Below are 72,089 nucleotides of genomic sequence, written 5' to 3'. Positions count from 1 at the left end.
CCTGGCCCACAGATCTCTTACAGCAGGGGCAGCAAGGCTCAAACAGAACTTGTCCCATGCAGCTTACTCACGGGACCCGCGGTATATTCAGTCTCATAGTGGCCGATTCCGTGCCACATCCCTCTGGTCCAGCCAGGCCACCGCCGCCGCCGGATCCTCAAAAAAATGGGCGCGATCCTCTCCTGCAACGCGGAGTCTAGCCGGGAACAGCATTGCATACTTTATGTGATGTGCTCTGAGGCGCCTCTTGATGAGCGCTGCTTCTGGACCTTTGCAGAAAAGTCCGGAAAAACCGGTACGTGGCCATTCTGGAAGGGGATATTCCCTCTTTCCCGGGTGAGGCGCAGGACAGGTAATTTAAAATCTTGGCAATAAATGTACGCGGCGGTGCTCCTTCAGGCGGTGGGCGTGCTGGCATCCTGTGGGCCCGTTCCACTACGAATGAGGCAGAGAAGGCCTCCCTGCCGTACGATTTAATCAGGAGATTTTCCAAAAATGTAGCCAGGTCTGCGCCTGCTGAGCCCTCTGGGAGGCCAATAAGCCGCAGGTTGGACCTTCGGGCTCTATTTTCCAAGTCGTCCTGCTTTTGGGCCAGCTGTTGCAGCCTCCTCTGTATATCCTCTTGAGCGTGCTGCATCAGAAATAGGACATCTTCGGCCTGGCCGATCCTGGTCTCCGTCTCCTTCACCCTGTCCCTTAACTTGGACAGGTCCTGGCGGATCAGGGAGGTGTCTACCTTGACCTCTTCGATCTTGCAAGTAAAGGTGGATTGAAAAGAAGAGATCGCCTCAAGAACTTTCGCTGTGTCCGGTGCAGCAGGTTCCGCTTGTGTAGAGGCCGGGCCGCCATGTTGGTCCTCGTGGTCCCGCTCCTGCCTCCGGTATTTATCGAGCGCTGCAGCAGCTGTGGTGCTTATTTTGGTGGAGACATATCCACAAGCACTTCGGGCACCCGCTAGTGTGGTAGTATACGGTGTATTGGCCGTTAGGCACTCAGGATAGATGCGGAGGATAAGGGCAGGAACGGAGCTCAGCTCACATGCGTCTCACTCCATTGCCGGCCAGGCCACGCCCCATAAATCTACTAATATATTTAACACTCCCCCCCCACCAGTCTGATAATGCTGCTGTCTACTGTGCCTCATGTGCTGTGGTGTCTCACTAATACATGAGGTATGTTACTGGCCAGATCACCACCAGGTGAAAACAGAGGGGAAAAAATCTTTAAAAAAAATAAAACTGATGCAGCCACCACATCTAATAATTAGTAAGCTGCAATATAATACAGTTTTGGTTTTGTGCTTAGTACTGTCTTAACTGCAGGGCTCAAGTCCTGTGGGAACGCATGGAAACGAAGTTCCTGTACTTTTTCCACAACAGGAACTCAGTTCCCGTTTATTAGCATCGTCCTGCAAGATTTTGAAGTAGGCGAGCTGTGTGGCAGGTGCTACGACAGAAACACCTGCCGACACAGCTCGCAATAGTAAGTGCCGCACACCAGGGGTGGACTGACCATTCAGGCATTGCCAGTAGGGGGCCCCATGACAGCTTCCTCTTTGATCTACCTGTCAATCACAGCTAGCTGACGGGTAGATCAGGTCCCTGCTGCTAAGAGATTGTATTTAGTCAGACCTCTCGTGATGCGCTCCTCCCCACCAACCCCTCCTGATTTTCTGTCTCTTCACCCCCCCCCCCCAGTCTCCTGCATACTTGTTGTGTGTCCCACTCAGGGCAGGACTTAGGGTGGTGGGGGCCCCTGGGATTGAGTCACTTTCGGGCCCTACCTTCTATACAATACCGTATTTATCGGCGTATAACACGCATCCCAAGTTTAGGAGGGAAGTTTAAGGAAAAAAACTTACATTTAAATGCCCATCAATGCAGCCTTATCAGTGTCCATCTAGAGCCTTGCCCCAGTGTCATTTGAAGCCTTGTTATTGCAGTCTTGAAGTTTAAAAATGGCGCCGCCAAGATACAGAGTCCTGTGTATCTTGGCGGCTCTCGGGTCCTCTCGGCGGTGTAACGACATATTCGGCAACCCATGGCAGTTTGCTACGGAAGTGACATTTTGTCGCCGCCCGCTTGCTACACCCCACACTCGTCCACAGTAAGGATACACTAAGAAGGGGAAAAGCGAACATCTTGTTACACCCACCGGAGTTTTGCATTTTCACGTATTTATAACAATAAAGTCAGTTTATATAGTGAATAGGGATGAGCTTCATGTTCGAGTCGAACATACGTTCGACTCGAACATCGGCTGTTCGCCCGTTCGCCGAATTCCGAACGTTATGGGCCGTTCGCACCAAATTCGTGTGGAGCTCATGGCCCACAATGCACTGCGATGGCGCAGTGCATTGCTGGCTCATGATTGGCCAAGCATGCACTGTGACCCCACATGCTTGGCCAATCACATCGCCAGCAGCGAGGAGAGCCATGATTGGCCACAGGCAGGATGCCTGTGGCCAATCATAGCTCAGGCTGTGTAGTACACGCCCCACACTATATAAGGCCGCCAGCTCGGCGGCCTTGTGTAGTGTGTTGGCATCTGTAGCAGTTAGTGGGTGTTCTGTGTACCTTCAACACAGTATACACTGATTGTTATCAGCCAATTTATCGTTCTTGCTCTTCTGTAGTGGCTGTTGTCTGCGTGCCCTGACCGCAGTATACACCGCTATATCCACCTATATAGCTAAATATCTTGCTCCTTTTAAATAGAGCTTTCAGTCAGTGTTAGGAGATTGTGCATGCTGTCTGCATGCTCTGAACGCAGTATACACCGCTATATCCACCTATATAGCTAAATATCTTGCTCGTTTTAAATAGAGCTTTCAAACAGTGTTAGGAGTATGTGCGTGCTGTCTGCGTGCTCTGAATGCAGTATACACCGCTATATCCACCTATATAGCTAAATATCTTGCTCCTTTTAAATAGAGCTTTCAGTCAGTGTTAGGAGATTGTGCATGCTGTCTGCGTGCTCTGAACGCAGTATACACCGCTATATCCACCTATATAGCTAACTATCTTGCTTGTTTTAAATAGAGCTTGCAGTCAGCGGTAGGAGATTGTGCGTGCTGTCTGCATGCTCTGAAAAAGACGGACGGCAAAACAAATTATACAGGGGTGATAACCCTTCCCTATGTTTTCCAAAAAGCTTAAAAATAGTTTTTTTGACTGGAGCTACACTTTAAAAATGTACCAGTTGAAAATTACAAACAGATTCAACTTAACACAACAAACCTACACAGTCCCTGTCTTGTTTGCACCGCCTGTATACTGCTGTTCTGAGTATATAGGGCCTGGGAGTATTTCCTTTTTTTAATATGGGTACGGGGTTCCCCTTAATATGCGTACAAGACCCAAAGGGGCTGGTAATGGGCAGGGAGGGCTACCCATGCCATTTTTCTCAATGATTTGCAACCATATTGCAGGAACCAGATATAACATTAAAACCGCAAGCAGCTTTAAATGACGTTATTTCCGTTAAATGTAATTTTGTGCAGGGACTGTTCTAAACACGGGAAACACGTGGCACTTCATAGGCATACTACAGACACCCCCCAGGCACGATATTTAAAGGAATATTTCACTTTTTTTTTCACTTTAATCGTCATTAAAATCGGTGCTTCCGCCAAAACGGCCGTTTTTAAAAGTTTTTTTTTGCATTGACTCATGTCCCCTGGGGCAGGAGCCAGGTCCCCAAACCCTTTTTAGGACAGTATCTTGCATATTAGCCGTTAAAATTAACACTTTTCATTTCGAACGTTAGAGTCCCATAGACTTCAATGGGGTTCTAACGTTCGTACGAATTTGGGGTCCGTTCGAAAGTTCTGGTGCGAACCGAACCGGGGGAAGTTCGGCTCATCCCTAATAGTGAAATACAGGACTTACAACTCTGTCTGACTACTTAGATCTTGAATTTTAAAAGCAGCGGCAACCCTGCTCATCTCACAGGTTTTCTAATCTGACAGAAGATCGCTGCTTTTAAAATTCAACATCTTCAAGTAGTCATACGGAGTTGTAAGTAGTGTATTTCACTATATAAACTGACTTTACTGTTATAAATACGTGTACAATGCAAAACTCCGGTGGGTGTAACAATATGTCCGCTTTACCCCTTCTTAGTGTATCCTACTGTGTATGATGTAGCAAGATGGCTGCTACGGAATGTCACTTCCATAGCAAACTGCGATGGGTCGCCGAATATGTCCTTACAGCAGCTCTCGGGTCCTCTCGCAGTCCCGAGCGGAGCCAAGAGTAGCCGAGTGTACTTGGCTCGGCTCACAGTCACACCCAGTCCCTTTTTATATTCATCTTAGGGCGGGACTGGGCGTGACTGTGAGTGGAGCCGAGCCGAGTACATTCGGCTATGTATCTTGGTGGGGCCCATGGGCTTGAGCCCAGTCAAGCCCAATGGTAAGTTCTGCCCTGGTCCCGCTGAATCCCCCCTCCTCTATCTTCAGTGCTATTTGATGAGAGAATCCAGAGGAGGAGCACAGCTATTCTGCTCACAGGACATGCAGGGAGAGAAGAGAGCTGTGGGAGGAACATCAGTTTGGGGTTGTAAGCTGAGCACAATACCTGGCAAAGTTTAATGTCAGGAGGGAAGGTTATGTGGAAATATGTGAAGGGTTGGAATAGCAGCGAGTGTGTGTTGGAGCCCTGCAGAGTTTGCAGCCCCCCAAGCTAACATACATCTCCTAAGCAGGAACACATCACTATCTCCCCAAGCATTCTGTCCAGATATTGTGCAGTTAATTTATGGCCTTTTCATTTAACCCTGTGTTATCCAAACTCTGTAAACTCTGTAAACTCACCACATAAATACTCTATATACAAAATAACATCCCCAATAAAGATCAGAACACGATGTTCACATTTGCATGGAAGCACAATTGAATGAATGCTGATTATTCAGAGAATTACCATATTTATGTTTATTGAGGATTGATTTTTTTAATGTACTAACAGTTAAGCTTCATACACACAATAAGAAAATTGGACGAAAAATACCACTTTTGAAGTGTTCATGCATATGAGCGTATCTTTTTTTTTTTTTTTGGTGGGGAAGTGGATCTTGGGTGGGAGTTCCCACACTTTTTTCCCCAGGACTTGACCCCTGCTTAACTGTGCTATGCATTAACACTCTGTGCCACCTATGGCAGCTTTATTTTAACTAATTGTTATTTTCTCAGCATATGCCAGATTAAGCTGTTGAGAAAGACATATTAATGTACCATAAGCAGTAACCAATTAGCAGGCTAGATGTCTGCACAGTAAATACCATATTCATTTGCCTGTAAGATAAAGGGGCTGATTTACTAAACTGGAGAGTGCAAAATCTGGTGCAGCTCTGCATCGAAACCAGTCAGCTTCCAGGTTCTTTTTTTTAAGCTTAATTGAACTGATTGAAGCTGATTGGCTACCATGCACAGCTGCACCTGATTTTGCGCTCTCAAGTTTTAGTAAATCAACACCAAAGTCTCCATGGTTGCTATACATAATGGCATATTGCTCTTTGCCTTATAATCATACCCATTATTTGAGCCCTTTTCTTTTACTATTAACTACTTGCCAACCGTCCGATAGCCGAATGACGGCTACAGGGCGGTTAGATATCTCTGGGATGGTGTACAGTGACGTTTTCCAGAATCCCGCTCTTGCACGCCTCCTGGGGCACACATCCGAGAACATCCCCGACCGCTGGGTTCAGAGGACGCAGCAGCACTGTGTGCGGAATCTGTAGTGCCCATAGCTCTGATCTGTGACAATTGCAGTTACAGCCATCCATCCATGCTCAGCCATCCCTCCATGCTCAGCAATACCCTGCAATACTCTGCAATACTATGCCATACCCTGCAATACCCTGCAATACTCTGCCATACCCTGCCATACTTTGCAATACTCCGCCATACCCTGCAATACTGTGCAATACCCTGCCATACCTTGCAATACTCTGCAATGCCCTGCCATACCCTGCCATACTCTGCCATACCCTGCCATACCCTGCCATACCCTGCCATACGCTGCAATACCCTGCCATACCCTGCAATACCCAGCCATACTCTGCCATACCCAGTCATACTCGGCCATACTTGGCCATACTCAGCCATGCTCAGCCATACTTGGCCATGCTCAGCCATGCTCGGCCACGCTCGGCTGTACTCGGCCTCTGTATGTGGCCAGGGTGTGGAAGTCTCACACATGTGGTATCGCTGTACTCAGGAGGAGTAGGAGAATCTATTTAAGGGTGTTACGGTACATGCCATTTGTTATAAATATTGTATAAATGGACAACTTTGTGTTAAAAAAAAAATGCGTTTTAACCACTTCCCGCCTGCCGGCTGTCATATGACATCCTTGACTTGGTGTGGAGATATCTGAATGATGCCTACAGCTACAGGCATCATTCAGAAATCAGCCGGCGATTCCCTACACCATAAGAATGATCATAGCAGCTGTTCCGCTGCTTGATAGTTCTTACGGGAGGTGAGAGGGGAACCCAAGATCATTTTTTTATTTATTTATTTCAGGCTTCCCAGCTCAGAGGTGAGATGTGGGGTCTTATTGGCCCCATATCTCACTGTAAAGAGGACCTGTCATGCCATATTCCTATTACAAGGGATGTTTACATTCCTTGTCATAGGAATAAAAGTAATCAAAAAATTTATTTTGGGGAAAAAAGTGTCAAACTAAAATAAATAAAGTAAAATCAACAATAAAAATGTTTTTGTTTAAAGCGCCCTTGCCCCCGTGTGTTCGCATGCAGAAGCGAACGCATAAGTAAGTACCGCCCACATATGAAAACGGTGTTCAAACCACACATGTAAGGTATCGCTGCGAACGTTAGAGCGAGAGCAATAATTTTGGTCTTAGACCTCCTCTGGATCTCAAAACATGTAAACGGTGAAAAAAAAATCAGTCGTCATCTATGGGGATTTTTAAGTAGCAATGTTTGGTGCCATTCCACGACTTTACTGTTTTGTTTTTTCTAAAGCACAAAACAGTTGTTTTTTTGCAAAAAAAACACATTCGAAAAACTTCTGCACAAATACCGTGCGAGATAAAAAGTTGCAACACCCGCCATTGTATTCTCTAAAGCAGGGATCTGCAATTAGCAGACCTCCAGCTGTTGCAAAACTACAAGTCCCATCATGCCGCTGCCTCTGGGTGTCATGCTTGTGGCTGTCAGAGTCTTGCTATGCCTCATGGTACTTGTAGTTCTGCAACAGCTGGAGGTCCGCTAATTGCATATCCCTGCTCTAGGGTCTTTGCTAAAATAAAATATATAATGTTTTGGGGTTCTATGTAATTTTGTATCAAATAAATGATGATTTTTACATGTAGGAGAGAAATGTCAGAATTGGCCTGGGTGCTCCAGAACGCCTGAAGGTGCTCCCTGCATGTTGGGCCTCTGTATGTGGCCACGCTGTGTTAAAGTCACATATATGTGGTACCACCATACTCGGGAGTAATAGCAGAATGTGTTTTGGGGTGTAATTTGTGGTAGGCATATACTGTGTGTGAGAAATAACCTGCTAATATGACAATTTTGTTAAAAATTTTGTTAAAAAAAAAAAAAAGAAAAAAAAAATCTTGATATTGCAAAGAATTGTGAAAAGTTCAAAAAACTCACCATGCATCTTTCTAAACACCTATGAATGTCTACTTTCCAAAACGGGCTCATTTGGGGGGTACTTTTCTGGCATGTTAGGGTCTCAAGAAATTAGATAGGCCATCAGTACTTTAGGTGTGATCAATTTTCAGATTGTGGACTCTATAACTTTCACAAAGACCAAATAAAATACACCAGATATGTAGCAGTATACATTTTGGCCAAAATTTATGAAGAAAAATCACTCATTTGCTAAATTTCAAAACAGAAATGAAGAAAAATGCTTTTTACAGAATTTCCAGTCTTTTTTCTTTTATAGCGCAAAAAAAAAAAAAAACAGCGGTGATTAAATACCACCAAAAGAAAGCTCTATTTGTGTGAAAAAAGGACAAAAATTTCATATGGGTACAGTGTTGTACCACTGAGTAATTGTCATTCAAAATGTGAGAGCACTGAAAGCTGAAAATTGGTCTGGTTAGGAAGGGGGTTTAAGTGGCCAGTGGTCAAGTGGTAAACATAACAGTCGTGAAACCTCTACATCACAGGCTGTTCTTTTATATGCTTTTGCATCTCTCCTGATCAACTCTTCTTTGCATGCCCTTCCCACAGTGTTACATTGCCAGATCATTTTTGCCCTCCCTCTTCGCTATTTGCTTTTAGGGTTTTGATAAAAATCTTTTGTGAGACCTATCCAATGCCGCTTCCATTTTTTAATCATTTATGACTGTTGCAGTTAATTCCCATAGTCCTGGATTGGAGATCTCTTTTGGTGACCTAATGCCAATCATTAACCAATCTCTTCCAAATCAAGTCCCTAGAGTGTGAGTGAGTTTATTAATGTAAATAATTTCTGGGAGAATCATACTGGGAACTTTTTCAAATATATAATAATGTAGGTGCCCAGTAGGGATGAGCTTTCTGTTCGAGTCGAACATGACTTCGACTTGAAAATTGGCTGTGCACCCGTTCTTTGAAAACCGAACATTATGGGGCGTTCTTGCCAAATTCGAGCAGTGCGTAACGGCCCATAATGCACTGCGGGAGAGCAGTGAATTGCTGTATGATGATTGGCCAGAGCATGCACCATTACCTGCATGCTTTGGCCAATCACAGTGCCCTCAGCTAAGAGAGCCATAATTGGCCAAAGGCAGGGTGCCTTTCACCAATCATGGCTCAGAGGGACTAAGTCCATGCCCCACACTATATAAGGCCGCCTGCATGTCGGCCTTGTGTAGTGTGTTGTTGGCATGTAGTGATGGACGAACTTCTGACGGGACGTTTTGCAAATACAAACTGCGAACGCGGCCAAAAGTTCACGAACCGCAAAGTTTGCGGCAGACCCCATTGACTTTAATGGCAGGCGAACCTTAAAAACCTTCAGGTCATATTTTCAGCCACAAGATACTTACTAGCTGTGCACACATAGTCCCAAAACATGGACACTAACATAACAAAAGTATTAAGTGAATCTGGGATCGACAACAACAAGCATTCTTTTTTTATCTGTGAAATTTTGACAACTCAGGAGCACGTGAAGGCCATGGAGGAGAGGCAAGGTCAGGGCAGGCTATGAAGGGGGTGCAGGAGATGATCAGTGCCACAGTCAGGGCAGCACAGTCCTGTGTCAGTGTCCCAGTGTGCCAACCTGTGCTTGAGCCCCTCCCTCTGCCTGACCCTTACCCCCACTTATGCAGGGCTCCACTGTGGTGGTCGGGAGGTGCCAGTCCAGTGCTGATCCTCAGCCATGGTGCTGGCACTGCCTGCTGATTGGCTTCTCCGCTGCTATCTCCCTCACTGACACCAGCACTGAGATAGAACACTGACACCAGCACCGCGATAGAGACTGAGCAATGACACCAGCACCGTGATAGAGAGCACTGACACCAGTACCGAGATAGAGAGCACTGACACCACACCAGCACCGTGATAGAGAGTACTGACACCAGCACCGTGATAGAGAGCACTGACACCAGCACCAAGATAGAGAGCACTGACATCAGCACCAAGATAGAGAGCACTGACACCTCACCAGCACCATGATAGAGAGCACTGACACCACACCAGCACCGAGATAGAGAGCACTGACACCAGCACAGAGATAGAGAGCACTGACACCAGCACCGAGATAGAGAACACTGACAACACACCAGCACCGTGATAGAGAGCACTGACACCAGCACCGAGATAGAGAGCACTGACACCACACCAGCACCGAGATAGAGAGCACTGACACCAGCACAGAGATAGAGAGGACTGACACCACACCAGCACCGTGAAAGAGAGCACTGACACCAGCACTGTGATAGAGAGCACTGACACCAGCACCGTGATAGAGGGCACTGACACCAGCACCGAGGTAGAGAGCACTGACACCACACCAGCACCGTGATAGAGAGAACTGACACCAGCACCGTGATAGAGAGCACTGAGACCACACCAGCACCGAGATAGAGAGCACTGACACCAGTACCGAGATAGAGAGCACTGACACCACACCAGCACCGTGATAGAGAGCACTGACACCAGCACCATGATAGAGAGCACTGAAACCAGCACTGTGATAGAGAGCACTGACACCAGCACCGAGGTAGAGAGCACTGACACCACACCAGCACCGTGATAGAAAGAACTGACACCAGCACCATGATAGAGAGCACTGAGACCACACCAGCACCGAGATAGAGAGCACTGACACCACACCAGCACCGAGATAGAGAGAGAGCACTGACACCAGCACCGAGATAGAGAGGACTGACACCACACCAGCACCGTGATAGAGAGCACTGACACCAGCACTGTGATAGAGAGCACTGACACCAGCACCGTGATAGAGAGCACTGACACCAGCACCGAGGTAGAGAGCACTGACACCACACCAGCACCGTGATAGAGAGAACTGACACCAGCACCGTGATAGAGAGCACTGAGACCACACCAGCACCGAGATAGAGAGCACTGACACCAGTACCGAGATAGAGAGCACTGACACCACACCAGCACCGTGATAGAGAGCACTGACACCAGCACCATGATAGAGAGCACTGACACCAGCACTGTGATAGAGAGCACTGACACCAGCACCGAGGTAGAGAGCACTGACACCACACCAGCACCATGATAGAAAGAACTGACACCAGCACCATGATAGAGAGCACTGAGACCATACCAGCACCAAGATAGAGAGCACTGACACCACACCAGCACCAAGATAGAGAGAGAGCACTGACACCAGCACCAAGATAGAGAGCACTGAGACCACACCAGCACCGAGATAGAGAGCACTGACACCAGTACCGAGATAGAGAGCACTGACACCACACCAGCACCGTGATAGAGAGCACTGACACCAGCACCATGATAGAGAGCACTGAAACCAGCACTGTGATAGAGAGCACTGACACCAGCACCGAGGTAGAGAGCACTGACACCACACCAGCACCGTGATAGAAAGAACTGACACCAGCACCATGATAGAGAGCACTGAGACCACACCAGCACCGAGATAGAGAGCACTGACACCACACCAGCACCGAGATAGAGAGAGAGCACTGACACCAGCACCGAGATAGAGAGGACTGACACCACACCAGCACCGTGATAGAGAGCACTGACACCAGCACTGTGATAGAGAGCACTGACACCAGCACCGTGATAGAGAGCACTGACACCAGCACCGAGGTAGAGAGCACTGACACCACACCAGCACCGTGATAGAGAGAACTGACACCAGCACCGTGATAGAGAGCACTGAGACCACACCAGCACCGAGATAGAGAGCACTGACACCAGTACCGAGATAGAGAGCACTGACACCACACCAGCACCGTGATAGAGAGCACTGACACCAGCACCATGATAGAGAGCACTGACACCAGCACTGTGATAGAGAGCACTGACACCAGCACCGAGGTAGAGAGCACTGACACCACACCAGCACCATGATAGAAAGAACTGACACCAGCACCATGATAGAGAGCACTGAGACCATACCAGCACCAAGATAGAGAGCACTGACACCACACCAGCACCAAGATAGAGAGAGAGCACTGACACCAGCACCAAGATAGAGAGAGAGCACTGATACCAGCACCGTGATAGAGAGCACTGAGACCAGCAACGAAATAGAGAGAGAGAGCACTGACACTAGCACCGAAATATAGATCACTGACAGCAGCACTGATACCAGCAACTCGCTGCGGGACCCAAAAATATGACACCGCTCAACCTCTTCAAACAGGAGGGTACGGGCATTGAGTACGGTGTGCTTTTTTTGTACAAGGAAGTGAGCCAAAGGTAGAAAAAAGGTCTGTGTGCTCGATTAAATAAATTGTTTATAGAGTTATGCATATACATGGTCTACTGGTCACATGTGTTGAATTCCTCTGAGATCCATGCCTCATTCATTTTTAGAAATGTGAGGTAGTCAACACTGTCGTGAGCTAGGCGAATGCGCTTATCGGTCACGATCCCCCCTGCTGCGCTGAACGTCCTTTCGGACAGGACACTGGACAAGGGGCAAGCCAACAGTTCCATTGCAAATTGGGAGCTCTGGTCAGAGGTCAAGCCTGCCCACCCAGTAGTCCAGGGGTTCATCACTTCTCAGAGCGTCCACATCGGCCGTTAACCCGATGTAGTCAGACACCTGTCGGTCTAGGCGTTCCCCGATGCTGGATCCGGATGACACCTGTCAATTGGTCGGCTGAAAGAATGACCTCATATCAGAAGTCCCCAACACATCTTCAAACCGCCCTCTTCTTGCAGGCGCTGTTGGATTGGTACCCGCAACTCTTTCTCTGGGAGTGGGAATTCCTCCTCTGCCAGCGCATGCAAAAGCAGAATGCAGAATTTCTTGAAGCAAGGCCTGTAAGTGCTCCATTCTGACAGCCCTCTGTGACGGTGGTAACATTTCCACCATTTTGTGTTTGTACCGGGGGTCTAAGTACGTTACCACCCAGTACTGGTCCTTGACCCTTATGCTTTTTATACGGGGGTCCCTGTTAAAACACTGGAGCATGAAGGCCTCCATTTGCACTAAACTGGAAGCGGTATGGTGGCCTGGCTCATGCTCATCATCCAGGATAATGTCGTCCTCCACGTTCTCCTCTCCCCATCCACGCACAACAACAGGGATCCCAGAAAGGTTTAAAGCATGCTCTTCTTGCTCCTCCTCATACGCCCTGGCACCATCCTCCTCTGACTCCTCTTCAGACTCCTGTTGTTGACTTGTCTCAGATAGAGTAGCCCCCCCTGGGAATTCATCCAGCATTGCGACTTCCTCATCTTCCTGCTCCTGCTCTTCCACGGCTTGATCAATGACACGATGCAATGCATGTTCCATAAAGAAGGCATAAGGTACGATGTCACTGATGTCGCCATGGCTGCGACTGACCAGCTTGGTAGTCTCATCAAATGGCCGCAGAAGTCTGCATGCGTCGCGCATAAGCAGCCACTGGCACAGTGAAAAATAAAAAAACTCTCCAGAACCTGTTCTGCCGCAGAGTTCGTACAGGTAGTCGTTAACTGCACGTTTCTGCTGGAGCAGCCTATCAAGCATATAGGCGGTTGAGTTCCATCGTGTCGGGCAATCGCAAATAAGACGTCTGACCGGCAGATTGTGTCGCTGCTTAATGTCAGCAAGGCGAGCCATGGCCGTGTAAGAACTTCTGAAATGGGTCAAGATTTTCCTTGCCTGCCGCAAGATGTCCTGGACCCCAGGGTATTTGACAACGAATCGCTGCACGACCAAGTTTAAGACGTGCGCCATGCATGGCATGTGTGTAATTTTGCCCTGTTTTAATGCGCTAAGCAGATTGACACTGTTGTCACATACCACTTTTCCAACTGTCAAATTGAGCAATGTTAGCCACTGATCTGCCTGTGAATGCAAAGCTGAAAGAAGTGCAGGGTCAGTGTGGCTCTTGGCTTCCAGGCACAACAGACGCAGCACAGCATGGCAACGTCTCACCTGGCATGTCGAATAGGCTCTGGGGATCTTGGGCAGCGCAGCGGAAGAGATACTAGCAGCGGAAAAGGAGGAGTCAGCCAAGGAGGAGAGGGAGGAGGATGGAGTTTGAGGAGAAGAAGAGCCAGGCCTGTATGCAATCTGTGGTGGTAAAATCAAATCTACACGGATGCCAAGGGTTACATGCTTGACGGCCGTCAGAAGGTTCACCTAGTGGGCAGTAAAAGTGATATACCTTCCCTGCCTGTGTTTGCTAGACCACGTGTCTGTGGTCAGATGTATCTTGGCACCGACACTGTGTGCCAGGGTTACATTCACTTGCTGTTGAACATGGCCATATAGCTCTGGGATGCCCTTCTGTGAGAAATACTTCCTTCCTGGGACCTTCCATTGTGGTGTTCCAAAGGCCACACATTTTTGAAAGGCCTCCGAGTCCACCAGTTTATATGGCAGTAGTTGGCGGGCTATCAGTTCTGACAAGCCAGCCGTCAACCATTGGGCAAGAGGGTTATCCGGCGTCATCATTTTTTTACGCTCGAACATTTGGCCCACGGAAGCCTGCCTTTTTCCAGAAAAACGTGAGGACGGCATAATGGAAGGTGGAGGGGAGGACAATTGTGAGGAGAGAGGAGAGGGAGAAGTAGAAGCCGAAGCTGGACGGTGAGAGCCTGGAGTGTGGCTTTGTGTTTTTCCATTGCTCCCACTGGGCTTGGTGATGGCAGCTCATGTGCCTTCTTAAGGCGGTCGTCCCTAGGTGAGTGTTGGGCTTACCGCGACTTATGCGTTGACTGCAAAGGCTGCAGATGGCAACACTATTGTCAGCAGCGGACACGTTAAAAAAAGCCCACACTGCGGAGCCATGTGTCGGCATCCTTGGAGTGCCAGATGTGACCATACATGGTTGATGCCTCCCTCCTGATACATTAGCACTCTGCTTTGTCCCTCCTGTGTAATCTAAGTTCTGTCTGCTTCTCCTCCCTATCTGCTGGTCCATATCTCCCTCTGAACTCCGCTCCTCTTCCTTTCTTGTGGGCACCCACGTGACATCACTAGACACGTCATCATCGACGTCACCTTCCCCACCGCTATAATTATAGATCTCGGAATAGGCAACAACACCGGGGACCAACCTCCTCCTTGGGCTGATCTGGGCACTGTCGTCAGACTGCTGAGTGGCGGTTGTTGCTACCTCCTCTTCCTGATCCAATGCCAAGAGTGGATGTGCATCGGCAATGTCTTGTGATGGATCGGAAAATAATTCCTGTGACTCAAGCGGAGGGTATATGGTGGTGGTGTTGGTGGTAGTGTCTTTGGGGGTGCACACAGCAGAGTGTGAAGAAGAGGGTGCAGATCGAGAGGATGAGCAGGGTGCAGAAGAGTAAGGCTGAGTGAGCCACTCAACCAAGTCTGGTGTGTCCTTTGACGTAATCGCACGCACCTTCTGCAATTTGCCACTTTGGCTCAGGCCTGTTGCTCCTTCCCTACCCCTACCACCCCTATGGAAGGGCCTGCCTCTTCCTCTGCCTGTCATTTTTTAAATGACCCTGTGACAAAAGTCTCTAGAGAAGTGCAGTATGTATGTGGAAGAAGTTATATAACACCCCGCTTCAATCTGCTGTTTTTGGGGGCCACTTTTTTTAAATTGTGTTTGTCACTCTTTGTAATATCGCTGCAGAACCGCTCAGCAGTCACAATGCTGCACAGTAGAAATGCACTATACTATGCTTTCTATATGTGCAAGTATTTTATACGTGTATTACACCCCTATATACTGCACACCAAATAGTACACCTATACCAGTCCTTAAAAGGACCTTCGTGGACCTAATAGTAGCTAGCTAATAGCTAGTGAATCGCAGACTGTCCCTGCTCCAAAAACCAAACTGTCCCTCCCTACACTGAGAAATGACAGCTGCATAATCGGTCAGCAGCACTGCATGCAGTGCACTATAATATGCTTTCTATATGTGAAAGAAAGTATATTATACGTGTACAACCCTATATACTGTACACCTTTAAAATTACCTTTGTGGACCTAGTGATTTGCAGACTGTCCCTGCTCCAAACGCCAAACTGTCCCTTAGTCCCTACACTGATAAAAGACAGCTGCAGAATCGTTCAGCACTCAGCTCAGCAGCACAGCAGTCAAGTATAATATGCTTTCTATATTTGAAAGAAAGTATATTATACGTACAACCCTATATACTGTACACCTATACCAGTCCTTAAAAGGACCTTTGTGGACCTAGTAGCTAGTGATTTGCAGACTGTCGCTGTTCCAAACACCAAACTGTCCCTCCCTACACTGATAAAAGACAGCTGCAGAATCGGTCAGAAAACACTCAGCAGCACAGCAGTCAGCAGTGCACCATAATATACTTGAAAGAAAGTATATTCTAAGTGTATTACAACCCCATATACTGTACACCTATACCAGTCCTTAAAAGGACCTTTGTGGACCTAATAGTAATAGCTAGTGATTAAACTGACTGTCCCTGCTCCACACAGTGTCCTTTCCCTACACTGACAAAAGACAGCTGCAGAATCGGTCAGCAGTGCACTCAGCAGCACAGCAGTCAGCAGCAGTGCTCCAGAATATACTTTGTATATTTGAAAGAAAGTATATTCTAAGTGTATTACAACCCCATATACTGTACACCTATACCAGTCCTTTTAAAGGACTTTTGTGGACCTAATAGTAATAGCTAGTGATTAAACTGACTGTCCCTGCTCCACACAGTGTCCTGTCCCTACACTGACAAAAGACAGAATGTAAAATGGCCGCCAGATCAGGTCTATTTATAAGGTAGGGGGTATGTCCAATTGTCCATGTGCTGATATTTCTCAATTTGCTGTCCTGTACCCCATGATGGATGTGTCATGGGTCAAAGTTCTTCACAATGTAACAAATATGGCCGCTGCGAACAGCGCCAGAAGTCCGCCAGTTTGGTGAATCGCAAACGAGCAAATTCGCCGCAAACCGACCGCTGGGCGAACCGCAAGGCCATCTCTATTGGTGTGGACGGAGAGAGTCTCACTTAGATTGAGCAGGCAAGCAGATTATTCAGTTAGCTGCAGTGTATTTAATATATATATATATATATATATATATATATATATATATATATATATATATATATAAATATCCACTGCATACAATTTAGCTATATCTCACTGCAGGCCGTACCTGGTGTACTGTTTCTAATATACTGCAGGCAGGTTCAGTTAGCTGCAGTGTATTTAATTACTATTATTATTATCATGCACGATATAGCGCCAACAGTTTACCCATCGCTTTACAATGTATAGGGGGACAACACAATTACAATACAGTTCAATACAAAAGGTAGGAGAGGGCCCTGCTCATAGAGCTTACATTCTAAAGGGAGGGGTGGTACAAAAGGTAATATCTGCAGAGAATTATTTGATGGGGTGGCTTGGGGACAGTTAGGTGGGTGTGGGATAGGCTTCCCTGAATAAATGAGTTTTCAGGGATCTCCTAAAGGTAGACAGGGTAGGCACTGATTGGATATACTGGGGCAGGGAGTTCCAGAGGATGGGAGATGCTCTGGAGAAGTCTTGAAGGCAAACATGGGAGGAGGTAACAAGGGAGCTAGAGAACAGGAGGTCCTGGGAGGAGAGAAGGGGACGATTTGGGCGAAATCTGCAGATGAGGTTGGTGATGTAGATGGGGAGCGATGTTGTGAATGGCCTTGTATGCTATGGTCAGCATTTTGAATTTTACACAGTGGGGTAGGGGGAGCCAGTGAAGGGAATGGCAGAGAGGAGCAGCAGTCACGGATCGGTTAGTGAGGTGTATTAATCTAGCAGCAGAATTCATAATAGACTGAAGGGGTGATAGCCTGCTTAAGGGTTGGCCATTAAGGAGAGAGTTGCAGTAGTCAAGGCAGGAAATAATCAAGGAGTGAATAAGTTGCTTTGTGGTGTCATTAGTCAGAAAGGGTCGAATTCTGTAGATGTTACTGCAGGCCATTCCTGGTGTACTGTTTCTAATATACTGCAGGTAGGCAGGTGATTCAGTTAGCTGCAGTGTATTTTATACATATATATGTATATACATATATACAGATAGTCTCATATATATATATATATATCCACTGCATACAGTTTAGCTATATCTCACTGCAGGCTGTTCCTGGTGTACTGTTTCTAATATACTTCAGGCGGTGTACACAGTACTTTGCAACCCTAGTGCAGTTTCTACTCCTTTTCTGGTGGTGTACACAGTACACAATACATACAGTGCACCCCTAGTGCAGTTGCTGCTACTTTTCTGGTGGTGTACACAGTGCACATTACAATGCACCCATAGTAGTTATTACACTTCTGTTGGTGTACACAGTACCGTGCACCCATAGTGCAGTTGCTACTACTTTTCTGGGGTATACACAGTACACAATACAGTGTAGTGTGGTGTTGCAAAACAATATCCCCACCATGTCTGGAAGGCCACCAAGGAGATGCATATGCTCACAGGCCACTAAAAGAGGAAAAGCAGGCTCTGTGTCTACAGTCCACAATGCTGGTCATGGATATGGAGCATCTACTGCAGGTGGCCATGTGGCATGCTTGTCCTTTTTTTCTGCTGCTGGGACAGGGGAAGAAAAATTGGGCCTTAGGCAGTGGTGGTGGTGCCCTAAACCAAAAATATTGTTGGAAGCTAGCATTATCAAGATTGAGGAGGAATAGCATAGTCAGGCAGTCTTCAAGGGATCCCACATCCATAGAAAAATCTGTTACATCAGCATCAGGTGCTTGATAGCTGCTGCTGATCCGATCCAAGGCTGATTCATTTTTATGCGTGTGAGCCTACCAAGGGAGTCTGTGGACAGACGCACTCTATGAACCGTTACAAACCCTCCAGCAGCACTGAATGTGTGTTCATAAAGAACACTGGATGCAGGGCAGGCCAGTAGATCAATTGCATATTGAGTTAGTTCTGGCCAATGGTCCATCCTCAAGACCCAGTAACCCAGTGAATCCTCTGTTGGAAAGGTCTCCAAGTCTGCTCTTGCCCCCAGATATTCCTGCACCATGTAATGCAGACGCTGGCAATGGTTGCTTGAACCGATCAGTCCTTGTCTCTGAGGACTGAAAAATTGTCTAAAGGCATCGGTCAGCCGGCCACCTTCTCCACTGCTCTTCCTCTGACTGAACAAAGCTGTCATGGTTATGCAGTAATCTTTGCCTGTCAGCTTATGTCTCCTCCATGTGTTCACCTTTAGAGGCCAGACAGGCCTGGCTACTTAAATAATCTCTCCTCAAAGCATGGCTCCACCTCATTCACGCAAAGAATTACACTAAACCAACTGCCGGCAAATCCTACCTCCACTTCCAAAGCTGTCACCACCCTAGATAGATGTCCAATATACCAAAAAGCCAATTCTGCCATCTGAAACACAACTATACATGTTTAGAAGATTATACCGAACATAGCAAGCTTTTTAAGAAGAAGTTCTTGGAAAAGGGCTACCCTAGTTGATGAAGCTTACAACCAATTTCTCAGTGAAGCACCAAGATCCAACAAGCAACAACCTACTTCATCTTCCAGAACACCCAGATTCATCACCCAATTTCATACACAACATAGAAAGATGGAAAAAATCCTCCAGAAATATTGGGGTATACTACAAAAAGATCCCCACCTCAAAAACAGTCTTGATGAAAAACCAAAAATCACATACAGAAGAGCCCAAAATCTAAAAGGAAAAATAGCTCTGAGTAAATTAAAGACACGTAAAACCAAACCAAACCACATACCAACTTTTCTAGACGTCAAAGGCATGTACCAATGCTGCAAGTTCAATTGTTTAACATGCAAATTTTTTCTGCACAAACAAAAACAGTTTAATACAAAGGACAAAACCTACCAACTCGACAAATTCTTCAACTGTTCCACAGAATTTGTGATATATTGCCTTTCTTGCCCATGCAACCTACTGTATGTAGGCTGAACCACCAGAACACTGAGGCCGTGTACACACGGGCGGACTGTTCGCTCAACTTTGTCCGCTGAACAGTGTTTCAGCGGACAGTCCGCTCGTGTGTGGGGCTTCAGCGGACAGTTTCAGCGGACAGTTTGACGAACAAAGTTTTTCGGAAATTCCGAAAAACTGTCCGCTGAAACTTGGTTTGAGCGGACAGTCCGCCCGTGTGTAGGCCACTTTCGAAATTAGCAAACTGTTCCCGCTCGGAGGAAAGTCTGCTCATTTCGAGCGCGTCTCCAGGTAGGCGGGGCCCGCGAAGGAGACGTCGCGGGCCCCGCCGCCTGGTATGGACTTAAAGGGGAACCCCAACGCCGAAAAAAATCGGCGTGGGGGTCCCCCCAAAGTCCACAACAGACCCTTGTCCGAGCACGCTACCCGGCCGGCCAGGAAAGGGGGGCGAGCGAGCGCGCCCCCCCTCCCGAGCCGTACCAGGCCGCGTGCCCTCAACATGGGGGGTGCCTTGGGGAAGGGGGGGCCGCGCGGCCCCCCCACCCCAAAGCACCTTGTCCCCATGTTGATGAGGACAAGGGCCTCTTCCCAACAACCCTGGCCGTTGGTTGTCGGGGTCTGCGGGCGGGGGGCTTATCGGAATCCGGGAGCCCCCTTTAATAAGGGGGCCCCCGGATACCGGCCCCCCACCCTATGTGAATGAGTATGGGGTACAATGTACCCCTACCCATTCACCTGTAAAATAAAAGTACCCAAAAAAAAACACAACACACGAGATAAAATATTTTATTGCACAGCTCCGGGGGTCTTCCGTCTTCGGGGGTCTTCTCGCCGGACTCCTCCGCTATCTTCTTGTAGCTCTTTTGCTAGCGGAGGAGTCTGGCTTTCTTCCTCCCCGCCGCCGGCCTCTTCTCCCGACTTCGGGGGTCTTGTCCCCCTCTTCGGTTCTTCTGCCGGGCCACCGCGCCTTCTTATAGCTCTTTTACAGGCGGTGGCCCGGTCTTCTGTCGCCGCTGTCGCCTTCCGGTCGCCTTCCGTTCTTCTTCTTGTTCTTCTTCTTCTTCTTCTCCAGGAGATGAAGTTGGGGTTCCCCTTTAAGTACATTCCAGGCGGCGGAGCCCGCAACGTCTCCGTCGCGGGCCCCCGCCTACCTGCACACGCGCTCGAAATGAGCGGACTGTTGCCTCGTGTGTGGGCGAGTCCGTTCATTTCAAAAGTTGCGCGGACTTAGTACGACGAACAAAGTTTGCCGTATTTGTCCGCTCAAAAAGTGCCGTGTGTGGGCGTGTTCGTTCATTCAAAAGTTTGAGCGGACTGTTTGACGAACTTAGTTTCGGCAGACAGTCCCCGCGTGTGTACGCGGCCTGAGAAAAAGATTTGGAGAACATAGACGTTCCATCGAAGAAAATAAAAACCTGACGATCCCAAGACACTTCACGGAGTTCCACCAAGGGTCCACCAACGGCCTGCATGTTTGGATTATAGAGACTATCCCCGACAGTTTCCCTCAAGCCGAACGCATCAAGCGTTTGTGTGAGAGGGAAACCTTCTGGATATACACCCTGGACAGCCTCAAGCCTGGAGGACTAAACAAAAAGATCAAAATCCACTCCATTCTTTAGTAAACATCTGACACTATACCCTTGATACAACTCTACTACCCCCCATGCCCTTTAACTAGCATCTGTTTCACACATATATACAAATATAAATATATGCCCCCCCCCTTTGACTTATCCTTTCCCCTGTACCCATATATGTATACATGTAAAAAAGGACTACCTTTTATATACCACCTCAGTAGTCATTAAACTATACTACACATGCACATACAACACCAAACCTGCATGCCTTTTTACCCCAATACTTCCACTTCGTTCGGACTGTCCTACTTCTTTTCTGCCCCATAGAATTTACGTACTATGAAAATAATACCCTCCTTTTTCTAAAATATTAAACTTAATCTTTTTCAAAAAATGAATTTCTCTGCAGGAATCTTAACAGTCAATATGATATCACCCATAGTATTTAGTGAGTATATCATAGTCAAAACTACCCCCCGCTCCATTCTATAACGATACTACATCCTGCTCTTTCTATATATGTGCATATACATTTGTATCTGCATATCCACATAACTGTATATCTTCCAGTTCAATTTTTTTTTTTTTACTCTTATTCCTATTTTTATTTTATTTTTATTAATATTTACTTTCTCTTTTTATTCCAATTTCTATTTTAATTTTAATTTTATTTATTATTTTTTTTCATTTTGTATTTTTCTTTTCTATACATTTTTTCCATATATTTTTTCTTTATTTTTATTTTTTTTATTTTTTTATCCTTTATTTTTATTTTCATTTTTCTTTTCCTTTACTTTACTTTTATTCCTTACTTTATTTTTCATTTTTTCACTCACGTCCCTTTTCATTTTTATTTTTATTATGTCATTTTTTATATTTTTCCCATTTTTAGCTAAAAAGAAATTAAAATAAAATTTCTCTCCATCCCATGCCGAACTTATATACTCTCCCCCCCCCCCTCCTTCCTTATTGTTTTGTTTTGTTTTGTTCCAAAAGATGACTAATGTTTTTGTTCCCAATAACGATCATTCAACCTGGCCTGTATTTGGACTTCAATGCTGGTTGGACAAAAGTTACCTCCCCCTGGCACCACCCCTTCCCCTCACCTCTTCCACTTCACTCCATATATAAACACGGCCAGCAATGGCTGCATCCAATGCCTAATGAAGGAGCACGCATGCTCCGAATGAGAGCACTGTAGCTACACCACCTGATCGCAAGCGGCTGATGTTCTCCACCTGCTGACGTGCTCATTGTAGGACACAAACACCCCGGAGTGACTGACGCCACTGGAAGCGCCCGGGGTCTGATACCTTACTACAGCCCAGCAAGACACACTGGATGATAGCTGAGGACGGCCATGAAGATCTACATATTATGCCTGTTTTTATCTACTCAAATGTGAGTGCACATCTTTTAAATTATAAATAAAGCCATGTTTTAATAGGCATACTACTCTCAGAGCGGCGCTGCTCTACCTCTCTTTTCTCCTATGTTACAGAGTCTTTTCTGCTCTCTGGAGCCGGCTGCCACTCACAACATTCACCAGAACTTATTAACATAAGTCTGAACTGTAAAAACTGTTCCGAATAGCCACACAAACCCCCCCCCCCCCCAGCCTTTTCTCATCCCCATTTTTTATCAACCATCTTATGACTGTTCGCCAGTAGCCCCAAGTGGCTCTGGGTGTTATTGAACTAATGACTGTTTAGTGCTCCTGTTACCTTACCTCTAAGCCAAACCTCAGTTCCTTTCAGCCTGCTTTCCAGCTTTGCACAGTTCTGCATAAAATACTAGGACCATACTCTGGATCTTGTTGTTTAGTACCTGTCACTCCTGGATCAGCTGAGGCAGGTTACCTAATCAGATGGGTATAAAACACTGCCTCACTCTGAGGGCTTGGTCAGTTCATTGTCTCCTGTTTTGCCTAAGGCTCCAGTATCCCTGTGCTCCAGTTACAGTGTTCCAAGACTGACTCCGGCTTCTGACCCTGGCTCTGCTTATCGTTTATTCTGACTTCTGGAATCTCTGACAATGGCTTTACTTCAACTATCCCTTGGCTATACCTGTCAAGCCCCCGTGCTCCCGAGTCACAGCCCAGGTAGCTTATCTCTTTGTTACCGTGGGCTGTGTGTATTTGCAAAGGTGAGCGTACATCTCTGCACTATGGACTCCAATCTAGGTAAGCCCTCACAATGCCATCTTTTTGAGTGCTTGCGTAGCCCCTTGAACGCTTATGGAGCACTACTGGTTCAGAGAACAAATCTGCAGAAGAGGAAGAAGAAGAGGAGGGGGTGGAGAAGAGAGCTGTGGCAGAATCACCGCTAGCATTTTGGAGGCGTGGTGGTGGAACAAGCTCCAACAATACTGAACCCTGTCCTGCATCCTTCCCAGCTGCCAGCAGAGTTACCCAGTGTGCCGTGAAAGAAAGGTAACATCCCTGCCCATGCCAGCTAGACCATGAGTCTGCGGTAATATACACTTTACTGCTGACTGCCTTGTCCAACGAGACAAAAACATTGCCTTCCACATGCGGATAGAGAGCTGGAATGGCCTTCCGTGAAAAGAAAGGGCGTTTTGGAACCTGCAACTGAAGTACAGCACATTCCACAAATTCACAAAAGGGGACAGAGTCTACCAGCTGAAAAGGCAGTAGTTGCAGTGCAATAATTTGGCAAAGCTGACATTCAAGCTAGCATTCAGAAGGTGAGCATGTGGATAGCTGGGACCAAAATTATTTTTACGGTTTAGCAACTGGGGTAGGGAAATTTGCCTGCTAAAATCAGATGGGGGTTTACTACTAGCAGATTGGCTGCAGGTATTTGGGGCACCTATTGCTATACCTTCATTCCTCTCAGTGCAGGTTTTTGAGATGAGGTTTTTGAGATGACTGGAGTAGGGTTGGAGATCCCAGAGGAGCAAGGAGAAGTCTGCCTTTTTCTTTGATGTCAGTCTTTAGAGTGCTGTTGCCAACGGATATTGTAGTTATTAATATATTTAATGTATATTTAATTTATATTTAATTTATTTATATTTAATGAATACATTTAATGTATAATTGATTTATATTTAATGAATATATTTAATTTAGCTTTTTTTCTATGTAGGGCGGAACATATTATCTTCATAGAAATCTCTGGTAGACCAGACAAGTCGGTGCCCAGACTTGTGTATACAAACAAAGGGATCCAAACCTCATTGTTTTACACATACTCACTTCAAAGGATCCCATGTTGGGATATGCAATGAAGGGAGGCCAACCCGTAATCAATACTTAACTTCCTGGGAAAATTCAAGTTAAAGCAGAGTTCCACCCATTTTTTTCTGCATGAGCTAAGGACATGCAGCACTTTTCACAACGGGCATTTTTTAATTTTTGTTTTGCTTATAAATACCTTAATTTATTCTTTAGGCAGAAAAGGTGTATAAAACACCCAAAGAAGGTTGGGACTTTATTTGAAGCACCGGACAGCAATAAATATAATTGGATGAATAAAAAGGAAATTTTATTGGAGGACTTAGGTAAAAAATATCTGTAATTATTAGAAATAACAATGGTACAGATTGTTTAAATATATAGACTGAGGCATGGTAGTGCAGTCACAGTGCAATATATAATAACAATATTTAGGTAAAAATTAACTGTTAATAATAACAATGGTACAAGTTGTATAAATATATAGACTGAGGCATAATAATGCAGTCACAGTACAATATATGATAACAGTAACATGCTATACAGTATGTTGAAGAAAATGATAATCTCACATGATATAAAGCATTCAATTCCTTAATTCATCCAAGACAATGCAATGTATACAATGGTTCATCTATTATTACTTGCGGGGTCTATGGTCTCATTAGCCTGGAGAAGTAGAAGATGGTACATAAATTTATAAGGTCTTGAAAATGATAAGAACACGGTAGTCGGTAGCTCGACGCGTTTCGTGGCTTTGATGCCACTCATCAGGAGCAGACACGTGTAATGATCTAGAAGATTGAGAATAATTATAGGAGGAGAGTGGTAATAACTAAGGAAGGCAGAGTAGGGAAAGGGGGTATCATCCCCACAATCGAAACTTACTTATTAAGGTCTAATGAGGTGCCCATCTGGTAATGGGGCAAGAAGAGCCATCCGGACGCAGCTCCAAATGGGAGCTGAGGTGGGCAATCTCGCGGACCGGAAAGGGGCGATACCCAAAGGCGGCCCCGGCAGTCAACGGCAGGCTAGGGGGAAAGAGAAAAAAGTGCAAAAAGAATTGTATATGAAGTGTGATGCGATGATGTGAAATCAGAAGTGTGTGATCAAATAGAGAGGGGAGAGAAAAGGGGGGAGAAAAAAGGGGGAGGGGGAGTGGAAGAAGGGGGATAAAGGGAAGGGGGGAAAGGAGTAATGAGGAGACAGGGAGAAGGGAAAAGTGGGAGAGCAGGAAGATAGTGGGAAACCAATAAGAGAAGAGAGAAAGAGAGAAGAAAAAAGAAAAAAAGGGCTGAAGAGAAAGAAAAGGGGAGGTTGAAAAGGGGGGGGGGCGACAGGAACAAGTGGAGTGAAGAGGAATGTGAGAATTGTGAGGTGCATGAAAGATAAATGTCCAAATGGGGGGAAAAAAGAAAAAAGGGAGGTGAAAAAATGTGATAAACGTCAAAAAGTGAAGGATGGTGACAATAGTGATAAATGGACAAAGTACCAGGTGAGTATGAGGGACCCTGGAAAGAGGGGAACCAAAAAGAATGTGAGCTGCCAGTCCTGCAGGGAGATCTGTGTGTTCAGAGCCTCGAATGCCGAGACCGTCAAGGGACCGCCCCTATAAGTATACCGGCCTTGGGAGAGTCCACCAATGGCACGCCGCCCATTGGGGGAGGAACACCTGAGCCGATTAACCGAGCGTTCGGCAATGGCGAGGGAAACCTCACCCGTGGGGCACGGATGTCAAGACCACAGTCAGTGCGCAGTGACGTCAAAAACAGCCGCCATGCGCATGGCGTGATCTGCGTGACATTGACGCGCTGTAGCCGCGCACCCGATCCCCCCGATTCGTCACAAAGACAGGGGGAGGGAGAGGATGCCCGGAAGGCGCGTCACAGCTCCCAGAGTGGAGAACAGCCGGACGCAGTAAACCCCGAGATGGACTTACAAGCAGGCACAGCATAACTCATGTTGAAATATTAATAAAAATAAATATAAATATAAAAGGAGGTTATATGTATATGTGGAATGCGAGGGGATAATAATTGATCAGTAATGATGGTTTAAACCAGGGGAGACTACACATAGAACATCAGAGGCAAGCAAAGTCATATACTTAGGCTAGTAGAGCTGATCCGTGTGTTTCCATCCCTAAATATGGTGGTCAACATAGAGAAAAGGGCAGGGACTTTCAGGAGAATATGACAGGGTAGGGTCATGTATCACCATCCCTGGGGACTTTAAATGATATCGTGGTCTGGTAAGATCACGAATATCCATCCCATATACATTAGGCAGAAAAGGTGTATAAAACACCCAAAGAAGGTTGGGACTTTATTTGAAGCACCGGACAGCAATAAATATAATTGGATGAATAAAAAGGAAATTTTATTGGAGGACTTAGGTAAAAAATATCTGTAATTATTAGAAATAACAATGGTACAGATTGTTTAAATATATAGACTGAGGCATGGTAATGCAGTCACAGTGCAATATATAATAACAATATTTAGGTAAAAATTAACTGTTAATAATAACAATGGTACAAGTTGTATAAATATATAGACTGAGGCATAATAATGCAGTCACAGTACAATATATGATAACAGTAACATGCTATACAGTATGTTGAAGACAATAATAATCTCACATGATATAAAGCATTCAATTCCTTAATTCATCCAAGACAATGCAATGTATACAATGGTTCATCTATTATTACTTGCGGGGTCTATGGTCTCATTAGCCTGGAGAAGTAGAAAATGATAAGAACACGGTAGTCGGTAGCTCGACGCGTTTCGTGGCTTTGATGCCACTCATCAGGAGCAGACACGTGTAATGATCTAGAAGATTGAGAATAATTATAGGAGGAGAGTGGTAATAACTAAGGAAGGCAGAGTAGGGAAAGGGGGTATCATCCCCACAATCGAAACTTACTTATTAAGGTCTAATGAGGTGCCCATCTGGTAATGGGGCAAGAAGAGCCATCCGGACGCAGCTCCAAATGGGAGCTGATTTATTCTTTCTCCATTACTTCCTCCTTTCATTCACCTAGGTGATTACGTCACCAGACAATTTGCAAGGGTTCCCGGGATTGCAGCATCCCAGGATTTCTTGCAAATCGCCTACTGCCGAAATCTCGCGATATTTGGAAGTAGAAAATGACGTGAATGGTAGTTAGCCCAGCTGAGTGTATACTGGGATTTGTAGGCAATGTGGAGGGAAAATAAATCCTGCAGGAAGCTGGGCGGCGAACCTGATTAGAGAGCCGCACTCTCTTCTCTGCTGATATGAATAAAAAAAGTCGAGGTACTCCAAATAATCCACTACCTAAAGCCAACATCCCAACAATTAAAGTTCTGAAACTTGTAGAGACCTTAATAAGCTATTTAGGGACACGTCAGAAGATAACATGACCCCTGGGGAGAGACAAGCTCTTAAAAATTTATCACAGAATAGTGCATTGGTGATTAAACCATCAGATAAAGGTGGAAACACTGTTATCATGGATAATGACCAATATATCGCTATGTGTAGAAGGAACTGAAATAGGAACTGGTATCGTCCAATTCCTGCTCAGATGATTGAAAAATGTAATACTAAATTCTACGAACTAGTAGACTCAGCAGGCCAAAAAGGCATTATTAATACGACTCCATGGAATTATATACGGACAGAACATATGAAAATTCCTACTTTTTATTCACTTCCAAAGGTCCATAAGGATGAACAGGACCCTCCTGGCTGTCAGGGACTTACCAGCGGTGGACAGGCACAGCTGCGTGCACGCATGCGCACGCGTGCTTCTTCTCAAACTGAGCCTCAGCGTGTTCACACTGGCAGGTGTCGGCGCGCGCTTTCGTGCGTGCGCGATAGCGCTGTTTGCCGACACTGAGCGCTTAAAGATTCTTCTAGTGCGCTGGTGTGGCGCTGTTTCGTCTCAGCTTCTTTGTATCTGACTACCTGAACCTGAACCTGATCATCTGCTACTGTTACTGACCCGGCTTCATCTGACTTCTCTGCCTTCTCCAAACCCAACCCGGCCCGCCTGACTTTGCTACCACTTCTGCCTGTGATTCCGTTGCTGACCTCTGCCAGTGAAGGACAGGTCCAGAACCTTACTGATGCTGGTCACGCAGCTTCTGCTCCATCCTCCACACCAGTACAGTCTGTTGCCTCCCCATCTGTTGTCATGCTTCCACCTGAGCCAAGGGTGCCCATTCCAGAGAGGTTCTCTGGGGATCGAACCAAATTTCGGGCATTTCGGGAACGCCTGTCAGCTCTATTTTGCCCTACAACCACGGACTTTCTCCCTGGAAGCCACTAAAGTAGGATTTGTGATCTCCCTTTTACAAGGAGAACCCCAGACCTGGGCCCACCGATTACTTGAAGGAGACTCAATTCTGACTCACTCTCTGCAATCCTTCTTTGAAGACATGGCTCAGCTTTATGAGGACCCTCAAAGGACTGCCACAGCTGAATCTGCCCTGTTTGCGCTCCAGCAGGGCCGCAGACCGGCCAAGGACTATGTCACGGACTTTAGGCGCTGGAGCGCAGACACTGAAGCATCAGTTCCGCATGGGGTTATCCGAAGGGCTTAAGGACGAACTTGCTCGAGTGGGCATACCAGAAACCCTGGACGCCTTGATCTCCTTGGCAATCCAGATTGACAGTCGTCTCCGGGAGCGACGATCAGAGCGCTCTGCTCAGCAAACCTGCCCAGTTTGGATGACAGCAAAAGCCCCAACGCCTGCTTCCCGCTACTTACCTCCGCCCAGCTCTTATCCGGCCTGCTCGGCTCCTGACACCTCCGAGCCATGCAATTGGGACTAATGCGCCCTGCTTTACCCCCAGAACGTGCACGTCGCCGGCAGCAAAATCTCTGCCTCTACTGTGGTGGTACAGGTCACTATGTCTATAACTGCCCAGTCAAGACAAGTAAGTGCCTATCTTCTGCTTCTACCAGTCTCTCTGCATTGTCTGCCAACTCAACCCACCTTGCTATTCCTCTTTTGCTACAGCTCCAAGGAAGGACGGTGACAGTCAATGCTATCATTGACTCCGGGGTGTGCAGCTGCTTTATTGATTCAATTTTTGCTAGCCAACAGGGCATCCTGTTACAAGACAAGATTCATGGACTTTCAGTTTTCCTGGCTGATGGATCTAGCATCAGTTCTGGGAAGGTAACTCAAGAGACTCTTCCCCTACCTATCATCATCTCCTCTCAGCATAAAGAATTCCTGACCCTTGATGTAATCTCCTCTCCGATGTTTCCGATCATCCTGGGCATACCCTGGCTCCAAGCCTATAACCCTCACATCAATTGGGTTACTAGAGAAGTCAAGTTTCCTTATCCCTATTGTCTGAAGCACTGCCTAACAGACTCCACCAAGTCTTCTGCCACCCTTTTATGTCTAGACTCTGACCAGAATCTACTCCAGACTGTACCCAAGCATTATCACGAGTTTATTGATGTCTTCAGCAAGAAAGGAGCAGACTCTCTACCTCCTCATCGCCCCTACGATTGTCCGATTGAACTGCTCCCTGGGGCCGAGATTCCTTTTGGACGCATCTTTCCTCTGTCAGAAAAGGAGCAGGAGGCACTTAAGATCTACTTAGATGAGAACCTGGAAAAGGGGTTCATTCGCCCTTCAACTTCCCCAGCGGGAGCCGGAATTTTCTTCGTCACCAAAAAAGATCAGACCCTCCGACCATATGTGGACTATAGAGAGCTAAACAAGATTACGGTTAAGAACCGCTACCCCTTACCTTTGATACCCAAACTCTTCCAGAGACTGAGGTTGGCTGTCATATTTACTAAGCTTGACCTAAGAGGGGCGTACAATCTAGTCCGAATTCAGGCCGGGCATGAATGGAAGACAGCCTTCCGGACCCGATTTGGGCATTATGAATACTTGGTAATGCCCTTCGGGCTCTGCAACGCTCCGGCCACTTTCCAACATCTCATTAACAATGTATTCAGAGACTTTCTTGATGTATTTGTGATTGTCTACCTGGACGACATCTTAATATTTTCCGGATCACTCGATCAGCATCGGGAGCATGTCCGCAAGGTCCTAAGCCGTCTTCGTCAGCACAGACTTTACGCAAAGGCTGAGAAATGTGAATTCGAATTACGAAGCATCCAATTCTTGGGGCTAGTGATCTCCCCAACGGGCATTAAGATGGATCCCCAAAAAGTGTCTGCTGTGTTAGACTGGCCGGTGCCTCTGGATAAGAAGGGTGTACAATGCTTCATTGGCTTTGCGAACTTCTATAGGAAATTCATAAGAGGCTTTTCAGCTATAATTGCGCCCATCACGCAACTAACCAAAAAAAGCTCTCGTTTCTGCTGGACTCAGGAGCCCCAAAGTGCCTTTGAAGAGCTTAAAAGACTTTTCACGTGTGCCCCAATCCTCAGTCATCCGGACCTGTCCTTACCCTTCATTCTGCACGCTTCTGAAGTGGCCGTAGGAGCAGTCATCTCTCAACGTCGAGGTAACAAGGACCTAATGCACCCTGTGGGGTTCTTCTCTAGGAAACTCTCTCCTGCAGAGAGGAATTATGACGTTGGCGACTGAGAACTGCTCGCTATTAAAGCTGCCTTGGAGGAGTGGAGGTATCTGTTGGAGGGCGCTGCTCATCCGGTACTAATATATACCGATCATAAGAACTTATGCCGCGTACACACGATCAAACAATCGGGTGGAAAAGTCCGGCAAACTCAAGTCCGCCGGACAATCCCCCCGTGTGTAGCCTTCGGTGGACTTTTTTGACCCGAAAGTACGGCGGACTTAGAAAGTAGTTTTGCACTCCAATCTTCCCGCTGGACAATCCGGCCGTGCGTATGCCAGTCCGCCGTACTTTTGAAATGAACAGACTTTTCCCGCCCGGAGAAAAGTCCACTCATTTTGAGCATGTCTCCAGGTAGGCAGGGCCCACGAAGGATGCGTCGCTGGCCCCGACACCTGGTATGGACTTAAAGGGGAACCCCAATGCCCAATGAAAAAATCGGTGTGGGGTCCCCCCCAGGTCCACATCAGACCCTTGTCCGAGCACGCTATCCGGCCGGGCCAGGAAAGGGGTGGACGAGCGTGCGCCCCCCCCCCCCTCCTGAGCCGTACCAGGCCACGTGCCCTCAACATGGGGGGCGCCTTGGGGAAGGGGGGGCCGCGCAGCCCCCCCCCACCCCAAAGCACCTTGTCCCCATGTTGATGAGGACAAGGGCCTCTTCCCAACAACCCTGGCCGTTGGTTGTCGGGGTCTGTGGGCGGGGGGCTTATTAGAATCCGGGAGCCCCCTTTAATACCTGTCTGCTCGTCTACTGATCCGGACCGTCCGACCCTGCTCCAACCTGCTGCCTGTTCAGTGTTCTGCTGTGCCTGTGGTTCCTCTCATCAGCTCCTGTAGCTGCTGCTTGCATTTCTTAGCTCTTCTATCAACTTCCAGCCCTGCTCCACCAGCCGTCCAGCCATCCAGAGGGATCTCTTCTCCGCTATCAGTCCCAGTGGCCCTATTCCAGCAGGCACTCCTACCCACTGTGCTCTCGAGACTGCTGTTCCCATTCCAGTGGCTCCTGAACCAGCGTTGTAAGAGGTCTCCTTCTACAAGTCGGGCTTCAACACCAGGTACCTAACCCTGCCCATCCTATCATTTCAGGCAATGGATCTATCTCTGAAAAATTGAGTCGGTTGATTGACAAACATCTTAGACCTTTCGTAATTAGTCTGCCATCTTATGTAAAAGATACCATTCATTTCCTTAAAATCTTAGATAATCTTGTCATTCCGGAACACTCCACGCTAGTAACTATAGACGTCGAGGCACTGTATAGCTCCATTCCGCATTCTTTAGGTTTAGCTGCCATCCAACATATCTTATCCCAACAGATTGAGAATGAATGGCCATACAGTGACTTTATTGTACAATTCCTGGAGTTCATCTTAAATCATAATGTTTTTTCCTTTGACGGCTCCCACTACCTCCAGGTGCAGGGTGTTGCGATGGGGACCTGTTGTGCCTCATTGTATGCCAATCTGTACCTGGGGGAGTGGGAGCGGTCTCTGATGGCGGATGAGCAGATGACGATTTATACCGACCATATTTGGATGTGGCCAGATACATCGATGATGTATTTCTGATCTGGGATGGGCCAGTAGAGATGCTGTCAGGTTTTCTGACAAGGCTAAATAAGAACCACTTCATTCAACCTTACATTTACGATGTCTTACCACTCTGACAAGGTGACATTCCTTTATGTCTCGGTCCTCCGAGGGGAGGGCGGGGCCATCCAGACTCACCTTTTCAGAAAATCAACAGCTGGGAACTCAATTCTCCACGCGTCGAGTTTTCATCCCCGCCCCCTTATAACCTCGATACCCTTTAGTCAGTACTTACGAACTAGGAGAAACTGCTCTGATGATAAAAGCTTCCAAGTTGAAGCCAAGAAATTGCAAATTCGACTGCTGGAGAGAGGATATTCTAGATCCTCGTTGAAAAAGACTTATAAAAAAGCATTGGTAAAAACAAGACATGAATTACTATACTCTCAGAGACCAAAAACTGACAGTCAAAAAGAAAGTGCCACTAGAATCATAATATCATATTCTAATCAGCACAACAAAATTCGTAATATAGTACAAAAATATTGGCATCTTCTGTCCATGGATCCGAATCTAGGCAAATTCGTACCGAAAAAAACACTGATCACCTTTAAACATACTACTGCAATAAGGGACTGTATCGTACAGAGTGAATTCAAGGGGGGAAGTCGTGGTGGTCCCTGTACAGTCAGGGGTACATATAAATGTGGGGGCTGCACCTTCTGTCAGTATATACAGGTGGGACCCACCTGTGTATTACCTGATGGAGGTTTGTTTAAAGCAACCCACTTTGCCAACTGCAAGACAAAGGGGGTGGTATACCTATTATTATGTGAATGTAACTCCTTTTATGTAGGGAAGACTAAGCCCCTGTACACACGGTCGGAGATTTTGCCAACCAAATCCGTCGGATTTTGTCCGTCGGATTTAGTCTGACGGATTGTGTCCGAAACTGTTGCATACACACGGTTGGACCAAGTTGTCTGATTTAGCGGTTGCCAAAAACGCGGTGACGTAAGCCGTGTACGGCAGGACTAGAAAAAGGAAGTTTTTGGCTCCTTCTGCTGATCTCGTGTCTATCGCGTGTTAGTAGAAGTTTGGTGAGAGACGATTCGCGCTTTTCAGATTTGTGATTCAGATCGCTACAGCTCTTCAGTTTGTGCTTGTCTTTGCGTATCTGATAATCAGTGGGTGCAGTCAGTAAGTATTTGTTGATCATTGTGGACTATATCTTGGTATAGTACGCTTTGAAAGGCATTTCTTTTTGTCTGCTTGCTTCTGCTATTCAGGTCATTCTTTCAGGCCTTGCTGTTTATCTGTGCTTTCTGGTGTCCGTTCTGACCAGCCGACCATTTTCAAACCATGTTTCCTCTACGTACTCGTTGTAGAGTTTCTGCTGTGCAGGGGCTTCCTGTTGGGGTTGTTACTTTGACACAAGCCCGGGCCATGAACAGGGAGGGGAGGCGTTTGTGGACCAAGAATTGGTTGCGCCAGCGCGACCAGTTCTCGCACATGCCTTTGCTCCATGAGATCCAGGAGAATAATCCTGATGATTTCAGGAATTATCTCCGGATGACCGACCCCGTTTTTCACCGTCTGCTGGCTTTGCTGACCCCTTATATCAACAGGCAGGATACCTGCATGCGGCAAGCCATCACTCCGGAGCAGAGGCTCATCGCCACGTTGTGCTACTTGGCGACAGGGAGAAGCCTTCAGGACCTCAAGTTCTCTACAGGCATCTCCCCCCAGGCTCTGGGGCTCATTATTCCAGAGACCTGTTCTGCCATCATTCAGGTCCTGCAGAAGGACTATATGAAGGTAAGTTTTATCCTTTGACATCACATTCTATGTATTTCATGATTGCTAATGTCTTGCATTTCTTTCCTCATTCCCTAATTTCCATCATTGCAATATGCTCTAATTTATATGCTCTGCCACTTTGTCCTCATGCATATTTGCCTTACTAACTTCCCCACCATGCTCTTCTTGGCCCATAAAACTATAGTCTAGTCACTTAACAATGTCTTTTGTCAGCTCCATAGTATTGCTTTACCCTAAAATGTCTACAAATGTGATGTGTGTGCTTCAATTCATGCCAAGTGTTTTTTGTTTTTTTTTGGGGGGGGGGTTGTGCCAAACTCATTAGGAACCCCCCTCCCCCCAACTGCTAGCTCAGCTGATAGCAATCCTCTATCTGCTGACTTTACCAAACTCAATACACACTATACCTACCTTTTTGATACTCACATTTATGGATGAATTCACCTAAGCATGTAGTGCAAGGGCCTGCCTCAATACTTTCAATTGTTTTTTTGGGGGGGTTTTAACCTATTAATTATCTGGATATGTAATAGCAGAATGTCAAAAAGTGCTTACATTTTGGTTAATCTTTGTTATTATGACACTTCTTACCTGTCCCCTGGGCTGTCAATAGTGTAACTAAGGAGGGGCTTCCCAAAGTAGCACACATTATTTAGCCATTCAGCTCTCAATCAAGTGGAGAGGGTTACCTGTCCTAAACATCCCCCCCTCATTTTTTAGCAAGGGCCCATCAGATGGGGGGGATGGGGGGTGATGACTCTCATAAGGGGACATTAGACTTTAGGCTTTAAATACTCAGTTCCCAAAATGTTTGACTAATTTAGTCACAAAATGTTTGTGTGTAATCTGCTTGTAATGTTGATTGGTCAAATTAATAATTTTTGTTCTTGTTTCACTCCACAGTGTCCTTCAACACCACAGGAATGGCAGACTGTGGCCTCCCACTTTGCCAGTCGTTGGGACTTTCCCAATTGTGGAGGAGCAATAGATGGGAAGCACGTCCGCATCGTCCCACCACCCAACTCGGGGCCGTACTATTATAAGGGGTTTGATAGTATCGTGATGTTGTCGGTGGTGTCTGCGACATATGAGTTTTTGTATGTGGACGTGGGGCAAAATGGACGGATGTCGGATGGTGGAGTCTTCACACGGACGGAGTTCTACTGGCATCTCCAGAGTGGCAGTCTGGGCTTGCCACCCCCAGAGGAGAATCAGGAAGGACTCCCGTTCGTCTTCATCGCGGATGAGGCGTTTGCCCTGGCGAACCATCTGATGCAGCCTTTCCCCATGAGGACCCTCACCCCAGACCAGAGGATTTTTAATTTCCACCTGTCCAGAGCCCGAAGAGTGGAGAACACCTTTGGAATACTGGCCAGCCGGTTCCGCCTTTTTCTTACGCCTATTCACATGGCGGAATACAAACTGAATCACATAGTGCTGGCGTGCTGTGTTCTGCACAATTATTTGAAAAAAGTTTCTGTGAACTATGCGGTCTCAGTTGGCCAACAAGAAGCAGACTTGATGGAAAATGCAGATAACCTCACGGGCCTTGAACATGCTCATCCTGGCTTGCCCCCCCCAAAGCGCCCGTGAGGTTAGAACACAATACATGGACTACTTTGTGGGTAGGGGGGTAGGGGGGCCATTGATATGCCAGACAATGTCTGAGCGGCATTTTAAAAATAAATTTGTATCTGAAACTCCTTCATTTACTGCTTGGCTTGGTTTTAGGTGTCTCCTAGGTATAATTAGGTTTTTTCAAGTTGTGCCTTTTTCACCAACAGTGCAACCCCAAGTTCAGAGCGAGATGAGGGGACAGTCTCTTCTTCAGATAATGTTATTATGTTGTGGGTCTGCTACACACACACCTTCTTTTTTGGTAACTAATGTATGTAGTGCATTACTGACCAAAATCGTGCTCATTTTCAGCACCATGGCAGGAAAATGGCATGATTGTACACATCACTGTGGGTGTTTTTTTATTAAAGGCACATCCACTATGTCCTCCAAGTGCACTGCAAAAGTACACCTGAAACTGCACTTGGAGTGCAAAGTGGAGTTGACTTTAGTAAATCACACTCCTTCTCAGCACAAACTCAAATTGTACTCCAAATACATTTTTGTTGCCATGAAAAAGGAAGCCACACATTGTTGATACTTTAACTTTTTAATACAAGCACATTCACATGTGCGTTTTGAAAATGTTTATACAACCAACCAAGAAATAGTGTGTTTCTGAAACAGAGTTTAATAAAAATTTGGTTTACTTGGTGTTTTTGGGGAAACAGGCATGTATCTAACTGTAAAATACAGAACACAGGAACTTACAAAGTTCAACTTTGAAAAGTGAAGACAATATCAGCCATGAGTATGTACAAACTGGGCTGATATTGCCTTCATCACATGGGGTGTGACCCCTGAAAAATCCAAATTTGGAAGATGCACACAGTGTGTCAACATGTGCTATCTCCCATCATGGGGGATCAATGTACATGCTTTGGGGCTGCAACCCCTTCATCTCACTTTACACAAAACACGTACATTGATCCCCCATGATGGGAGATAATGCATGTTTACACACTCTGTGCATCTTCCAAATGTCGAATTTTGAGAAATACAACATTTTGAGTTTAAAAATTCCAAAAAAAGACCCTATCTAGTTTTGGGTGTTTCACACTCCCCAAAACATCAATGATGTTCTTCAATTTTTGAGTTACATCATTGATGTTTTGCAGGACAATTTGCAACAGTGTTGATGTGAAAATTGTGTGTGTTCGATGAACCAAAAACTCAAACTATGCCCCTTTTTCATACACAGGAAGACATCAGCCAGGAACAGGAGGGTGTGGAATGCAGCAGCCAGGAGGTGGCTGTGGAAAGTGGCAGCCAGGAGGAGGCGGGGGTAAGCGGCAGCCAGGCGGTGGGCAGCCAAAGGAGCCTCACCAAATGCCAGGTCCCTCCCCTCCGCCTTCCACGCAGAAGGGCGAGAAAGGGGGGGAATGTTGAGGAGTCGGCCCTGAGGCTGATTGGTGAGCTGGTCTTGTGTGAGCAGGTTATTCTACAAACCCTCAACACGGGTCTGTTGGGCTAAAATGACACCAGAAACACACTTGTGTCGTTTGGCCCATGCCCCTGCTCCTCCTCCTCCTCCTCCTTCTGCCACACCTCCAGCACCACAGCCACAGCCTGGAAGGAAGCATGGAAGGAAGACCAGAGAGTGATGACCTGGGTTCAGTCTGGTCTGACAGAAGATGCAGCCTGTTGTAGTACCACAGCCTGGGAACATAGATGTCATCTGCTGCTGTTCCGGGTTTCATGGACTTCAGGACCAGACTTCTCTCCCTCAGATATGTACTCCTCAGGCCACCAATTTTTGCATTTAAATAGCTGATGTGTGCCCTGGGGGCCCAAGGCTTCACGAATCTCCCCAGTTTCGACATTGCTGCCTCCCTCTTTATCTGTTACTGACACCGAAATAAAGGTATTTTTTGTTTGGATGAAATACTTGCGTATGTGTTTTCCTTCCAAAAGGACAGTTTATTTGTGAGCAGGCAGGTACATTTCCAAAAAACAAAGTAAAATAAATAACAAGGGGTGCCAACACTAAACAACCTCCTGTAGATTAAAAAAGAAAAACAAAATCTAAAAAATAGAATAATGTTGTTGTTGTTGTAAGTTTACACACAAAAAAAACTAAAAAATAAATAAGGAGAAATGAGCAAACTGTTTTTAAAGGAGATTTTTAGGGAATCCCCCCCCAAAAACATCCAAAAAAGAAAAAACCTAATCTAAAATTGTGTAGATGTGACGCAAACTAAAATTGCATTGCTGAAATGGTTAAAAAAGAGTAATGAAATCCATTCAGGAGAAGTGTGTGTGACTATGAGCATCAAAAGAAGTTCGTTCTTGCAGCATTGTAAAGAACAAGAGAATGCGCTTGATGAAAGAATTTTTTACATTGCAGCGTGACGAATGTGCTATATCGCTTACGAGCAGTAGTTTTACCTGAACGAGCACTTCCGTGTCGGAATTTGAATGTGAGCATGCGTGGCACTTGGTCCAATCAAAATGCTCTACACATGATCGGATTAGGTCCGACCGGCCCATTTGGTCGGGAAATATTTCCAACATGTTGGAAAATTGGGTCCGACGGAGATTTGGACAGAATCAGTCCGATGCATACCACACACAGTCGGATTATCCGACGAGACGGTCCGATAGGACACATTCCGACGGATTCTCCGACCGTGTGTACAAGGCTTTAGGTAGAACTACGATCACGAATGTCCAAACACATTTGGAGTATGAAGAAGGCCATTCCAGACCTCCCTCTGGTTAGACAAGTTCTATCCCTACATAATAGCATTTTTCCCAGGGTCAGGTTTTTAGTCCTCAAGTGTAAGAGGGGGAGACTGGAATAAGATTTTATTGCAAAGGGAACTGAAATGGATTTTCCATCTACAGGCGACAGTTTTCCCAGGTCTAAATGAAGCAGTTAATTATAGACCCTTTCTAGAAGGTTTCGTTTCTGGGGGTATAGAAAAGTAGACAGACAAATATTTAATATATATCTCCATGTCTTTATTCAATTAAATACCATTGTTTCCCTTTTTTCTTTTTTTTCTGTCCCTGGGGTGATGGAACTTTTTGGGATTTGTTGGGTCTGCCTTTGATGCGATCCCGGCACGCGCAGGCCATTCTGGACAGATACACGGACACGACAGTTAATTTCGGTACGTGTAGCACTCTGCCAGTCTGGCCTTTTCTGTGGTTTGTCTGCCCTGTGGGACATGTACCGCTCTGGCAATTGATTTGTCCAGATCAATGGTCCATCCCATTTGTTCATCTTTTTCGTTGTGATGATTCTGCTCCCAATTGACCTTGCCCATGTGATATCGGTGAGGCAGTCTTGAGAGCACAGCCGTCAGCCCCTCTGGGTTGACGCTAGGTATTATGGGGGATGTGGTCCGGCTGTGCCCTGCCCCCTGCCTCAGTCTTCACCACGATGGGCCACACACTGCGCATGCATGTTGGTGGTAACGTGACGCATGATGTCACTCCTCCCGCACCGCCATTGTCAGTGTGGGCAGCGGGTGACGTTTTGCGCCGCGCACTCGGGGGACTGCTTTCTGCATGGTAGATTAGGCAGATGCACGTGATGATTATCACCTGCACCTGCCGGGAGGTGGGATGGTTGTTGTGGGGGATCAGATATAACACAAGCAAGCCAGTCTTACACATTACGGTGGTTGGCGGGGAGACACCAGTTTGTTGACGCATTACAGCTAAGACAAATTTTTGGCAACACATTGGGGGTGTGCATTGGAGGTAAATCTAATATAAACTTATGCATTTGTTTGTCTCTGATGGAAATTTCTTATGGAACAATGTTAAATCGTAAGACCAATTGTTTTTTGGCTGTTTTGTTGTACCATAAGTATTTGATCTGTCCCCTATAGATGAGTGAGACCCCTTCGGTGGGCCTCCAGCTTATCCACAGTGTGGTCTTACTTGTTTTCTGAGTGGGCGAAGGTGTCAGTCTGCCCACCCAGCGCATTGTGAGATCTTCGGCCCCCCCTCTCTTAGATTACGCACCCCCCTCTGCGATGGCTTCAGTTTGTGGACACAGTATTATTTGAAAGGGATTTTTCCCTTTTTCTTGTATTTTGAGATAAATATATGAGTTTATATGCCACCATTAGGCCAATTTATACACCTAATCTGACAGAAGTCTTTACCCCTACACATATCCCTCTTTCTCCCCCCATTCCAGCTCTCTGCCTGCGCGGTCCTGGTTCGCATTTAGGGGAACCCTCAAACCCGTCCATCCCCCATAGTGGACAGAAGGAAAGGAAAATAATTTTTTCTATTTACTTTTTTTTTATTTTGTTTTTATTTACCGTACTTCTGGGCTATCTCTTTTTTTTTTTTCAAACATTCGGCCTTGCAAATATCCCGATTTAATTATGATCATCAGCCGGCTTTGTTGCAGGGTTTAAACCGGGCTTTGTATATGTACATGTAAGTATGCTTGCAACGCATGTATGTTTTCTGCTTGCTTTTTCTGTATTTCTTTCTTTCTCTGCACGCCCCCCTGCATTGATACTGTGTATACATGTGTTCTCTATTTATCGTTTTAGATTGCGCTTTTAAAACATAAACTTGCATAACGAATGATCCCTGAAGAAGGAGTATAATTAAACTCCGTAACGCGTAGGCTACATTGAATGCACATCATTGATCCATCTGTTTTTGTATATGTTAATATGCAATTTAGATGATATGTACTTACCTTTTCAAACAATATGGCTGTATGAAATTATGTTTCACATCTGAATATATTGAGTTTTTTCTATTTTCTGTTTGTGTTTTTGATATATTGTTATAATAAAGTATTGTATGGTTTTATAAACCTGTGTAGGTCTCACAGTTCATGCCTAAAAAGTCCCGCCCTTTTACATAGTTACATAGTTAGTCAGGTTGAAAAAAGACACAAGTCCATCCAGTTCAACCTTAAAAACAAATAAATAAAACAAAAAAATAATCGTACAATCCAAATACCCAATTTTATGCCCACAATTGATCCAGAGGAAGGCGAAAAAAAACCCCAGCAGAGCATGCTCCAATTTGCTACAGCAGGGGAAAAAAATTCCTTCCTGATCCCCCAAGAGGTAATCGGATTTTCCCTGGATCAACTTTACCTATGTTAGTAAACAGTTATATTATGTACATTCAGGAAAGTATCCAGGCCTTTCTTAAAGCAATCTACTGAGCTGGCCAGAACCCCCTCTGGCGGGAGTCTATTCCACATTTTCACAGCTCTAACTGTGAAGAAACCTTTCCGTACTTGAAGATGAAATCTCTTTTCCTCTAGACGTAAAGAGTGCCCCCTTGTCCTCTGGGTTGACCGTACAGAGAACAACTCAACACCAAGTTCACTATATGGACCCCTAATATATTTGAACATGTTGATCATATCCCCCCTTATTCTCCTCTTCTCAAGAGTGAATACATTCAGTTCCTCTAATCTTTCCTCATAGCTGAGTTCCTTCATGCCTCTTATCAGTTTGGTTGCCCTTCTCTGCACTTTCTCCAGTTCCCCGATATCCTTTTTGAGAACTGGTGCTCAAAACTGAACTGCATATTCCAGGTGAGGTCTTACTAATGATTTGAACAGGGGCAAAATGATATCTCTCTCTCTGGAGTCCATACCTCTCTTAATACAAGAAAGGACTTTGCTCGCTTTGGAAACAGCAGCTTGGCATTGCATGCTATTATTGAGCTTATGATCTACCAAAACCCCCAGATCCTTCTCCACTATGGATCCCCCCAGTTGTACTCCCCCTAGCATGTATGATGCATGCATATTCTTAGCCCCCAAGTGCATAACTTTACATTTATCAACATTAAACCTCATCTGCCACATAGTCGCCCAATTAGACAGTGTATTGAGGTTGGCTTGTAAATTGGAGACATCCTGTAAGGACGTTATTCCACTGCATATCTTGGTGTCATCTGCAAAGACAGAAATGTTACTTTTGATCCCAGACCCAATATCATTTATAAAGATGTTAAAAAGTAAGGGTCCCAGCACTGATAACCTTAGACCATTCAGAGTAAGAATCATTAATCACTACTCTCTGAATTCTGTCTCTTAGCCAATTTTCTATCCATATACAAACTGATATTTCCAAACCTGTAGACTTTACCTTACACATGAGCCGTGTGTGGGGAACTGTATCGAACGCTTTTGCAAAATCCAAGTATACCACGTCCACCGCCACCCCTCTGTCCAAGGTTTTACTTACCTCCTCATAAAAAAAAATCAGATTTGTCTGACAACTTCTGTCTTTCATGAATCCATGTTGTCTGTTGCTTAAAGTGTTTTTGTTCAGCAAGAACTTGTCGATGTGGTCTTTTATTAAACGCTCCAGTATCTTCCCAGCTATAGAAGTTAAGCTAACAGGTCTATAGTTACTTGGTAAAGACTTTGATCCCTTTTTAAATATAGGCACCACGTTCGCCCTGCGTCAATCCAGTGGGACTATTCCCGTCATTAATGAGTCCCTAAAAATGAGATACAATGGCTCTGAAATTACAGAGCTCAATTCTTTTAGGATCCGTGGGTGGATGCCATCAGGGCCAGATGCTTTATCCACCTTTATTCTGTCTAAATATTTCTGGACCATATCACTTTTGAGCCATTGTGGATCATTTGGGGCTGTGTCACTATCACCCCCATTATGGACATGCGCTCCCCCATGCTCTTTTGTGTACACAGAGCTGAAGAAAGTATTTAATAAATTAGCCTTCTCTTTGTCCCCAGTCACCCACTCTAGATTATTTTGTAAAGGGCCTACATACTCAGACTTGACCTTTTTACTATTAATATATTTGAAGAATTTTTTGGGGTTGAGGGGTTCTTTTGAGGGGAATTTTGTTGTAGAATTCTCTGCTGACATAAGAATGAGAGGAGGAGGAAGGGGGAAATCAGGGGAAACATTCTAACATACTGCCTCCCCATTACACTGCCACTGCTATTCAGCAAAGCACTGCTGTCACCACTTCACAGCAATGCCACAGTACACAGTACACCCAGCGGCAGCTTGTAAACTTCTTCTCCTGTCCTTTGATTGACAGGTTGCTATAGCAATGGGGTGGGAACTTACGCCGACACTGCCGTTGCTACAGCAACCTATCAGGAAGAAGGACGGCCTCACTAAGGCAATAATGTTAGAGGTGCATGCTGGGTAGTCAGCTGAACAGAAATCCAGGAAGTTAACACAGGAGGGCTTCAGATGCCCACAGCTAAAATGGAATCTGCCTGCTTCCGAGATCAGTAATTTAACTATTTTTAAAGAAAGTAAAAGTGCAAGTAGAAATGTTCATCTACATGTTATGACAATTCCAGAGCTCTCCTTAAAAAAAATGTTTGGGGGACTGGAACTCCAGTTTAAGCTCCTGCTCAGAATAGTCACAAGGATTTGCATTAAAGGGGGCTGATTTATGCAAAGTATAGGGATTGGAGATGTAGCCAGTCCTTAACCAGGAATAGGGAAGCTCACCAATCAGAGCCACGCTATGCCAACCAATGAAGCATCAGCATGTAATGATTTACATAGACTAGATGGGAGAGAAACACACTTTTATGGGAGAGCAAACATCAGAATAGAACCTTGGTGCAAAGGGTAATTATGGGAAAGGCCTGCATTTTACTTGTAACTAAATATGTTTGCAGATTACTGTCTTCAGGGATTAGACAATATTAGACAATATTAGACTATATTACTAGCCTTTTTGCTACATGTCAGTATTTTTTACATTCATAGTTATTAGCTTCCACAGGTAATATATGCTGGTAAAAAGCCCCACCTTGGGGACACTTTTTCTTTCTTCTTTACTGTTTTCAGGGATATACTCTGTATTCCTTCATGTAATTCTCTCATTTTAACCTAATATTTTCGTCCTTGGTGAAGACTATAGATAGCTGGTTGTGTATTAGATATAAAGATATAAAGAACTCTCATTTAACCCAAATCATATCTGAGAAATATTAAATCTCAAATATAGTATACGGGAAAAAGACTGCATGGGAGGTTGTCATATGTCTGGTCAAGCATGTAGTGCCCAAGCGGCTGCTGTTGTGGCCATGCTGGATCTGCTTCAGACATAGGTTGCAAACAGCAATGGTGCGATCTGCTGCACACGTGTCCAAAAAGGCCCACACCAAGGAACTTTTCAAAATCAGCGGGGAGTCAGCAGCGCCCTGCACCTGCGGAGCTCTGTGGTGTGATGCAGTAGGGTGGCTGCCGTTAAGCTGTCCCCTAGAGGACATCCTGCCTCGTTGGAGTTGTGCCTCTGTCAGGGAAGTTTCCATCCGCTGATGACACTGCCTGATATTTGGTGTGCAGTATTGTGGTCCATCAGCAGGTGTCTCCTGGCAGTCTGGAACTATGCCAGGGGAGCTTTCCCCTGTTGGTAGTATTATGTGATCTTTGGGCCGCAGTACTGGCGTCCACCAGCAGGTGGTTCCTGGCAGTGTGGGGCCGGCACTCAGGCATCACCTGAGTCTGATTGAGATGTGTATAAATACCCAGCAGACACACTTATGCCTTGCCTTGGTATCTTTCCTTGTACCCTGATCCTGTCTCCCTGTACTTGTACCTGTACCTGATCCAGTCTCCCTGTCCTGATCCCTGCCTTGCAGTCTGATCCATCCATCCTCTCCCTGTCCTGTGTTCCTTACCCCATCTGTTGATCCCCCATTGATGACCCTGGCCTGGCTTATGCCTCTGATTCTGGAACTGCCCTTTGTTTATCTACTGATCCTCTGTGCCTGGCTATTGCTTATGATCCTGGTATTTACCATTTATTGTACATATCTGTCTGTTGTTATTTGTGGGTCTCTGTCTGTTGGTTGGTTATTGCACTGTGTGGTTGTATTTATATTATTCACTTTCACTGGTTTATTTCTAACATTTTATACAGATATGGTTTATTGGGGAATGGGTAACATCTTTGTATAGGGATGGTGGTAGAGGGATTTTTATGTATGGCGTCAGTATTGGGGATTTAGGGATTTTTATATGCTTGTTATTTATCTTTGCTATTGATAGCTTAATAAATGTTGGTAATTTAAAGTGGAAGTAAACCCATCGATTTAAACAGTAAAAAAAAAAGGCATGCCTGGAATGCTAACTGCACATTGGCTGTGCTCTCAGCCAAACTATCAAACCATATCAACCATGGCTGGGGTCATAACGCATCACATGTGCAGCACCATAGCAGTTGAAGATTAAACAGAGGCAAAGATGGCAGCTTCCTTGGCTGAAAACGATAAGGGAGTTTACTTCCACTTTAACTCTTTAGGGTGTATTAGCATCACATTCTTTTTTGTTTTGTTTTTTCTTTTGGACCATCTGTCTCTCCTTGGTGGCCTTCTGGACATGATGTATTGTGTACTGTGTACACCATCAGAAAGTAGTAGCGACTGCACTGTATTGTAATTACAATTTTTGATCTAATATTTCACAGCAGGGCCCATTTCTGAGCCCAACAAGAATATCTGTGAGGAGTTACAGTATTGTGCACCTCCACTACCTAAGTCCCAATATTTCTGCCCCTGTTTAACAGGGGCATGTAATTACAATTCTTCATATAATATTTTGCAGCAGTGCCCACCAAGAGTAACTGTGAAGGCTTAGGCCGCGTACACACGGGCGGACTGTTCGCTCAACTTTGTCCGCTGAACAGTGTTTCAGCGGACAGTCCGCTCGTGTGTGGGGCTTCAGCGGACAGTTTCAGCGGACAGTTTGACGAACAAAGTTTTTCGGAAATTCCGAAAAACTGTCCGCTGAAACTTTGTTTGAGCGGACAGTCCGCCCGTGTGTAGGCCACTTTCGAAATGAGCAAACTGTTCCCGCTCGGAGGAAAGTCTGCTCATTTCGAGCGCGTCTCCAGGTAGGCGGGGCCCGCGAAGGAGACGTCGCGGGCCCCGCCGCCTGGTATGGACTTAAAGGGGAACCCCAACGCCGAAAAAATTCGGCGTGGGGGTCCCCCCAAAGTCCACAACAGACCCTTGTCCGAGCACGCTACCCGGCCGGCCAGGAAAGGGGGGCGAGCGAGCGCGCCCCCCTCCCGAGCCGTACCAGGCCGCGTGCCCTCAACATGGGGGGTGCCTTGGGGAAGGGGGGGCCGCGCGGCCCCCCCACCCCAAAGCACCTTGTCCCCATGTTGATGAGGACAAGGGCCTCTTCCCGACAACCCTGGCCGTTGGTTGTCGGGGTCTGCGGGCGGGGGGCTTATCGGAATCCGGGAGCCCCCTTTAATAAGGGGGCCCCCGGATACCGGCCCCCCACCCTATGTGAATGAGTATGGGGTACAATGTACCCCTACCCATTCACCTGTAAAATAAAAGTACCCAAAAAAAAACACAACACACGAGATAAAATATTTTATTGCACAGCTCCGGGGGTCTTCCGTCTTCGGGGGTCTTCTCGCCGGACTCCTCCGCTATCTTCTTGTAGCTCTTTTGCTAGCGGAGGAGTCCGGCTTTCTTCCTCCCCGCCGCCGGCCTCTTCTCCCGACTTCGGGGGTCTTGTCCCCCTCTTCGGTTCTTCTGCCGGGCCACCGCGCCTTCTTATAGCTCTTTTGCAGGCGGTGGCCCGGTCTTCTGTCGCCGCCGCCTTCCGTTCTTCTGCCGGGCCACCGCGCCTTCTTATAGATCTTTTAGAGGCGGTGGCCCGGTCTTCTGTCGCCGCTGTCGCCTTCCGGTCGCCTTCCGTTCTTCTTCTTGTTCTTCTTCTCCAGGAGATGTTGACACGTCGCTCTCTCCGGCCGGAATGCCAGAGCCGCGCTGTGCGGCCACTTATATAGTGACAATGGGGCGGTGTCACATGGTATATGTCACATGGGCAGAAGAACCGAAGAGGGGGACAAGACCCCCGAAGTCGGGAGAAGAGGCCGGCGGTGGCGAGGAAGAAAGCCGGACTCCTCCGCTAGCAAAAGAGCTACAAGAAGATAGCGGAGGAGTCCGGCGAGAAGACCCCCGAAGACGGAAGACCCCCGGAGCTGTGCAATAAAATATTTTATCTCGTGTGTTGTGTTTTTTTTTTGGGTACTTTTATTTTACAGGTGAATGGGTAGGGGTACATTGTACCCCATACTCATTCACATAGGGTGGGGGGCCGGTATCCGGGGGCCCCCTTATTAAAGGGGGCTCCCGGATTCCGATAAGCCCCCCGCCCGCAGACCCCGACAACCAACGGCCAGGGTTGTCGGGAAGAGGCCCTTGTCCTCATCAACATGAGGACAAGGTGCTTTGGGGTGGGGGGGCCGCGCGGCCCCCCCTTCCCCAAGGCACCCCCCATGTTGAGGGCACGCGGCCTGGTATGGCTCGGGAGGGGGGGCGCGCTCGCTCGCCCCCCTTTCCTGGCCGGCCGGGTAGCGTGCTCGGACAAGGGTCTGTTGTGGACTTTGGGGGGACCCCCACGCCGATTTTTTTCGGCGTTGGGGTTCCCCTTTAAGTACATTCCAGGCGGCGGAGCCCGCGACATCTCCGTCGCGGGCCCCGCCTACCTGCACACGCGCTCGAAATGAGCGGACTGTTGCCTCGTGTGTGGGCGAGTCCGTTCGTTTCAAAAGTTGCGCGGACTTAGTACGACGAACAAAGTTTGCCGTATTTGTCCGCTCAAAAAGTGCCGTGTGTGGGCGTGTTCGTTCATTCAAAAGTTTGAGCGGACTGTTTGACGAACTTAGTTTCGGCAGACAGTCCCCGCGTGTGTACGCGGCCTTACAGTGTTCTGGTACCACCAACACCTAAAGCCCAATTTTCCCCAGAGTGTATAAGGCAGGCTGTATAGTATATACAGGCAGTCCCCTATTTTCAAACATCTGACTTACAAATGACTCCTACTTAGAAACGGAGGGAGACAACAGGAAGTGAGAGGAAATCTACCCCTAGGAAGGGAAATTCTCTCCTGAAAGAGTTAGTATGGGAAAAAGGGTTCTCCACTGATGCTTTATCACCAATCCTTATTTCTACAACAACCCAATGTTTTCAAAATCCAATTGTCATTTGGACAGAAAGTGAGGTGAAATCTTCTGAATAGGGGCACAGCAGCAAAAAAAATGTTACAGGGGTGATAACCCTGCCTTATATCTAAACAGCTTAAAAACAGCTTAAAAATATTTTTTGGGCTGGAGCTACACTCAAAAAATGTACCTGTTTCAAATTACAAACAGATTCAACTTAACAACAAATCTACAGTCCCTATCTTGTTTGTAACCCGGGGACAGCCTTTATACTGCTGTTCAGAGTATATAGGGCCTGGGGGCCCCATGCATTTCTTTTTATTTGGGGTTCCCATTAAATATCCATACCAGACCCAAAGGGCTCGGTAATGGGCGGTATGGACTCAGTAATGGGCAACATTGCTTTACAGCCGCAAGCAGTTTTAAATGACTTTTTTTCCTTTAGAAATGTCATTTTGTGCAGGGACTATTCTAAACACAGGAAAAATGTGCCACTTTACAGGCATACTATAGACACCCCCAGGCACGATATTTAAAGGAATATTTCACTTTTATTGTTTCACTTTAAGCATTATTAAAATCACTGCTCCCAAGAATATTTAAAACTTTTTTTTGCATTGATTCATGTCCCCTGGGGCAGGATCCCCAAACACTTTTTATGACAATAACTTGCATATTAGCCTTTAAAATTAGCACTTTTGATTTTTCACGTTCGAGTCCCATAGACTTTAACGGGGTTTGCGTGTTTGCACAAATTTTTGGTCTGTTCACATGTTCTTCTTCTGTGAAACCGAACTGGGGGGTGTTCGGCTCATCCCTAGTGCCCAGGTTATTTCAAGTAAGTAATTCTACTGATGACTGTGAGGGGTAGGTTGCACCAGTGGAGTTGAGGGTCAACAAGAGCAACTTGTCCCAATTAATAACAAATCCTGATAAGGAGTCAAATTATGTGATAATGTATATTAGGGAAGACAAAGTATGGCTGGTGTCCCCCAGGAAGAGAAGGGCTTTATATATATATATATATTTTATTCATTTTTTTATTCTTATTTTATCCAAAACTTAAATAAAAATGCTTTCCCATGAATGGCAAAAATATTTACTATTCCATGCCTCGCCTGTATTTTCCAAAACCCAAATCAGTGATATTTGTAGAAAATTTCTGGTTTCTGATTGTTCAAGGAGAGCAGAAGATCATATGGGTTATATTTTATCTTAGAATGGGTACTAATCTTTATCTAAGATAAGGCCAGCATCAAGGGTCTCTCTCCAATGTCTCATCCACCAAGACAATGCAGCTAATACCCCCAGTTTGTGTCTGCACCAAATCCAACAAAGCTAAACATGGCTGTTCCTCAAATCAGTTCATAGCTAGCAAGAGGAAGGAGCACATGGATTCAACAGTCCACTAAACATTACAACAATTCCCCTGCAAGCATACAATGTTTATTACCACAATGCCATTATACTCACATTTAAATTGTACAACAAAACATCCAAAATATCACCAGCAGACCACAGCACTGAGTAGTGAGCACTTCTGTTTGTGTCTCACACAGCTGGCCATGTTGTGAGAAGAGACCCTGCCCAATGCACACACAAAACCTGGCTCTGCCCTCCTGAGCACAGGATGGAGCCAGGTTTGTGTGTGCTGATCCGTGACATTCAGCTGTGCATTGGGCAGTGTCTCTTCTTACAGCATGGCCAGCTGTGTGAGACTCAAACAGAAGCGCTCACTACTCACTGCTGTGTTCAGCTAGTGATATTTTGGATGTTTTCACAGAAAAGTTTCCCCTTCCCTATGACCCCAATAGTGGGTCACACCTGGGTTCTGCCCTGGTCTTACTGACCCAACTTTTATATCACAATCCTCACAAGGGCTTATACGTGCCGCTCAATGATTATGATCAAATAACTGGATTCCGTCCACTAACTTACTTTCCGACCCCTGGAGGACCCTCCAGCTCTCCCATTTCCTTAGATCCCTGCCTAGGTTCACCCTATTCTCTAGGAAGCTTAGTCAAGGGGCTGATTCGTCGATCTCCTTTCACTTCCTAGAAAGCTTTATTGGATCTCCACACCACATCAGACCCGCCTAATCTCGCAAAATGGGAGAGAGATCTGTGAGTCACTTTTTCCGATCCCCAAAAAAAGGGATATACTTTTCTTTATGCATACATCCTCTCTTTGCAGTAAATATCAGGAGACTACTTCCAAAATAATTATGTGTTGGTACAGGACTCTGTAGATTCTAGCTAAATTGTTCCCTCAGCAATTGGATAGATACATGTGGCCTGCATGCAGGTACCATCCCGCAAATTTTCTGGGAATGCCAGAAGCTACGTCCCTTTTGGCAACTGGTATTTCAACGTATCCATAGATTCATGAACGTCTCCCTGCAGGATGATTCAGCTGTGGTTGTACTTAATTTGATGCCTTTATTCAAGAAAACTTATCATAAATCCCTTCTCGAACATCTTCCTAAAACGTAGCAGGCTTGCATCTCCTGTATATGGGAACAGTCTGAACCAACGGTGGCCCAGTGGCTTGCAAGAGTGGATGACATTGAGCAAAGAGTTGAAAAAAGACACAAGTCAATTTAGTTCAACCAATAAAAAGGAAACAAATTGCAATCCTATATACACAATCTTATACCCACAGTTGGTCCAAAGGAAAGCAAAACAAAAAAAAAAAACTCAGCAAATTTGCTCCAGCAGGGGAAAAAAAATCCTTATGATGGCACCACAATGGCAACCAATGTACCATAAGCATTAACCATTAGCAGCTAGGTTTCTGCATACCACATCTTTTCGCCTGTAAGCTAAAGGGGTTGATTTACAAAAACTGGAGAGTGCAAAATCTGGGGCAGTTCTGCATAAAAACCAGTCAGCTTTGTTTTTTGTTTTTTGTCAAAGCTTAATTGAACAAGCTGAAGCTAGAAGCTGATTGGTAACCATGCACAGCTGCACCTGATTTGGCACTCTTCAGTTTTAGTAAATCAACACCAAAGTCTCCATGGTTGCTATAGATAATGGCATATTGCTCTTTGCCTTATAATCATACCCATAACTTGAATCCTTTCCTTTTACTATTGAGCACATAGCAATTGTGAAACCTCTACATCATGGGCTGTTCTTTTAAATGCCTTTGCTTCTCTCCTGCTCAATTCTTCCTCGCATGCCCTTCCCACATTGATACATTGCCAGATTACTTTTGTCCTCTATCTTCTCCATTAGCTTTTTTTTGGGGGGGGGTTACTTTCTGGCCAGGCACCTCTCTGACTGGACCCCTAAAGGACCCCCCAGCTCTTCCATTTCTTTAGATCCCTTCCTAGGTTCACCCTTTTCCCTAGGAAGGTTAGGCAAGGGGCTGATTCGTCGATCCCTTTTCACTTCCTACAAAGTTTTATTGGATCTCCATGCCACATCGGACCCACCTAATCTTGCAAGATGGGAGAGAGATCTGGGAGTCACTTTTATCGGAAAAAAAATCCTTTCTGATCCCCCAAGAGGCAATTGAATATTCTCTGGATCAACTTTACCTAGAAATGTTAGTATCCATTTATATTATGTACATTTAGGAAAGAATCCAGGCTTTTTTTAAAGCAATCTACTGAGCTGGCCAGAACCAGCTCTTGAGAGAGTCTATTCCACATATTCATAGCTCTTAATGTGAAGAAACATTTACGTGCTAGAACTGCTGCATATTCCAGATACTGCCTACTCTATGTATTTCCTGTACCATGTTATTGGCTGCTATGTATGAGACGTTTATGATTTATTGTACCTGTTGCACAACTTTAAATAAAACAAAATAAAGAAACTGAATGGTATGGTTGATTACAGTACAGTATTAATTTAGTTGTATTTGGGATTAATTGCTGTTATTGGTCATTTTAATGTTGATGTGTCTTGTTATTGTGATTTTTGTGTTGTATTTGTTGAATGTAACTGTATCTTAGTAACTTTCCTTTGGGATTAATAAAGTATTCTGAATTTGAATCTGAATTAACCACTTACCTCCTGCCCCATGTACTTTTACTGCGAGCAAGTGGTATCTAAATATATATTTTTTTCTTACATACTGTCACCAGTCAGTATCCAGTATCACTGCCACACCAGTCATATGATGACGCTGTACTGCACTGATGACAGTATGTAAAAAAGATTTAAAAATTGTGATTTTTTTTTCTTAATTCTCCAAAAAAAGTGACACATTCTAACTTTAAAAAACTTCCTATGCCTCTTATTAAATATCTTGGAGTGTCTACTTTCTAAAAAGGGTCATTTTGGGGTATTTTTACTGTTCAGGCATTTTAGGGTCTCAAGAAATGAGTCTGTCAGTACATCAGGATCGATCAATTTTCAAATATACATATGCCATAATTTGTAGGCCCTATAACTTTCACAAAGACTAAATAACATACACTGATTTGGGTTATTTTTACCAAACAAATGTTGAAGACTACATTTTGGCCTAAATCTATGAAAAAGATAATTTGTTTGCAAAATGTTATAACAGAAACAAAGAAAAATTTGTGTTTTTCAAAATGTTCTGTATTTTTTAATTTATATAGAACAAAAACCCAAAAAACCCAGTGGTGATAAAATACCATCAAAAGAAAGCTCTATTTGTGTGAATTTTCATTTATAAAAATGTAACTTGTGTACAGTGATGCAGAACCTCCACCGCACCCTTGGTGTTCGTGCCCCCCTTGTTCAAAACACTCAAGGGGGGCACGAACACCAAGGGTGCGGTGGAGGTTCTGCATTTGATGGACACTTGGTTACAGATTGTTCACTTGAATTAATCTTTTTTTTTAAACTATTGCCATCATTACGGTTATTGCTCCTCATTAATCGTATTTGATTGAAGATCAATCGAATTCACTTTGGAACTGTACACCTTCATTAGAGCACTATTTGTCATTGTGTTCTTTTTTTCACATTTACCTTTTGTCACATATTCACTGCATCACTTTTGTGTGATTTATATTTTTTGATTGTATTTTTTTGATTGCATTTTTTTACTTAATCACGATTTATTGTATTGCTGATTATATTTATGCACATTACCTATAATTTTCACATTGGATATCTTTGGTTATCATAGCACACTGCTATCTAACAGTGTGGAGTTTGTATAGCGCCACTAGGTGTTTTTTTGCATTTCAAGTGATAGATTTGCTCTTTTATCACCTTCTGATAGATATATTTAACTTTTTAAGTGGCAGCTGGAGGGAGGGTGAGGTTGAGCGCTGTGATGATATACTAATCGGGAGGTCATTGATAGTGTATCTTGAGTTGTTTGTAGTATAACACATCGTAGCCAAAACTACAGAGCTTCTGAGTCAGGACCCCTCCAGCTTGGAACTAGGTCATGGCCGAAAAATTCTATTATAGTAACAATAAATCACTGCAGAAACAGAATGAAGAGCATTTTGTTCAGCACCTGACATCCAGGGATACATACTCCAGGACAGAGGGCTCCAAACTGTGGCCCGCGGCCAAATGTGGCCATTTGCTTGCCTTTATCTGGCCCTCAGGGCAGTATTCAATAAGGTAGTATTCCTCCCACTGACACCAGGGATGAGGAGACCCATACTCTAGGGGACAAAACCATTTTTACATTGTCTCACCAAATTTTACCGTGTACGATCAGTCTAAAGGGGATTGAAGGGTATAAAAGTATCTAGATCTTTACATGACTTCCAGTTTTAGGTGTCACCAGATATACCTGAGATAAAGCACAGAGGGTATTTAAAAATTTAAAGTGATTTGGTAAATAAAGTATTCACATATGCCAATTGCTATGCATTTATCTCAGATATATCTGTTGAAACCCAAAACTGGAAATCATGTAAAGATCTAGATACTTTTATATCCTTCAATCCCCTTTAGACTGATCTTACACGGTAAATTTGGCGATACAATGTAAAAATGGTTTTGTCCCCTAGAGTATGTATCCCTGGCTTTCAGTTGCTGAACAAAATACTCTTTATTCTGTTTCTGCAGTGATTTACTGATACTATAATAGAGCTTTTCCTCCATGACCGTTATATGTATATTTTTTGTAACATTATAATATAGTACCTTTACTATTATATTGTTGGACAGAGGACTATATCTGTGCCCCCCTGGTATGGGGTTCCCGCATTCGCCGGGACAGAAAAGTTTTTGCCGGAACAGTGCCCTCTTGACCTCGTCCTGGGTAAGACAGCGTACACTGGATCTCACCACATAAGTATTACAGAATATTTAATTATGTTGTAACCGATGCTTTCCCCCTTTTTTTCTCTTTACTCTTTATTATAGTATTAAATGTGGTGATTGCTCTAGAGAACCATACAACAAGCTCCTGCAAAAGTGGTGGTCTTCTCTGCAAAACTTTTGGGCATTTAACATACAGATGGCATATGTTACAGTTGACGATGATCATTTTCCAAATGTCCCTCCATCTTTAATTTTAGAGCCCAATGTCTAGGACACAGGGCCCTGTATCTATTTTTTTTTAGTTTTGTATGTTTTAGTGTATTGTTGGAATAAAAACTTATATTTTTTAATCATTTGGTGTATGTCAAGTTTTTTTACGGTACCATGAAAGTGTCCAGGCTGGCATAGCCCTTCCTTCTCTGGGCTGAGACGGACCCATCCACAGTGTGCAGAGACGGACCTGTCATCTCCCTGCTCCCTGCAAGCGGATGTCCACGGGGCGGATCATCACTGATCCGCCCCGTGTGAAAGAGCCCTAAGGCTGTCCAGCTCACTTCATCTCTGCCTTCGCCTTGGTCACATCACAAGAAACCATCTCCTGCGTTCCTGTTTATAGACTGGCTTGCTGACATCCCTTCTAAATCCTTATCCTGCTTGCTGTTCCTCCACTTGGATCCCTGACTTCTGGCCTGGCTGATTACTCGATCTGGTTGTTGAACTGTGGCCTGGCTGACTACTCAATATGGTTACTGGACTCTGGCTATGCTTTGACTACACTTACTTATATTACTTTTTATTAATAAACAAGTGTGATTTAATTGTACTTCTGCCTCGGTCTGGTTCACGGTCTCTGACAGAAAGTCCATATTAGTCTCTATCCACTCTCTCTTGAATTTGATAGGACGTAGGTACTCTCTTTCTGAACTGTAGTTAACAACTCTGGCACCTTTTCACAAGTAGTCAAGTAGTTAATTTGGGCCAAGCTGGTCCAAACTATTTCCTTCACTAACTGCTGCAGTCTCGAAGCGCTGAATAAACTGTATGTACCGTAGCTTCAGCTACATAGAGTACATAGTGCTGGCTTCCATTTGTGAGAGAGAGAGACCTTCTGCCTCACACCCAGAACAATGCAGAGTCGGTCTGATTGGCATTCAGCCATTCATGGGCAGCTTTGTATTCTGTGAATGATCACAAAGCTCTCTCTGATTGACTGAGTCAGAGAGCTTGATGTCATCAGCCTACATATCGCAGTTCGTACCACTGGGAGACTGAGCCAGCTGTCTCCACCTCCTCCACAACCCAGTGCTCCAGTGAGCATTGGAAGGGCAGAGCAGAGAGCCGGTAACTGATAGTCACCACTTCTCTGCTCACTAAAGACTGAGAACTGAGCGATCAACAGTCTTTGATTGTCAGTTCTCAGTTTTAGAAGAAGCGTGGAACAAATGCATCATCAGACCAATGCTGCATCCACCTAGGTGAGTATAATTTAAAAAAAAATATAAGAACACCATACTTCTCTTTTAATCTGTGTATATATCTGATTACCTGGATAGGTCAATTTTAAAGAGGATATAAGGACTGTCACAGATTAGAGTATTATTTCTCTTGTAGGAAATATTAACACATTATACAGCATTACATACAACATTTTTTCACTCTTAGCAGCCTCTGTCCAATGAAGCTTTTTATGTAATTATTACCACAGTCAGACCACATAAAATCAGTGCCAACAAACCAGAATGTTTATGGACCATGAACAGAAAATGAAAAACCGAGATGAAACCCACAAAAACAAGAGGAAAATGTACAAACATACAGAACATGTCACACCAGCAGTACAGGCATGAAAATAATGCAACATAGTGATGTTAAATAGTAAACATCAACATATGCATTATGCTTCCTAGCTTCTAGCAATATACATTTTAAGCATATCCCAAATTTGGCAATCAATGCTCAATTCTGCCTTTTCTGGACAAAACTACTCACTTCTATATACTCCAAACTCCAAAGGTCACTTGGGTCACTGGCGAGTACAGCAAAGGGATGGAAGGCATCAGAAAATAATATTCATATTTTTTTCTTCAGTCTTTGTCCAAACACAACTAAATACTCGTGAGAAAGTCAGACAAAGGTAATCAAGACACTGGGAGTGAGGTAGCTAGTCACAGGGCTCTCATGAATTTGGATAACATGCAGATATCTCCTCTCAGCTAGATATCACCAAAAATTTTCATACTGGGGTTGATTTACTAAAACTGGAGCGTGCAAAATCTGATGCAGCTGTGTTTAGAAACCAATCAGCTCTATTTTTTTTTTTTTTTGTCAAAGCTTAATTGAACAAGCTGAAGTTAGAAATTGATTGGCTACCATGCACAGCTGCACTATATTTTGTACTCTTCAGTTTTCGTAAATCAACGTTACTATGTATATTACACAACAGTACGACTGTAAAACTAGATATGGCAGACCTGGACTGACAGTCTGACATTTTGAGATTTTACTAGAAATTTTACTATGTGATCATTTTTGAACTGATGGGAACACATGTGAGCCACTTACCCTATTACACAACATGGTATTCTATACATATTTACAGCCTCTTGACCTAGCCTCACACGCTAGTTCTTTATGAAGTGGAGCGGCAGCACCACCTCACACACACAAATTTTATTTTTCCTTGAAAACTTAGTGCCATTCTTTGTCACAAAGTAAATCTGCACAAGCAGTAGCTAAGGTCCAGGTTTTCATTAGGGATTATTTATCATTATACTTATTTTTCTAAGACAATTTCCAACCTGGCCTGGGATGATGAGGAGGAGAAGGATGATTAGCACCTGGAGGACATTAAAGTTATACCCTCTAAGCCCTTGTACACACAGTTGGACATTCCGACAACAAAATCCGTTGGATTTTTTCCAACGGATTTTGTCCGAAACTGGTGTTGCATACACATGATAGGACAAAGTTGTCGGAAAATCCAATCGTTCAGAACGTGATGACGTTTGTTCGTTACGACGGGACTACGTTCAGGCTAGTAGCCAATAGCTTTGGTCTCGTAGTTTGATCTGAGCATGCGTGGCACTTTGTCCAATCGGAATTCTCTACACATGATCGGACAAAGTCCGATCGGATCATGTTGTCGGAAAATTTTATATCCAGCTCTCAAACTTTGTTGGTCAGAAAGTCTGAAGGAGCCCACACACGGTCGGATTTTCTGTCGGAATTTCCTACAGTGTGTACAAGGGTTAAGACCTCTTTCACGCTAGCAGACTGATTGGGTCCGCCTGTCAGTTTTTCAGGCGGACCCAATCAGACTGTTCAATCTCCTCTATGGAGCACAGTGTGTAAAGAAACATGTGTCTCTTTACAAATGCTGACATCCAATCCGATCCTATCTGCTAAAAACAGACAGATTGGGATCATATCTCTACCCGTCCTGCAGATTAGATGGCAGTCGGGTGGAAATAGACAGGTGATCAGTTTACATCTGACCGCCCACAGAGGAGAGTGAGCTATGTCTATGTCCACTTTGCATAAGTATAGCTACCATGGACCATCCATCTGCCTGCTCAGTGGGGATCAGAAGACAGATTCCCCTGTGAGCACGCTGACTCCAATGGAGCCAACCCCATGTGGCAGGGGCTTAACTCAGCTGCACCATCCTAGCATTCCATAATAGATTCAGAGGAGCAGCTGCAGTAAAATGTGTAATATTCCTTTAAATTTCATACCTGGGGGGTGTCTATATTATGCCTGTAAATGGGCGCATGTTTACCGTGTTTAGAACAGTCCAGGAGCAAAATGACATTTCTAAAGGAAAAAAGTAATTTAACCAGTTAAGGACCACCGCCTGTACATATACATCGGCACAATGGCACGGACAGGCACATCAACGTACCTGTACGTGCCTGCCTTTCAGCGGGTGGGGGGTCCAATGGCAGTCCATTTCGCTTCAGGAGCGATCCATGATGAGGGGGCGGCCATTGATTTCTGGCCACCCCCTCTCGATCGCTCCCGGCAAATGAGAAGCTTCCCTGCCTGTGAACTGTAAACACAGGCAGAAGGAAGTTATGTCACTCTCCTCGTGGCGGTCTTTTTGACCGGAATGGCGATGAGAGAAGACATCCAAGTAAGTGCACCAACAGTACACTGACACATAGGCACACACAGGCACACAAATCACCCCCAGTCACCCCCCGATCACCCTCCAGATCACCCCCTGCCCCCTCCCAGTCACAGTGTCACTGATTGCAGTAGTAATTTATTTACTGATCACTGCATTTAGTGTCATTTGTGACTGTAAAAAGTGTCAGGGCAGTTAGCTTTAGGTCCCTTTAGATCCAGGATAGCCCCCTACCCCCCAATAAAGGTTTAACCCCTTGATTTCCCTCCAGGTAACCCTTGACCCCGTTTTTCCAGTGTCACTAAACAATCGTTTTTCTGAAGGCTGAATTAGTGTTACTGGTGCCGCTAGGTAGCCAGTTATGTTTTTAGGTTCACTGCCAGGTTTTTATAGCGTTAGGTACCCCCATATACAACCTAATAAAGGTTTTAACCCCCTGACGCTGGTTAGCCAGTTAGTTATTTAGGTTCCCTGTCATGTTTTTACATAGCGTCAGGTACCCCCATATATTACCTAATAAAGATTTTAATCCCCTGATTGCCCCTAGAGTTAACCCTTTCACCAGTGATCACCGTATAAGTGTCATTGATGACGCTGGTTAGCCAGTTAGTTATTTAGTTATTTAGGTTCCCCGTCAGGTTTTTATAGCCTTAGGTACCCCCATATATTACCTAATAAAGGTTTTAACCCCCTGATTGCCCCTAGTTAACCCTTTCACCAGTGATCACCGTATAAGTGTAATGGGTGACATTGGTTAGTTAGTTTGTTTTTTATAGCATCAGGGCACCTGCCATTTATTACCCAATAAAGGTTTAACCACCCTAATCACCCAGTGGGTGATATCAATTAGGTTTTAGGGTTAGATAGGGTCTGTGTCACCCCAGGCAGCGTCAGGTTAGTGCCAGTACCGATAAAACCCACACGCAAAGCATATACCTCCCTTAATGGTATAGTATCTGAACAGATCAATATCTGATCTGATCAGATCTATACTAGCGTCCCCAGCAGTTTAGGGTTCCAAAAAACTCATTGTTAGCGGGATCACCCCAGATACCTGCTAGCACTTGTGTCTTGCCCCTCTGCCCAGCCCAGCCCGCACAAGTGCAGTATCGATCGATCAGTCACTGTCACTTACAAAACACAACACACATAACTGCAGTGTTCGCAGAGTCAGGCCTGATCCCTGCAATCGCTAACAGTTTTTTTTGGTAGTGTTTTATACAGTTGCTGACAGCCTAGGTGCTTTTTTACCTGTGAATCTAGTTGTACCAGTAAATTTAGAGCCCAAAATGGCAAATCGAAGGTACATTAGTGAACAGGCCTACATGTTTCTGAGCATGACGGATAGTGAAGAGGAGGTCACTCATCTGTCAGATTCAGGCTCAGAATACGATCTTGTAGAGGACAGCGGCTCCATGACAGATAGCTCTGACGATGAAGGTGAGGTCCCTGCTAAGGTCAGGCATACCCGATCACCGATCTTCTGATGTTGTTGAGGTACAAGAACCGCAGGTCCCTCATATGGAGCAGAGAGCCACTACTAGCGCCGCTATTCCTTCTGGTGAACTGGCAAGCACCAGCGGCCTAGTACACACTGGACGTACATCCAGCACTGCAGTAACACGTGGTGACGTGGCGAGTCCCATAAGTGCAGTTCAAGCTGGCGTGGTGGCAAGCACAAGTAGTGTCCCCCTGCTACCAAGAAGAAGACAAAGGCAGGCCCATCGTTCCCATAGTGTCCTTCCTGCAGAATTCACCAATCCTGAGTGGGTGCCCACCACTTCTGCAGAACCCATGCTTCCCCCATTCAGTGGCCAACCCGGTATTCAGGTGGCTGATTTTATGCCACTTGATTTTTATTCGCTGTTTTCACAGAAGATCTCTATAGATCTATTGTGGACCAAAATAATTTATATGCTGGTCAACACATCACCGCTAATCCCCAGTTGCCTTCCCTTGCCAGAGATTGGAAACCAATTACGGTTTCTGAATTTAAAACCTTTCTGGGCCTTTCCCTCAACATGGGTATACATAAATTCATGACGTTGTGGATGTATTGGTCCACGCACCCAATTGACCATATGCCCGTGTTCTCTGCATCCATGTCCAGGAAACGATACGAGCAGATCTTGCGGTTCATGCACTTCAATGACAATGAACTTTGTCGTCCTTGTGGAGACCCTGAATATGATCGGCTCTACAAAATTCGGCCCCTCCTAAACCACTTAAACCAACTTTTTTCAATCAAGTTGTCTGTGTTGATGAGTCCCTGATTACATTTTCTGGCTGCTTGTCTTTCAAACAGTACCTTCCCAGCAAGCGTGCCAGATACAGGGTCAAGCTCTATAAGTTCTGCAACAGGGCAACAAGCTATGTATGGAGCTTTACAGTTTATGAGGAAAAATAGTTATGTAGAGCCAGAGAACTGCCCAGATTACATAGGGAGCGCTGGCAAGATAGTGTGGAACTTGGTGTCACCCTTATTTGGAAAGGCATACCAATTATTACACGAACGTGCCACTGTTTAGTCATTTGTTTGATCAGCAGATTGGAGCATGTGGCACCGTGCGACCTAATCGCCGGAGATTTCCCCAGCGGCTTGTAGATTCTCATCTTAGGCTGGGAGAGAGAGCCTGCTTGCAGTGTAATAACTTGCTCGCTATGAAGTGGAGGGATAATAACAATGTTTTCATTCTTACCTCCCTTCATGCAGACAAGACAGTCCAAATTACTACGGTGACTGGTGTTGTGGAGAAACCCCTCTGTGTCCAAAATATGGGAGGGGTGGACCTCAACGACCAGTTGTTGGTGTCATATCTAGTTGCCCGTAAGGCCAGACACTGGTACAAAAAAGTGTCTGTTTACTTATTTCAATTGGCTTTGCTGAACACTCATGTGCTATACAGAGCTTCAGGCGGGACTTTATCCTTCCTTACATTCCAGAAAGAGATTGTCACACACCTTCTGTATCCAGACGGTTCTGCACCTCACCATTCCCAACCAAATGCAGTAAGCCGGCTGCATGAGAGGCATTTTCCTTATGTCCTTGAGAGTACCCCTACCCAACGAGCCCCCCAAAGAAGATGTCATGTCTGTACCAAGCACAGATATAGGCATGACACCCATTATTATTGTCCACTCTGTCCTGACAATCCTGGTCTTTGCATTGGCGAATGTTTTGAATGCTACCACACACTAGTGAAGTTTTAGCGTAGGGTACAGCATTTCACAGACTAGGACACACTTACACAGGGTCTCCTAAGATGCCATCGCATTTTGAGAGACCCGAACCGTTACAGTTGTTACAATTACAAGTTACAAAAAAAAGTGTAAAAAAAACGTAAAAAAAAAAAAAAGCACAAATTTAAAAAATAAAAATAAAAAAATTGTTGTCGTTTTATTGTTTTCTCGCTCTCTATACTCTCTCTATTGTTGATCTTTTTTACTGTATTCTATTCTGCAATGTTTTATTATGTTTTATCATGCTTGCTTTTCAGGTATGTAATTTTGTTATACTTTACTGTTTACTGTGTTTTATTGTTAACCATATTTTTGTTTTCAGGTGCGCCATTCAGCTGCAGAGCAGATTTATTTATCTTGACAGCAACATAGTTTGCTCCCACGATACATAAAGCCATGACTCCAGTGCTGTAGGAGGTGATTTCACCACCAAAGTTAAAAATAAAAGAGCAAATATGCCGAAGCATGGGGGCAGCAGGGGCGGAGGAGAGATTTTGCTCCTAATGCCATGTACATACGGTTGAAATTCCGATGGAGGCTTGCCCGTAGAAAAGTCAGACTGTGTGTACGCGGCATAAATTTTTTGCGGGAGGATGCCCCCATGCTTTGGCATATATATATTTTAGGCACAGGTTGCGTTAAAAATTTTTTTTATTTTTTACTATGGTTTTTTTTGGTATTTGCTTTGCAGGTATTGTATGATAAGGTCTTACTGTTATACTGTAATGTTACTTTGTTTTAATGTTAACCATAATTTGCTTAGCAGGTACGCCATTCAGTTGCAGCGCGGATTTATTTATCTTGACAGCAGCAGCGTTTGCTCCCACGATACATAAAGCCGTGACACCAACGCTGTAGGAGGTGATTTCAACACCACAGTTTAAAAAAAGAGCATATATGCCGAAGCATGGGGGCAGCAGGGTTGGAGGAGCGATTTGCTCCTAATGCCGCGTACATACGGTCAAAATTCCGACGGAGGCTTGCCCGTGGAAAAGTCTGACCACGTGTCCCCCCCTCCCGGATATAAACAGCGCCACTGGGTAATTGGGAAAGCATTTTATCGCACTGAACGGTGTGGTCAGATGCTTTGAGGGCAGAGGAAAGATCTAGGGTCTAATAGACCCCAATTTTTTCAAAAAAAGAGTACCTGTCACTACCTATTGATAGCATAGGGGATATTTACATTCCCTAAGATAACAATAATAATGATAAAAAAATGGAAGGAACAGTTTAACAAAAAAAAAAAGCAAAAGTCGCAAGCGTCGGTCTGGCATCATATGTAAACAGCAATTGCACCATGCATGTGAGGTATCACTGCAAAAGTCAGATCGAGGGCAGTAATTTTAGTAGTAGACTTCCTCTGTAAATCTAATGTGGTAACCTGTAAAGGCTTTTAAAGGATTTAAAAAATGTATGTAGTCTGTCGCCACTGCGCGTTTGTACTCAGTTTTAAAGCATGTCGTGTTTGGTATCCATGTACTCGGCCTAAGATTATCCTTTTTATTTTATCAAAAATTTGCATTAAAATTAAAAAAAGTGTATTTTTTCCCAAACAAATGCGTTTGAAAAATCACTGCGCAAATACTGTGTGGAAAAAAAATGCAGCACCCACCATTTTAATCTGTAGGGCCTTTGCTTTAAAAAAATATATAATATCTGGGGGTTCAACGTAATTTTCTTGCAAAAAAAAAAAATGTTTTCATGTGAACAAAAAGTGTCAGAAAGGGCTTAGTCTTCAAGTGGTTAGAAGAGTGGATGATGTGTGACATAAGCTTCTAAATGTTGTGCATAAAATGCCAGGACAGTTCAAACCCCCCCCCCCCCCCTCCAAATGACCCCATTTTGGAAAGTAGTCACCCCAAGCTATTTGCTGAGAGGCATGTCGAGTCCATGGAATATTTCATATTTTGACACAAATTGTGGGAAAAATATATATATATATATTTTTTTGCACAAAGTTGTCACTAAATGATATATGCAAGATTCGGGACAAGAAGAGCGGACAAAGAAGAAGATGAAGAAGAAGATGGAGAAGAAGAAGATGGAGGAAGAAGAACACCGAAGGAAGACCAGAATAAAGAAGATGGAAGAAGAAGCGGAAAGAAGAACAAATTAATAAAGGACTTGTCAAAAACCGTCTCTTGTGTTTTTTAACCCTTTTGACACTTTTTTTGCGAAATGCTAGGGGTACATTTGTACCCCATTACCAATTCACACAGGGGGGGCTGGGATCTGGGGTCCCCTTGTTAAAGGGTGCTTCCAGATTCCGATAAGCCCCCCGCTCGCAGACCCCCACAACCACCGGGCAAGGGTTGTGGGGATGAGGCCCTTCTCCCTATCAACATGGGGACAAGGTGCTTTGGGGGGGGCACTACCCCAAAGCACCCTCCCAATGTTGAGGTCATGTGGCCTGGTGCGGTTCAGGAGGGGGGGGGCGCTCTCGGCCTGCCAGGTTGCGTGCTCGGATAAGGGTCTGGTATGGATTTTTGGGGGACCCCACGCCATTTTTAAAAATAAATTGGCGCAGGCTACCCTTAAAAAATGGTGCTCTCTCGCCCCCCCTCTTTTCCTGCGGCCTGCCAGGTTGCGTTCTTGGATAAGGGTCTGGTATGGATTTTTGGGGGACCCCAGGCCATTTTTTAAAAGTATATTGGCGTGGGGATCCATACCTGAAGTGCCTGGTATGGAATTTAGGGGGACCCCCGTACATTTTTTTTTTTTTTTGGTTGAGTGTTCCCCTGTAGAGAAATTCCATGCCGTTTTTATCAATGAACTTTTTTGTGTATTGTCGGACCAACAATTCATTATAGTCGCGAGTAGTTTTAAATTACTTTTTTTCCCTCTAGAAATGTCATTTTGCTCTTGGACTGTTCTAAACATGGGAAACAGGCGCCCCTTTACAAGCATACTATAGATACCCCCCAGGTATGAAATTTAAAGGAATATTACACTTTTATTGTTTCACTTTAAGCATTTTTAAAATCCCTGCTCCCAAAAAAACGGCAGTTTTTAAAACTTTTTTTGCATTGATACATGTCCCTTGGGGCAGAATCCTGGTCCCCAAACACATTTTATGACAATAGCTTGCATATTAACCTTTAAAATTAGCACTTTTGATTTCTCCCATAGATTTTTAAAGGGTGTTCCGCGGTTTTCGAATTTGCCGCGAACATCCAAAATTGTTCGCCAATCGGCGAACTGGCGAACAGCCAACATTCGAGTTGAACTCATATTCGACTCGAACATAAATCCCATCCCTAGCTCCTTCCCTCTCACCCAAGTCTTCTTGCTGAAACAACCATATGGTTGTATCAGAAAGGTAGCATCCATGTCCCCAAAGTAGGTCCACCATCCACCATTGGGCTCAACCCACTGGAAGTGATTTCTTGCTCACTGCCCACATAACCATCTACCCACGGCAAGACTCAGGGTGCTGGAGGTGGGAATCTTTGCCTTTATACACATGGAAAGCATAAAAATATCCTGTGGTTCTTTCACAAAGCTTGTAGAGCTTTTTTTTTTTTAACAGTTAAAGCTTTTAGATCTTTACTACATATCTGGCCCTTTTGCTGGAAATGTATTGCTTAATTCCCAGCCAGCCAGTGAAGTGGACAAGAGACCCATCCACACATATGTTTTGGTCAGGGACATACAGTGCCTTGCGAAAGTATTCACTCCCCTTGGCTTTTTACCTATTTTGTTACATTACAGTCTTTAGTTCAATGTTTTTTTAATCTCAATTATATGTGATGGATCAGAACACAATAGTCTAGGTTGGTGAAGTAAAATTTGAAAAATATATACATAAAACTATTTTTCAGAAATAAAAAAATAATAATTGGCTTGTGCTTATATATTCACCCCCTGTGTTATGAAGCCCATAAAAAGCTCTGGTGCAACCAATTACCTTCAGAAGTCACATAATTAGTGAAATTATGTCCACCTGTGTGCAATCTAAGTGTCATATGATCTGTCATTACATATAAACACCTTTTTGAAAGGCCCCAGAGGCTGCAACACCTAAGCAAGAGGCACCACTAACCAAACACTGCCATGAAGACTAAGGAACTCTCCAAACAAGTAAGAGACAATGTTGTGGAGAAGTACAAGTCAGAGTTAGGTTATAAAAAAATCCAAATCTTTGATGATCCCTAGGAAAACCATCAAATCTATCATAACCAAATGAAAAGAACATGGCACAACAGCAAACCTGCCAAGAGACGGCCACACACCAAAACTCATGGACGGGGAAAGGAGGGGATTAATCAGAGAGGCAGCACAGAGACCTAAGGTAACCATGGAGGAGCTGCAGAGTTCCACAGCAGAGATGGGAGTATCTGTACATAGGACTAAAATCAGTCATACGCTCCATAGAGTTCAACTTTATGACAAAGTGGCCAGAAGAAAGCCATTACTTTGAGCATGAAACAAAATGACATGTTTTGAATTTGCTAGAGACTCCGAAAATGTATGGAGGAATGTGTTCTGGTGGATGAGACTGAAATTTAACTTTTTGGCCATCAAAGAAAACACTATGTCTGGCGCAAACTCAACACATCACATCACCCAAAGAACACCATGCCCACAGTGAAACATGGTGGTGGCAGCATCATGCTGTGGGATGTTTTTCAGAAGTCTGACTGGGAAACTGGTCAGAGTTGAGGGAAAGATGGATGGTGCTAAATACAGGAATATTAATGAGCAAAACCTGTACCACTCTGTGTGATTTGAGGCTAGTGCAGAGGTTCATCTTCCAACAGGACAATGACCCCACACACACTGCTAAAGCAACACTTGAGTGGTTTAAAGGGAAACATGTAAATGTGTTGGTATAGCCTAGACAAAGCCCAGACCTCAATCCAATAGAAAATCTGTGGTCAGACTTAAACATTGCTGTTCACAAGTGCAAACCATCCAACGTGAAGGAGTTGGAGCAGTTTTGCAAGGAGGAATAAGCAAAAATCCCAGTGGTAAGATGTGGCAAGCTCATAGAGACTTATCAAAGCAAGTTAAAGTTCAGCAAATCTCTGGAAAAAAAATAAGAATTGGGCAGATTTTGGATAATTTGTCATAGTCGGGATGATCTTGGGGAGGGCAATTGTTTTTCTGGACCATGTTCCTGCCTGCTACCTGGACCAATACATTGGCTGTGCTAAACATATCTCAGCCTGCACTGACCAAGGACTTTTAATGGACCATGTTTCTGCCTGTTGCCTGGACCAATACTTTGGTTGTGCTTACCATATCTCTACCTGCAGCCTGTACTGACTTTGAACCGTATTCCTGCCTGCTGCCTGGATGATTCCTTTTGCTGTCGCTAACCTTGTCCCTGCCTGCTACCCGGACTAATGATTTGGCTGGGCTGACAATATCTCTGCCTTCTGCCTGTACTGACTATGGACAGTATTCCTGCCTGTTGCCTAGACATTTCCTTTCACTGTCGCTGACCACATGTCTGCCTGCTGCCTGGACCAATGTTCTCCTCTGTGGACCACTGCACTAATAAAACCACAGGTAATCTTTTGTTTACCCTTTGCTCATCATAATGTATTTTGGGTTGTAATTCTTGGTATGTACATGCTATGTGTTAGAAATATGAAAGACCTTCAAAAATATCAGGAAATAAGATGTGTCATTTATGTCCTTAGAACACTTGACGGTGCTCCTTGGGCCTCTCCATGTGACTGGGCTGTGAAAATGCCTCACACATGTGGTATCGCCATACTCAGCGGGAGTAGCAGAATGTATTTTTGGGTGTAATTCTTGCTATGTCCATGCTGTGTTTTAGAAATATCTTATAAGTTGACAACTGTGTTGAATCATTTTTAATTTTTATTCCACATTTTCCAAAACGTCGTAGAAAAAAATGACATGTTTAAAAGACTCATTATGCCCCATAGTATATACATTTTCTTTCCAAAATAAGGTCATTTTGTGGGTGTTTCCATTGTCCTAGCGCTCCAGGGCCTTCAAAAGTGTGATAGGTAGTCAGGAAATCAGATGTGTAATTAATGTCCCTAGAATGCCGGGAGGTGATAGTTGGATGTTGGGCCTCTGTATATGGCCAGACTATGGAAATATCTCACACACAGGGTATCTCCATACTCAGAATACAACAGAATGCATTTTGGGGTGTAATTCTTGGTATGTACATGTTATGTGTTAGAAATATCTTAGAAATTTACAACTTTGTGTAAAGAAAAAAACATTTTCATTTTCTTTTTACAAATTCCAATAGCTTGTGGAAAAAAAATGACACGTTCAAAAGATTCAGCATGCCTCATGGAATATATGTTGGGGTGTTTGCTTTTTAAAAATGGGGTAATTTTGTGTGTAATTTCACTATCCTGGTGCTCCAGGGCCTTCAAAAGTGTGATAGGCAGTCAGGAAATCAGATGTGTAATTAATGTCCCTAGAATGCCAGGAGGTGATACTTGGATGTTGGGCCTCTGTATATGGCCAGGCTGTAAAAAAGTCTCACACATGTGGTATTGTCATACTCAAGACGAGTAGCAAAATGTATTTTGGGGTGTAATTGCACATATGCCTATGCCGTATGAGAAATAACTTGTCTTTATGACAATTTTGTGTAAAAAACAAAAAAAAAATCATTTCTTAATTCTTCCACGAATTGTGGTAAAAAATTACAACTTCAAAAAAACTCACAATAACTCTTACTAAATACTGTGTACTGTTTACTTTTTAAAAAAGGGGTCATTTGGGGGGCATTTGTACTGTCCTGACAAAAATTATATAGGCAGCCAGTACATAGGATTACATTTATGAAGAAAAATTATTTTTTGCAAAATTTTATAATGTAAACAAATATATATATATATATATATATATATATATATATATATATATATATATATATATATTTCTTTTTTTTTTTTTTTTTTTTTTTTTATTTTTTTTTTTTTTATTAAAAAAACTGTGGTGATTAAATATCACCAAAAGATAGCTCTATTTGTGTGAAATTATAGCATGGGTAGTTGTCATTCAAAGTGTGAGAGCGCTGAAAGCTGAAAATTGGTCTGGGCAGAAAGGGGGGGAAAGTGCTCTGTATTGAAGTAGTTAAATGTATCTGCAAAGGTTTTTTTTTTTCTGCAAGACATGTATTTTTTTCTGGGCTGTACAATGCTTTCAGCCCACCGGCTGAAGTAATAAAATATTTTTTCACTTATAACACAAAAAATAAAAAACTCAGTGGAGATTAAATATCACCAAAGGAAAGTTATATTTGTGTGAAAAATATGCAAAAAATTCTGTTTGGGTAAAGTGTTGCACAACTGAGTTATATGCATTCAAAGTGCGAGAGCCCTGAAAGCTGAAAATTGGTCTAGGCAGGAAGGAGGTATATAAGTGTCCAGTATTGAAGTGGTTAAGTAAAAGGGCATTTGTGCAGTTTATTTTTTAATCTTTAATGACAGTGACTGGTTAGAAGAGGGTGGGTGTTCAAGCAGCACAAAGTTCAGTTTTAATTTATCAATGTTACAGAAGATGGAAATGTAATACAGATAAAGATATAAAAACAGGTGGCAAAAATATAGGTCAAATGGCAGGTAAAAAAGCTCCTACATTTGTACCTTTATAGTGTACTTTAGCTGTTTGCCTGGAGTTCAAATAAACTTAGTGCTTGATACCAACCTTAAAAAATAGTATTCATTTAGATTCAGTTGTAAATATCTTAATTTTCCATTTCTTTTTTTCTTAAGAATGCTGGTTGCTAGAAAGGTTTTATAAAAAACCTTTTATTCTAGGAGCAGCTTGCCATTTTGTACAACTGTGGAGAAGATGAAGTCACCTGAAAGCGCTACCCACAGCGTGTAGTCTGCAAGCAGCTTAACATAATAACTTTTTATAGCAGCAAAAGAAGTACCCAGCTTCGCCCTTCGCTGTTCTGCAGCTTCCAAGTCACTAGCACAGTCTGTTTCCCATCATCTCCTGCATTAGTTATATTAGTAAAACATTTTATGTTTATTTCCATCAATAATATGAACCATGCATTCTTTAACTGAGCATTTAAGATAAAAGGGAATTTATAATTCTGGCAAATTGTTTGGAATTGTGATTTAATAGCATCTGTTTTTGATATTTTTCAGTCTAAAAAAAGTTGGCTTTTACTTCAGTGCATTTTATTTATATTGAAATAAAATGTACTCTGGAACGTGTTCCCAATTCCATTTTGTGTGTTATCAGTTTTATACATAATCCACAACGGGTAAACCGCAGCTATCCCTTGGGATTCTAGTGTGACTTGATGGATGATCTAATCTAGGAGGATGTGAGCAGTAGGTCTGCTCATCTGGAAACTCATACTGACCACAACAGTCACAGACTACAAATACTACAAAAAAAAGCCTTAGGGGTGATGTTCGGATTCAGGGCTCAGATGGGTTTGAGGCAAACCCAAGCCATTGGCAGTTTGCAGTCCTGGTGAACCAATGTGGGCTCTGGTATGTGTCAGCCCCCTCACTATGAGGTTTAAAAAACACTGCTTCTACAGGAGTTTTTTCTCCTGCCTCTAAAAGCAGCTCAATGTTATCCTATGTGTCCATGCACATTAGGACATTTAGAGGCATTTTTTAAGCTCAGCGTTAGGGGCAGAAAAAAATCCTTTCTTTATCACATTTTTGAGAGGAGCTTTCAGACAGAAAAAATGTTTAACAGTCATAAATGCTCCTAAAAGTTCTTAAACACAGTCTTTAGGAGCATTTGTCCTTTCAAGGGTACATTGAAAACTGAGAGGGGAATGTTTTTGAAAAATACTTGTAAAAATGCCCTTGAACTCTCCTAAAGTCTTGTGCAATATGAGCTACTATGGGCATTTTTCATGCCACTTTTTCAGCCAGAGGCTCTGTCATTTTTTTCTGCTCCTACTTTTCATGTGCCCTACAAATTTGTGTTCCCAGCTGTTATTTGTCAGTGTATATTGGAGTAGACCAGGGAGAGATGGCAGTCTGGGTGTAGGGACAGTTAGTTGCTGCTTTTCAGTGTTATATTGTGCTACTTTGCGCTACATTATTTTGGACTGCAGTGTGGTGGGCTATATGTTTTCATATTATGTTTACCCCTCCTGTTTCTACAGTTCAGACACCTTCTTTTTTAGAACTTCCTGTTTGTGTGTGTGTCAGCAACACTGCAATTGCTGCTTTTATGTATAATTTTTTTTCACTAGGATTGGTAAAAAAGGTTAGGGGTTTAGTATTTCTAGATTTAGTTTTTTGGGAGGCATATTTTATATTTGAATACATTTTATTGAAAGATATATAAAGATATTGTTGTACAAGGCACATTATTATAACAATAGTGCAAATAAGTGTTAAAGTTATCACAAATACAAAAATACCTTTCCTTTAAAAGGCCAACAATTAAAAGACATCTTAACATCAAATATAGAGAGCTCTACATTAACCACTTCCAGACCAGCTGTATGTGAGCCGTCATAGCTGTAGATCAGCACTGTAAAAAGCTTTATCAGGCACACGCCTGCGATGACCGCCGGGCACCTGCTATTGCTTGTGACAGAGCTAAAACCAATCAATATACGCTTATTGTGATTTTTTTACCAAAAATATGTAGAAGAATACATAGCGGCCTAAACTGAGTAAAAAATTTTTTTTGTTTTTTGAACATTTACTATAGCAAAAAGTACAAAATATTGTGTTTTTTTCAAAATTGTTGCTCTTTTTTTGTTTATAGTGCAAAAAAATAAAAACCGCAGAGGTGATCAAATACCACCAAAAGAAAACTCTATTTGTGGGGAAAAAAGGACATCAATTTTTTTTTGGGGTACAACATCGCACGACCGTGCAATTGTCAGTTAAAGCAACGCAGTGCTGTATTGCAAAAAATGGTCTGGTCGGGAAGGGGGTAAATACTTCCGGGGCTGAAGTGGTTAAATTCTCTAGGATGAGAGTACTAGCAGAAATCACAATGCAAAATAGAAGGATGAAAATCATTAACAAATGGGCCAAGGAATATACCTCCAACCCACTAAGGACCAACGGTGTAGTGTCCCAATGAACAATATTTGACAGGCAATGCAGGAAATGGCTATTTCACAGTGAGATAAGACAGGGGACAAGGAAAAGGGGAAGGGGGAGAGGGAAAGGGAAAAGGGAGAATAAGGAAGGCACTTATGGAGAAAAGAAACGAGTGCTGCACACCCTAAATATTATCAAAAAAGAGATGTCCCCCATTTGGGGTTTTCTAGGCAGCAAATGAGTAGAAAAATTATATCATGTGATTAAAAATTATTTAAACTTTATTAATGATATAATCTGAAAGGATGACAATAGCAGTTAAAATATGAGCTGTGGTACAGAATATATAAAGGCAATCAACATAAGTGAGAATAAACACAGTATGCAGGATTATAGTGCTAAAACAGGATATTAAATAATTCTGACGAATTTTGACCCCACCGATTCTTCAGAGGATTGGAGCACTGTGGAAGAATTTACATATACTGAAAATCATAAGTAAAACCACAGAGGATAAAATAGAAAAAAATTATAATAGTAGTGAACATTTTTCAATATAGTTACCAATCACATTGTGTTGAACAATTTATCCTGAGATTGAAATCCTCTAAAACTTCCCTCATTCGATCCCGGCAGAGGTCCCTGGTCACCCGGCACACCAATAGAGGGAGCTAGTCGCCCATGCGTGACTTACGAGGAGTCACACAAAGTGGATAATTTCACAATTGCCATGGGAAGGTACGGGGGCGAACAAGCAGCATCTC

The sequence above is a fragment of the Lithobates pipiens genome, unplaced genomic scaffold (assembly GCF_037356315.1).
Source record: "Lithobates pipiens isolate NorthernLeopardFrog02 unplaced genomic scaffold, aLitPip1_a1.2 Scaffold_8, whole genome shotgun sequence".
Lineage (NCBI taxonomy): Eukaryota > Metazoa > Chordata > Amphibia > Anura > Ranidae > Lithobates > Lithobates pipiens.
The sequence above is the reverse complement of the archived record's forward strand: the minus strand, read 5'-3'. Positions refer to the sequence as shown.